We start from the raw sequence: 72,089 nt of genomic DNA, 5'->3' as shown, positions 1-72,089 counted from the left end.
CTTTCTTATCCGTAATAAGGGCATGTACACTCTTCACGGAATGCCACCGATAGCTCGGTAATCAGCATACCATAGATTCACTGTTATTGCTAACGCCATGGGCCCTCCAAGGCGTTGTCGTCTTCAAGAGCCACAAATTTGAACACTGGCTGCTTTCTATAGAGGCATGTGAAGAGTAATCCATCGCAAAATGTTGTACTCATACCTTCGAAAAGCCTTTTTTGCAGGTATTTGATCACGGCATGTTCTTCAAGCTTGTTCTTTCCCCCACAGCAAACAAATGCAACCCTTTATGAAAGCCATTACGGAAAAATATAACATTATTGATTCAAAAACACATTTTTACAACGTAAAGTAACAATCACAAAAGCTAAACTTACAGGGTCTTCCTGAAACAGAAAAAATATGCTAACAACAGCTTTGTAGTTGTGATGAAAATTAGAATGAAGATTAGAATGAAGATTAGAATGAAGATTAGAATGATGTAGCAGTAATCTTGAAAATACTATTTGGAAACAGCAGCATCTCAGTTAGGACACTGCGTGTTAGCTGGTTGTAGAAGAAAACCCCATGCAGACTTCAGATATATACCAGTTTGGTGAAACCCATCTAAACTTCTAATGAAAGCAAACCTTGAAAAATATTAAGTCTGAATCTGGGCGCAGATCCCACGATCGTAAGACAGGTTGGCGCTTCTAAGAGACGCAATTCCACATTAACACTTTGTGTGCTCTAGATAACTGTGTCATCCTTGTTTGGGCATACCTATATTTATGACGCTATTAACCGTCTTATATTAAGCTGTGTAACTGTGATCACATTGCCGACATATGTCCAGCTTAGCCCAGTCTGAGGTAAGAGCCTTGGGAGAAAGTATGAGGCATCAAAATACGATCCATATGTCTGAAGGCTTAACATGCTGACAACCTGTCACCTCGTGTTCCCAATAATGAGATGTGATGACCGGTAGGTCTTGTGCAGTTCCTGTTCTGTAAATCTGTGGACAGTCTTAATAAGGACATAGGGAAATGGTGGACAGATTACATGTAAAATGATATCAGGAAAGGTTCATCTGCATAAAGCATGCATTGTCATTACATGTATTGTCCCTTCTTGTATTTTGTCGCATTATCTGTTCTGGTATACACTAAGCCTCTTGCATCCACTCTCGGTCAATAAATGTGATAAGACGAATACATTTTAGAGGGCATATCTAAAAGAAACGTGTCGTGTCGATGCACACATTACCAGTATTGTAGATGTCAATGCATGTCAAATTATATCTAAGGCTTCAGTAATATTGGTTGCCTGAACCTCGATGTAACCTTGTATGTGCGCAGTTTATTTACTCTGATAGACTCTCAAAGATGCAGGAGTACTAAATCTAAGAGCACTGGAGGAATTGGTTTGTCAACCACGTGCCAGTAACAACCGGGTTAATAGTGAGTATGTCGTGTTTAACGTCACTGTAAACCATGTTCCAGTTACTTCATAGCATGTCAGCTTAATGTAGAAAGAAAGCCCAAAGTGATACAGTTCTTGCACTTTTATAAACCATTTTGGTGAAATAGAAGCACGTGTACTGTGCCAGCACACCTAGACATAATCAGGAAGAACCTGGATTTGAACCGACTATCAAAGGTTTCTCTAGCGGTGCTTAATGCGGTTTATGCAGTCCGTGGTCATAGCCCAAACCATAGAGAAAATATGTACAAAATGCTGAACTCATGTAATTAGACCCATGTAACTTGTCATTGAAATGATCAGAAAACATTTCTTAAAATACTGTAATGTAACAACAGGAAAACATGAGACTATCTTCATTCTCAGCAACCTCAAACTGCAATAATCTCGAACAGCCAAAATAAATATGATAGCTTTGAGTGAGATCGACTGAATTACTTCATGGTCTGCTTCGCAGACTACTATAGGTGATGTGTTCAGCATCTAAGGTAGAAATGCACTATGTGTTCGGTATTTGCTATTGAGCGTTTAATAGCCATTTCTATTCAGTCACTTTAGCTTATTGGGGCCTTCGTTTTCATCATGAAGTATAAGTCTGGCTAAAAACAACTCCAGCTATTTCCCAATCCCGATCTACGTCACCATAAATATACATTGCCTAAGAAAGTATCGGATAATAGGAATCATCATGGGAGGCTTCTGTTCTATATGGTACTGGCAAGTGGGATGAATAAATTATCTGCCGGCGAGGAGACAACTAGATCGAAGGGGTCTTAATGGTTTACATGATGGGATGGTGACGCACCAGGCTGTTAAAGCAGTCAACGATCCATATCAGAACTTTCAGATTCCAGCTAACGTCACTGATTCCGGGTACAATCACCTCTGTCGGACAGACACGATGGAATTTGTCGAGACATACATCTTGACTTATGTTGTTCCACTCATCTGTGACAACAGCACTGAGTTCAATGAGGTGGTGGTGGGTTTTGACGTTTACGTACCAGGCGTGTTAATAGGGGAAAGGACAGAACAATGAGCTGGCCATGGCATATCATGAGCTACAAATCCGGCACGATAGCAACGTACATTATGATCTTAAAAGATATAACTTTGCCCAGCACGCTAGACAAATTGTATTTACCTAAACTGTATTTACTCTGCCGTGGACAATAATAATAATATAATAATGGCCAATTATATAGCGCCTGTTTCCACACACTTATTATTACCTTGGATGACCCAAACGGACTGTGAAGCGCTGGAAGGTTATAGTCGCATGACTTATTCCACCAGGTACCAATTTTCAGATGGGTGAGCAGAGGCAAGTTGAACAAACACACTTGCCTTAGGTGAGACCACATGTATGACACGTGCTTCGTTGTGGGACAGGACTGAAGTCCTAGAAACTCTCAGGAGGCAAGCTGCCAAACACGGTCACCCGTCCAAGGACTCACCGAGCCACTTCAACTTCAACTGATTTTTTACCTGAGCTCTGTGCACACGACCACACACCACCGATTCGGCACAGTTCGGCTAGTCATTGTCACACCACACCACACAGGACCACACACCACCAATATGGCGCACAGTTCGGCTAGTCATTGTCACACCACGCCACACCACACAGGACGACACACACCACCAATATGGCACACAGTTCGGCTAGTCATTGTCACACCACACCACACACCACCAATATAGCGCACAGTTCGGCTAGTCATTGTCACATCACACCACACAGGACCACACACCACCCAGTCGGCACAGTTCGGCTAGTCATTGTCACACCACACCACACAGGATCACACACCACCAATATAGCGCACAGTTCGGCTAGTCATTGTCACATCACACCACACAGGACCACACACCACCCAGTCGGCACAGTTCGGCTAGTCATTGTCACACCACACAGGACCACACACCACCAATATGGCGCACAGTTCGGCTAGTCATTGTCACACCACGCCACACCACACAGGACGACACACCACCAATATGGCACACAGTTCGGCTAGTCATTGTCACACCACACCACACACCACCAATATAGCGCACAGTTCGGCTAGTCATTGTCACACCACACCACACAGGACCACACACCACCGATATGGCGCACAGTTCGGCTAGTAATTGTCACACGTCATTCCAATATCGAGCAACAACCAACACGATCGTGTTGCACAACGTTTCTATCAATGAAACGCTTATTACGACGTCTTCAAACTCGATTCCTTCTGCCACGGAAGTCGGGAGCGGGAGTGAACCTCGATTTGTCCATAAACATTACGTCGATTATCTCAGTGCTGACGTTGCCTACACAACGTACGATTCTGATTCAAATGGCCATCAATTCGGCATGACGCGTGGACGTCATGCACGCAAGTGCCATATCTACAGATGAATTATCACCGTCTTGTCACGCATCCTTACTCCAGTAATATATTGGAGCCTGAGGGGCAGTTCGCAACTGCTTTCCTAATGTCATTGTTTGACCACTCTGTTCCGGGCTGGAGTTGTTGCCCCTGGGCGTGAAAATCGGCATCAAAGAACGACGTAATGTGTTTACTGATATTAGGACCAGGATCTGATGGCAGATTGAGAAACATGCAGAATTTGTGCAACAATATTCTGACCAGTTGCCACATGCCAAATGCATATGACAAGTAAACGTTCACCACTTTCCAAACGTCGCATGATCCATTCTCCGTTGATGATTAAATATGTTCAATAAAGTGTATAATTATGACAATATAAGTTGTTCACTGGTCACGAGGGGGACATGGGGTGATGTACCCTCAATGTTTGTTTATGTTTCCGAAGGGCTCGAAAGGCTCAGGGAACATAAACAAACATCGAGGGTACATCAACCCATGGACCCCGAGGGACGTATTTATCTTACCGAACACCTGAATGTTATTTTTTAACTGTTTGAAGCACGGGTACCGTATCATAGTATGGAGTACCAGACGACAGGAAAAACAAATTTAGAGTTATCTCCCTTCCTTCGATTTGCATTCGCAAAACATCGGTAATTTCCGCACATCATACGTGATTCAATGTTATTCGAGATAAAGAATAACTACTACGAAATACCAAATGAGTTCGGCATTCCCAGCGGGGTATATAGACAATATTATTCGCTTGTAAGCTGGGTACATTGAAAATAAAATAGAAGAGCGCTCAGCCAATCAGAAAAGATATACTTCTGCTCACAATGAACTAGGAGTGAAAATGGTTAATCATTCGTATCTACATGTGCACGTGCTGTCCGACTTCTCGAACTTCATGACTGTCAGAATGTTCGGGGCTTAAATTTCTTTAGAAGTGTTCTTGCCATATACATCACTTACTTTCATTGCCAGGCCTGTGTGCATGTACCTTTAGTTCATCTCAATATATCCCCCACTTTTCTCATCGTATACACTGGTCGTTAGAACATATCCCCGTGTTTTATCAGAGCAAATAGCACCAGGAATACCATTTTACCCAAATGTCTACAATTACTGTTTATGGGAGGAAAGAACTTTCCAGTTGACGTGTTGCTCAAATGTCCACTATTAAATAACCACGCTATTACCCGATGGATGTTCCAGTAACAAGGTTTATGCTTACTTCACGTCCCCACTTAGCTACTCCCGCAAATACTTAGTAACAAATTTATGTTTTGATGCAACGACCTACTCCCGTTAACGCCTGTAAGTACTCTTTTCAGCTATGTAGCTAAATGGCCTATACAGCTTGTAGTATTTAGGCCATCAAAAGCGTACAGTTTCGTCCAAACTCCTTAACTCTTTCGTTTAACATTGCCAATCATATGCCGATAAAAGAAAAATGGTTACATGGGCGGAGTGAGTGAGGTTTTACACCGCTTGTAGCAATATTTCAGCAATATTACGACGGGGTACACGAGGAATGGGATTCACACATTGTAACCATGTGAAAACTCGAACCCGGGGTTCGTCGTGACGAGCGACGCTTAAACCACAAGTCTATCTCACCGACCCGCGTGAGTGAGTATTTGAGTAAGTTTAACGCAACTTTGAACTGTATTGCAGTTATTACACGTGACAGTCCAGCATGGAGGAATCCCCAGCGTGGTGCAGGTCATGGACGTCAATAGACGTTCAAGAAGAGTAGGTGAAACTGCTAGAACCAACACAGAATAGAAGGGCAATACACAGTATCGACAACAACCTATATTTTACTGTAAGAAACCTCCTGGGTCTTAATAGAATCCGTCTGAAACGCAAGCTGACACGGATCGAATTTCTCTGTGGCATATCAGTAAATGGATGCATCTACCACAGCAGGTTCTTTGGTAAATGAATTGGTGTCCTTAAATTGGTATCATTGGGGACTGGGGAAGATAAAGTGGTCTGTAGATGCTCTGTGTTGTGTCATTGTAAGCGGGAAAAAACTAGCAGTGATTATATCTAGTATGTCCTTAAACCCAAGTGACATGCGAAAACGTGACTTTGAATGCATTTGATTGTGTAAGCATTATTCGCGTGGGTCATTCTTTACATGGTTTAGCCAAATTTGAAAGTTTCTTTTCTCCAATGCCATTGATTATCTACTCTGTCACTATCAAAACAGGACATTGAATAATCAATTCCATTTCCTGAACAAATGGAGGAATGTGGTCTCTGCTGTAAAGTTGCACTGATGTACAGATACCAGTCTCCCACGACTAGATGATAAATGCATGGCACAACTGATGACATGCAGGACCGTCTGGTCATGATCCAACGCGGGGCGGTGGGGTAGCCTAGTGGTTAAAGCGTTGGCTCGTCACGCCGAAGACCCGGGTTCGAATCCCCACATGGGTACATTGTGTGAAGCCAATTTGTGGTGTCCCCCGCCGTGATGTTGCTGGAATATTGCTAAAAGCGGCGTAAAACCAAACTCAGTCGGTCAATCAGTCATGATCCAACGCAAGCTTTGGCTCTAGGTACAATATTAATGCGATTGTACTGATTGTGAAGTAATGTATATGAAGTTGTTTTGTCACTGATTGGAGAATTTATTGCTATTTTGACGTAATTGAATTTTGGGTTTACCATACAATATCTGAATCTATAGCTCAAACCTTGTTGATACAATTATATTTTAAGATACTGAAGGCAAAAATGAAACACTTCAAATACATAAGATCGTCAGTGAAGGTATTTAGCCTCCATCGTTGTTGTCTTATTTTCTTTTTTTGTTCTTACATGTACACGATATATATATATATGCTCTCTGCCTCATACCATTTATTCACCTGATGAAGGAGTAAGGATCCGAAACGTTCTTTTCCTCATAATAAAGAAGCTGACATCCACAAAACTCTCTTCTCTATGTGTATCATTTCTGAATGCCATTCAAAGAACTAGTGAAGATATGGTTCTGATGATACGTTTTCAAGACGTAGTGTTGTGTGTTTTTAGGATAACAACGCACGAGCACACATGGCTCGTACTGTTACTGTGTAGCTCCAACAGCAGAACATAACCACCTTACCATGGCCAACACACAGTCCACATTTGTTACCCATCACCCCCGTCTGTCATATCCTTGGACTGCTTTGGAGGCCATTAACAACAGGCGACTACTCTCAACTTATTTGGCGATGCCCTGCAGGAAGAGTGGGTTGGAATGAGCCAAGTTGACATTGGACGTTTGATTTTAGGTATGCCGGGATTGCCTTGAGAATAGAGAAGGGTCCATGCTATATTAATGGGTTTGGTTTTTACATGGTAAATGATAGGGCTGTAACGATACATCGAACTATCGATGGATTGCAATTGTTTAGTCTCCGATAGCAATTAATCAATGGTAGAAACTAATTGACTTCCTATGATAAATGCCCAGCACAAAATGCAGGAAGTATCATATTCGTTCACTTTGATTTAGAGTTATCCGCCCCTGTTACCTCTTCAACAAACTTGATCTGGGTTTCAAGTTTCTTGTCAGTTATTAAAAGAGACTGAAACTACTTCAACTTTTGTTTTGTTTCATATAAACCGTACATTCATTTGGGAAATGACTTCAAATAAGACAGCCATTTCAAGGAGAAAAAGACTATTTGCAATAGCGTTTTTTAATAGCTGGTCGCAATAGCAATAGTTGTTTTCCCTTCAATAGTCATCCCTAATAACTGAAGTAATGGTGTATTGGCCAATTATCTAACAAAATCTGTGACAAAATAATATTCTACGACTTCAATTTAGGTGGACAATTTGTAGAGATGGTTTTGTTGTAAATGGTGTTATTTTTATGTTTTGGTTCATTTTGAGGCAACAAAGCCATAGTTAAATAACAATAGATACCTTTTTAATTTTAGGAATGTATTTCAGTTTCCCTTGTTAATCCAGATGAATTAAATGCATTTTGACTGACTGAATGTGTCTACGTGGATCATTCGTCATTGCTTCAATCTAACTGTCACATGACCCAGATTGAGTTCTCATGAAAAGACACTATATACACTTCTCCAAGTGAAATGTCTTCTAATGAAACTCAAACTACATTTATAACTCCTTTCATTACTGAAATACATGTTTAACTCATTACAATGTACGTTCCACAGTACATAGAGATCCCTCGTTAATGGGTAAAAGTAAGGTGATGGTATGTAACAAGTGTTATTAACTATTTGTAGGTTAAAGGTCACATGTAACGTAAAACACAACTTTGCAGATTCTGATACCTTTCGGTATGGACTTACCGAAACAAATCGTCAAAAAATGCAAATTCAACTTATAAAGTTGAAAAATAACGCGATGGAAAAAACGCGCGAAATCGGAGTTTAAACGTTTCACTAATTTTCCCCCGACTTTTCTGGGGAAAACGGGTTTCAACAGCTGGGCTGCGCTTATAGCACGTGCGCAGTGAAGTAGGTTCGCGCAACTTGGAAGCGGTTGTCCGGTGAATACCCGGTGAAGGCTTTGGTGTGAGCTATTTTTCTAATGTTTTGTTGATATCTCACAGGCGCGAGCTTTTTATGTTATGACAGTAAATTAACTGTTTATATAATTTCATTTGTCTATTTCACCGAGTCACTTTCTCAGTTCGATACTTAAAAGCAATGTCATTATTTAGCGTTGACAGAATTTCCAACTGTGATATAGATATGTCGTTGTCACAGACTAAACTCAATGTCTTGTTTTATTGACACCTGTGTGTCTGCCTGCCTGTCTGCTAATGACAATATTCAATACACAGCTGCTATCACTGACCACATGCAATTTGAACCAATCAGGCTATACACCATAGGCAGGTGTGATACTTGAACACATGACATGTTATGATGTCTGTTGATTGCAAAATGTTATACACAAAAAATGAGCATGTATTTACAAAACCCAACATCTCTATATATACACACAATGACCCGTGAGGGCATCTGCAAATGAACCAGCCGTTACACTTGAGTGCACACCCACCCGCTCTGACTGGGTTCGGTATCCCGGCTGCTTCGTTTCTTGGGAAGTAAACCAAAGTACACAATATTGCACTTTTGATTTGTGATTGTACGCTTATAATTTTGTTTATATGTTTTTTCATAACCAGCAATGTATATTATATGCCATGAATAAGTGATAATTGTGTTTTAATTATCTTTGATTTTTTGGTTGCATGTGACCTTTAAAGTAGATAATAATACTCAACCATGAGTGAGTGAGTATGGTTTTACGCCGCTTTTAGCAATATTCCAGCAATGTCACGGTGGGGGACACCAGAAATGGGTTCAACCATGAAGTAATTCAGTGTTGGTTGATGTTTTTATCCAACGTAGATATAGAACGGGGACAATACAACATTTTACAATGTACTTGATAAAGCAATGTCATACATAAATAGGAAATACATACGTATGACATAATCTCTGTGTTGAACATACCAGACAAATCACACACACCACCCTTCTCATCTGACATGGAAAATGTTTCCTCCTTATCTCGAATATCTCGACTTACGCTCGATGTATGAAGTTGGTTCCAACTGTCCCTCTCTGTGATAATGCTAGGTCTGTCAAACAAGGCGTAAAAGTCGATTCATTAAATGTACACCATTGAAGCCCGCTGTAATAAGAGCAGAATATGTATACCAAATGGACATATTGCCCTGCCGCTTCAATGACTCTTGGCCATTTGTGACTGATCTCGGAGTTAAAGATTTCAGTTACATGATTGGATCACACTTCTTGTTTGTTTATGTGTTATTCAAGCTATATGGCGGCGGTAGGTAATTAATCGAGTCTGGGCCAAACAATCCAGTGATCATGAGCATCAGAGCATCATCAGCGTCAGAGATGTGAGGAACACACGAAATAAAATGGACAAATGAGTGTTCACAAGTTTAACAACAATATAGTGTAAGAGATATTACGAGTCTCCATTCAGAGTAGTAGGACCTGGTTCAGATTAAGCTACCACAGGTTAGATTTGAAGATTAAATGGCCTGATGAGGAGCATACCAGACCAGCTGGTAATCAGCTTTACATTGTGACCGATTCCATGGCCAAGTGAATGAAGCGTCTGCCGTGAGAATTGAAGATGGGTCGTTCAGTTCCCCCAATACCAAGAGATGTTAATAATGGTGCTTGTTACTAAACCTCCCTTTCGCTATTAATGAGATTAATAACGAATAGTCGACTCAGGGTGGATGTATTGAGTTAGGTATTCATACTAACCGGAGCATGGTATTTCAGTTGGTGAGTATTACGGTGTCATGATTAGTCAGTTTAAATACACGCTGAGGCTTTCGCACCATACACACACGTGCGTACGCTATATATGTGCAAACATTTTCAGTGTGACGTTAACCCCCAAAACATCTCACCATGACTTATTTTCATCCAATGACTCTTGGTAATGCGAGTAAAGGATTTTATGACTGCTTCCATTAATCTGTTTGATTGGCATTTAGAAGTTGGTGACTAATAAGAAAGTAAGATTGTTTATGGATAACAACTTCTTTTATTATATATGATGCAACGTTTCGGTATGGATTCTTATACCGCTGTCAAGCAAGAGTGAAGTACTACGGCACAGAACAGACGTATATACATGAACAGGGATAAAGTAATAACAACATGTAGGTATGAATCAAGGGGATTAAAAACAACAAGGCACGGTGGAAATAATATAGTGACAATAGGAGGAAGCCAATGGTCCTAGAGGCAGAAACAAAAATATACATGGCTGATGAGATTAATTAGCAATGATAACTGGAGTGCTCTAATCTGTTGTTTTTATCAGTTCATTGTATGCAGAAGGGATGAGATATCCCTGGTCTCTGTTGATTGAGGGCTTGTGTTTCCGGATTTGAACTGCTTCTGCAAGTTTTCTTTTGGTGAAGTCCTGGTGGTTTTTCGATAATATCTCTACATTGTCCCAAATTATGTTGTGATTGGGACAGTTGATGATGTGGTCTGATAGTGCTGATTTTCTGTCAGATTTAGTGGTAGATGATAAGTGTTCTTTGATTCTGATATTTATGGGCAGGGAGGTTTCGCCTACATAGGCCTCGCCACAGTCACAATTCATTTGTAGACAACACCTTCAGGTGTTCCTGCCTTTAGCTTTCAGTAAGGTTTTCAGTGGTGTAGAGCTGGTAAAGTAGGTTTCGATGCCTGCTTGTCGCTTCAGGAGACGGCTGATGTGGTGGGAGGTCTTCCCTATGAAGGGGAGGGAGATACGAATAGGTGCTGGTTCAGGTTTGTTGGAGGCCGGTTTTCTTGTTGGGTGGAGTGAGGAGCTGATAATTTCATCGACTAGCTTTGACGGGTAGTGGTTGAACTTGGTGAAAACATGGCGGAGGTGCTGTATTCCTGTAATGGGACTGGTGGAGGAGAGGTTGATGGCTCGTCTGGTGAGAGTGGAGATAATGCCAGTTTTGGTTCTCAAGGGGTGGTTGGAGTCAAAATGAATGTATTGGTCGGAGTGGGTTGGCTTTCTATAGACACTGGTTTGGATCTTGTTAGCTGGGGTTCTGGTTACGAGGACATCTAGAAAGGGAAGTTGACCATTGGACTCTGTTTCTACGGTGAACTGGACTCGGGGGTGCTGTTGGTTGAGGTGTTGCAGGAGGGCTGCTGGGTCTTGGTCTTGACGAAGAATGACAAACGTGTCATTGACCTTCCTGTACCAGCAAGTTGTTTGATGGTTGAGGTGCTAAGTGCTTACTGCTCGAAGGGGGTTATGTAGATTTCTGTGAGTATTGGGGACAGAGGGGAGCCTATGGGCAGGCCGTGGATTTGTTCATAGTAGTCGTCTCCCCAGGTAATGTAAGTGGAGGTGATGCAAGCAGAGGTCAGGGCAATGATGGAGTCAGTGGTGAGGTTGGTGTCAAGGGGGGTTTCTAATTCAGAGAGGCGTCGGCGGAGGATTTGGAGAGTTTCATCTATGGGGACACTTGTGAAGAGGTCCAAAACATCGTAACTCAGGATCTGGTCTGCTTCGGTTATTTTCAGGAGTTTGGTACAGAAATCCGTGGAGTCAGAGATGAAGGAGTCCGCTGTTTGGGCAAGGATTTCCGTTAGGTGTTGGGCGGTGCTGTAGGACATAGCTAATTAATCTCATCAGCCATGTATATTTTGTTTCTGCCTCTAGGACCATTGGCTTCCTCCTATTGTCACTACATTATTTCCACCGTGCCTTGTTGTTGTTTTTAATCCCCTTGATTCATACCTACATGTTGTTATTACTTAATCCCTGTTCATGTATATAAGTCTGTTCTGTGCCGTAGTACTTCACTCTTGCTTGACAGCGGTATAAGAATCCATACCGAAACGTCGCATCATATATAATAAAAGAAGTTGTTATTCATAAACAATCTTACTTTCTCATGCTTCTATTAATATTGACACTACTCCGTCGACGTTTATCTTTAATCATTAACAAACATCAGTTGAAATCTTTACAAATTATCTGGATGTTCCATGTATGTGTTCTATTTATACTTTACAGACATTCCCAACGAAGAGGGCAGTGTCTTTCCGATTATCTTAGCAATACATTTTCTGTATGTCATTGAATGTCGAGTACCTGTTTTCATGACCCGAGATGATCCGGATTTAGAATTCGTCTTCAGCAGCGAATGCTTGTCGTAAGAGGTGACTGACGAGATCGGGTGGTCAGGCACGGCAACTTGGTTGACATTTGTTATTGTATCCCAGGCTGCGTAAATCGTTGCTTATGCTGTGGATCACTGGATTGTCTGGTCCAGACAAATAGCTGGAATATTGCTGAGTTCTGGTACAGGTCTGGTCGTCGTAAGACGGTTGTAATATTGTTGACTGCGCCGTTCAATAAAATCACTCATCATCGTGGTAAATAGTATTCATATTGCAGAATACGGCAGATTGATTAAAGTTTGAAGACAACAAAATATTTCTGACATTAAAAAACAAACAAACAAAACCTGCCTCCACAATCAAATTTCATTGTCTCCGAAATTCGAACCAAATATAAAGGCTTCCTGGACGGAACTCTGTACTCGACCCAAAGTGCAGTGATCATGTACATGATGTCAGGGAAATGTCATCCCTTTCATCACCAACACATGTCAAGTAACGACATCTGCTGCGTATTACATCGTCGTCATTTCTGTAACTGAAACAGGTGCTGGCCAGTAGGACCCTGACTCATCCATATGCATGCTGAGCTGTAGAGACACACACCTGATCATGTAGTACACCATGTTATCGTACACACTGCTTATGTGACGTGCTACTGTGACCAACGATGTGAAACTCACAGGACCGTACCCTCACTGTCGAGTTTCACTGAATGGTGAACCGTCCTCTACGATCTGTAACCAACGATAAGGTAAAGCGTTCTGAACCTGACATACATTGTATCGTTATTCAATAAGAAATGGTCTGTTGTGACACATTTTTAGATAATAGTGTCCTCGCTATATGGGTCACGCCAATAATAAATATTGTACTGTTTGCTGTTGTTTAACGCTGCACTCAGCAATATTCTCTATGTCGGCGGTCTGTAAATAATAGAGTCCGGACCAGACAATGCAGTGATCAACAACATGAGCCTCGATCTACGCCATTGGGATACGATTACCGTTTTGGGTGAGTTTTGTTTTACGCCGCACTCAATATTCCAGCTATATGTCGGTGGATACGATTACATGTGTCAACCAAGTCAGAGAGACTGATCACCGATCCCTTCAGTCGCCATATTGGAACATAGCATCATACTCTGTTTATACAATGTCAGAACAGTTATTTCCCGAACCCTATTCTTATCTGATCAGAATATATCTGAACCAAGTATTTTTCAATGTATTCATTGGTACCGATACATTATTATATTGGCAGCAGGTGTTCGTGGCGTCAATTCTACATTGCATACACGACATTCATATAAATATGCCTTGTGCAGTTTATTATAATCAATATTGCTCATTAATATTGATAGTCCTGTGTCTCATGTTACCACTCGCAGTCACACAAAGCATCAGCGTCAGTATAAGTCAGTATTGCTGATAGACCAGTCACAGCTACATGGAATGGGGTTGTCATGTTCGGTGTTTCTGAATGGTACCATGAAGGGGCTTGATCCATCCTTTTGAAAATAACTTCTAACACCATGTAATCAATATTGATAAATTCCTACTTAGAGAAAATATATTTGTATTACTGAAATACATGTACATATCTATGTTCAAAATTTGATCACCTTGACTGCTATGTGAGACTTAACATTTGGCGTACCTCCCTGCTTGTCTTATCTCCCTGTTCTAATTGGAATACTCTTCAAAATGACCAAACATGTAGATAAGGTTTACTGCCCTACCTGTCAATATTGCTGCATTAAATTTCGTCCCATTCATATTTTATTGACCCTGGATGTGGCACTGAGACAACAGATAAAACTACGACATTTCATGCTATATTAATATTGTTAATCCAGATGAATTAAATGCATTTTGACTGACTGAATGTGTCTACGTGGATCATTCGTCATTGCTTCAATCTAACTGTCACATGACCCAGATTGAGTTCTCATGAAAAGACACTATATACACTTCTCCAAGTGAAATGTCTTCTAATGAAACTCAAACTACATTTATAACTCCTTTCATTACTGAAATACATGTTTAACTCATTACAATGTACGTTCCACAGTACATAGAGATCCCTCGTTAATGGGTAAAAGTAAGGTGATGGTATGTAACAAGTGTTATTAACTATTTGTAGGTTAAAGGTCACATGTAACGTAAAACACAACTTTGCAGATTCTGATACCTTTCGGTATGGACTTACCGAAACAAATCGTCAAAAATGCAAATTCAACTTATAAAGTTGAAAAATAACGCGATGGAAAAAACGCGCGAAATCGGAGTTTAAACGTTTCACTAATTTTCCCCGACTTTTCTGGGAAAACGGGTTTCAACAGCTGGGCTGCGCTTATAGCACGTGCGCAGTGAAGTAGGTTCGCGCAACTTGGAAGCGGTTGTCCGGTGAATACCCGGTGAAGGCTTTGGTGTGAGCTATTTTTCTAATGTTTTGTTGATATCTCACAGGCGCGAGCTTTTTATATGTTATGACAGTAAATTAACTGTTTATATAATTTCATTTGTCTATTTCACCGAGTCACTTTCTCAGTTCGATACTTAAAAGCAATGTCATTATTTAGCGTTGACAGAATTTCCAACTGTGATATAGATATGTCGTTGTCACAGACTAAACTCAATGTCTTGTTTTATTGACACCTGTGTGTCTGCCTGCCTGTCTGCTAATGACAATATTCAATACACAGCTGCTATCACTGACCACATGCAATTTGAACCAATCAGGCTATACACCATAGGCAGGTGTGATACTTGAACACATGACATGTTATGATGTCTGTTGATTGCAAAATGTTATACACAAAAAATGAGCATGTATTTACAAAACCCAACATCTCTATATATACACACAATGACCCGTGAGGGCATCTGCAAATGAACCAGCCGTTACACTTGAGTGCACACCCACCCGCTCTGACTGGGTTCGGTATCCCGGCTGCTTCGTTTCTTGGGAAGTAAACCAAAGTACACAATATTGCACTTTTGATTTGTGATTGTACGCTTATAATTTTGTTTATATGTTTTTTCATAACCAGCAATGTATATTATATGCCATGAATAAGTGATAATTGTGTTTTAATTATCTTTGATTTTTGGTTGCATGTGACCTTTAAAGTAGATAATAATACTCAACCATGAGTGAGTGAGTATGGTTTTACGCCGCTTTTAGCAATATTCCAGCAATGTCACGGTGGGGACACCAGAAATGGGTTCAACCATGAAGTAATTCAGTGTTGGTTGATGTTTTATCCAACGTAGATATAGAACGGGGACAATACAACATTTTACAATGTACTTGATAAAGCAATGTCATACATAAATAGGAAATACATACGTATGACATAATCTCTGTGTTGAACATACCAGACAAATCCACACACACCACCTTCTCATCTGACATGGAAAATGTTTCCTCCTTATCTCGAATATCTCGACTTACGCTCGATGTATGAAGTTGGTTCCAACTGTCCCTCTCTGTGATAATGCTAGGTCTGTCAAACAAGGCGTAAAAGTCGATTCATTAAATGTACACCATTGAAGCCCGCTGTAATAAGAGCAGAATATGTATACCAAATGGACATATTGCCCTGCCGCTTCAATGACTCTTGGCCATTTGTGACTGATCTCGGAGTTAAAGATTTCAGTTACATGATTGGATCACACTTCTTGTTTGTTTATGTGTTATTCAAGCTATATGGCGGCGGTAGGTAATTAATCGAGTCTGGGCCAAACAATCCAGTGATCATGAGCATCAGAGCATCATCAGCGTCAGAGATGTGAGGAACACACGAAATAAAATGGACAAATGAGTGTTCACAAGTTTAACAACAATATAGTGTAAGAGATATTACGAGTCTCCATTCAGAGTAGTAGGACCTGGTTCAGATTAAGCTACCACAGGTTAGATTTGAAGATTAAATGGCCTGATGAGGAGCATACCAGACCAGCTGGTAATCAGCTTTACATTGTGACCGATTCCATGGCCAAGTGAATGAAGCGTCTGCCGTGAGAATTGAAGATGGGTCGTTCAGTTCCCCCAATACCAAGAGATGTTAATAATGGTGCTTGTTACTAACCTCCCTTTCGCTATTAATGAGATTAATAACGAATAGTCGACTCAGGGTGGATGTATTGAGTTAGGTATTCATACTAACCGGAGCATGGTATTTCAGTTGGTGAGTATTACGGTGTCATGATTAGTCAGTTTAAATACACGCTGAGGCTTTCGCACCATACACACACGTGCGTACGCTATATATGTGCAAACATTTTCAGTGTGACGTTAACCCCCAAAACATCTCACCATGACTTATTTTCATCCAATGACTCTTGGTAATGCGAGTAAAGGATTTTATGACTGCTTCCATTAATCTGTTTGATTGGCATTTAGAAGTTGGTGACTAATAAGAAAGTAAGATTGTTTATGGATAACAACTTCTTTTATTATATATGATGCAACGTTTCGGTATGGATTCTTATACCGCTGTCAAGCAAGAGTGAAGTACTACGGCACAGAACAGACGTATATACATGAACAGGGATAAAGTAATAACAACATGTAGGTATGAATCAAGGGGATTAAAAACAACAAGGCACGGTGGAAATAATATAGTGACAATAGGAGGAAGCCAATGGTCCTAGAGGCAGAAACAAAAATATACATGGCTGATGAGATTAATTAGCAATGATAACTGGAGTGCTCTAATCTGTTGTTTTTATCAGTTCATTGTATGCAGAAGGGATGAGATATCCCTGGTCTCTGTTGATTGAGGGCTTGTGTTTCCGGATTTGAACTGCTTCTGCAAGTTTTCTTTTAATTGAAGTCCTGGTGGTTTTCGATAATATCTCTACATTGTTCAGTTGATGATAATGGTCTGATAGTGCTGATTTTCTGTCAGAATGATAAGTGTTCTTTGATTCTGATATTTATGGGCTTTCGCCTACATAGGCCTCGCCACAGTCACAATTCATTTGTAGACAACACCTTCAGTGTTCCTGCCTTTAACTTTCAAAGTGGTGTAGAGCTGGTAAAGTAGGATGCCTGCTTGTCGCTTCAGGAGACGGCTGATGTGGTGGGGAGGTCTTCCCTATGAAGGGGAGGAGATACGAATAGGTGCTGGTTCAAGGCCGGTTTCTTGTTGGGTGGAGTGAGGAGCTGATAATTTCATCGACTAGCTTTGACGGGTAGTGGTTGAACTTGGTGAAAACATGGCGGAGGTGCTGTATTCCTGTAATGGGACTGGTGGAGGAGAGGTTGATGGCTCGTCTGGTCAAAAATGAATGTATTGGTCATAGACACTGGTTTGGATCTTGTTAGCTAGGACATCTAGAAAGGAAGTTGATTGGACTCTGTTTCTACGGTGAACTGGACTCGAGGGGTGCTGTTGGTTGATGTTGCAGGAGGGCTGCTGGGTCTTGGTCTTGACGAAGAATGACAAACGTGTCATTGACCTTCCTGTACCAACAAGTTGCTAAGTGCTTACTGCTCGAAGGGGGTTATGTAGATTTCTGAACAGGCCGTGGATTTGTTCATAGTAGTCGTCTCCCCAGATAAGTGGAGGTGATGCAAGCAGAGGTCAGGGCAATGATGGAGTCAGTGGTGAGGTTGGTGTCAAGGGGGGTTTCTAATTCAGAGAGGCGTCGGCGGAGGATTTGGAGAGTTTCATCTATGGGGACACTTGTGAAGAGGTCCAAAACATCGTAACTCAGGATCTGGTCTGCTTCGGTTATTTTCAGGAGTTTGGTACAGAAATCCGTGGAGTCAGAGATGAAGGAGTCCGCTGTTTGGGCAAGGATTTCCGTTAGGTGTTGGGCGGTGCTGTAGGACATAGCTAATTAATCTCATCAGCCATGTATATTTTGTTTCTGCCTCTAGGACCATTGGCTTCCTCCTATTGTCACTACATTATTTCCACCGTGCCTTGTTGTTGTTTTTAATCCCCTTGATTCATACCTACATGTTGTTATTACTTAATCCCTGTTCATGTATATAAGTCTGTTCTGTGCCGTAGTACTTCACTCTTGCTTGACAGCGGTATAAGAATCCATACCGAAACGTCGCATCATATATAATAAAAGAAGTTGTTATTCATAAACAATCTTACTTTCTCATGCTTCTATTAATATTGACACTACTCCGTCGACGTTTATCTTTAATCATTAACAAACATCAGTTGAAATCTTTACAAATTATCTGGATGTTCCATGTATGTGTTCTATTTATACTTTACAGACATTCCCAACGAAGAGGGCAGTGTCTTTCCGATTATCTTAGCAATACATTTTCTGTATGTCATTGAATGTCGAGTACCTGTTTTCATGACCCGAGATGATCCGGATTTAGAATTCGTCTTCAGCAGCGAATGCTTGTCGTAAGAGGTGACTGACGAGATCGGGTGGTCAGGCACGGCAACTTGGTTGACATTTGTTATTGTATCCCAGGCTGCGTAAATCGTTGCTTATGCTGTGGATCACTGGATTGTCTGGTCCAGACAAATAGCTGGAATATTGCTGAGTTCTGGTACAGGTCTGGTCGTCGTAAGACGGTTGTAATATTGTTGACTGCGCCGTTCAATAAAATCACTCATCATCGTGGTAAATAGTATTCATATTGCAGAATACGGCAGATTGATTAAAGTTTGAAGACAACAAAATATTTCTGACATTAAAAAACAAACAAACAAAACCTGCCTCCACAATCAAATTTCATTGTCTCCGAAATTCGAACCAAATATAAAGGCTTCCTGGACGGAACTCTGTACTCGACCCAAAGTGCAGTGATCATGTACATGATGTCAGGGAAATGTCATCCCTTTCATCACCAACACATGTCAAGTAACGACATCTGCTGCGTATTACATCGTCGTCATTTCTGTAACTGAAACAGGTGCTGGCCAGTAGGACCCTGACTCATCCATATGCATGCTGAGCTGTAGAGACACACACCTGATCATGTAGTACACCATGTTATCGTACACACTGCTTATGTGACGTGCTACTGTGACCAACGATGTGAAACTCACAGGACCGTACCCTCACTGTCGAGTTTCACTGAATGGTGAACCGTCCTCTACGATCTGTAACCAACGATAAGGTAAAGCGTTCTGAACCTGACATACATTGTATCGTTATTCAATAAGAAATGGTCTGTTGTGACACATTTTTAGATAATAGTGTCCTCGCTATATGGGTCACGCCAATAATAAATATTGTACTGTTTGCTGTTGTTTAACGCTGCACTCAGCAATATTCTAGCTATATGTCGGCGGTCTGTAAATAATAGAGTCCGGACCAGACAATGCAGTGATCAACAACATGAGCCTCGATCTACGCCATTGGGATACGATTACCGTTTTGGGTGAGTTTTGTTTTACGCCGCACTCAATATTCCAGCTATATGTCGGTGGATACGATTACATGTGTCAACCAAGTCAGAGAGACTGATCACCGATCCCTTCAGTCGCCATATTGGAACATAGCATCATACTCTGTTTATACAATGTCAGAACAGTTATTTCCCGAACCCTATTCTTATCTGATCAGAATATATCTGAACCAAGTATTTTTCAATGTATTCATTGGTACCGATACATTATTATATTGGCAGCAGGTGTTCGTGGCGTCAATTCTACATTGCATACACGACATTCATATAAATATGCCTTGTGCAGTTTATTATAATCAATATTGCTCATTAATATTGATAGTCCTGTGTCTCATGTTACCACTCGCAGTCACACAAAGCATCAGCGTCAGTATAAGTCAGTATTGCTGATAGACCAGTCACAGCTACATGGAATGGGGTTGTCATGTTCGGTGTTTCTGAATGGTACCATGAAGGGGCTTGATCCATCCTTTTGAAAATAACTTCTAACACCATGTAATCAATATTGATAAATTCCTACTTAGAGAAAATATATTTGTATTACTGAAATACATGTACATATCTATGTTCAAAATTTGATCACCTTGACTGCTATGTGAGACTTAACATTTGGCGTACCTCCCTGCTTGTCTTATCTCCCTGTTCTAATTGGAATACTCTTCAAAATGACCAAACATGTAGATAAGGTTTACTGCCCTACCTGTCAATATTGCTGCATTAAATTTCGTCCCATTCATATTTTATTGACCCTGGATGTGGCACTGAGACAACAGATAAAACTACGACATTTCATGCTATATTACAAAATCAAGTGTTCAAATGTCCAAACATGTTCTTGTTATCAGACGACTCGGTGACATGGTTATCAAAGCTCCCCGACAGTATATGAAGATGTTCGCAATATCAATCACTGGTCCAATCCAGTTCAGACATTTCATTACTGGGCGGGGCGGTGGGGTAGCCTATTTCTTAAAGCGTCCCCTCGTCACGCTGAAGACCCGGACCCGTGAAGGTCCTGGATAGAATACTGGCCTTCAGTAACCCATGCTTGTCGTAAGAGGCGCCTAACGGGTTCGGATGGTCAGACTCGCTGACTTGGTTGACACATGTCATCGGTTCCCATTTGCGCAGATCGATGCTCATGCTGTTGATCATTGGATTGTCTGGTCCAGCCTTGATTATTTACAGACCGTCGACATATAGCTGGAGCTTAAAACTATATATAGCTGCAGCGTAAAACTAAACTCACTCACTCACTAAAGACCCGGGTTCGATTCTCCTCATGGGTACAATGTGTGAAGTCCATTCTGGTGTCCCTCGCCGCGATATTGCTGGAATGTTGCTAAAAGCGGCGTAAATCTAAACTCACTCACTCATTACCGGGCATTGTCATAAGGCGAGACGGCGTTAAACCGAATACAAACAAAACACATTTACACACACACAGATGGTTAGGAATCAATTCGGTAACCCAGTAAATAATCGATATGCATATGCATAGTTCACTGTGCTTTGCGACAGCCGGGGCTCGCAGCATTAACGTTGATATCAGCTTACTATTGCCATATCTAGGTCGTGAAACACCTTACTGATACATGGATACACAATTTCAGGTAAGAGTTGTCGTATCTTACTGGTCATATATTGTTTATATTTTTGGCTAACTTGCTCAAATCAAACTACGTGCATTATTGCGTTCATTATGTACCTTCGTATGTAAACAGGGTCAGGAAGATTCTCAGGCATGCCGTGTTATCTGTTACTTTCTGATCTAAGCTGGTTGGTTTGTTGTTTAACGCTGCACTCAGCAATATTCCAGCTGTATGGAGGCGGTCCGTAAATAATCGGGTCTGAAACAGAACATCCAATGATCAACAGCATGAGCATCGATCTACGCAATTGGGATACGATGAAATGTGTCAACCTAGTCAGCAAGCCTGACCACCAGATCCCGTTAGTCGCCTTTTACGACAAGCATGGGTTACTAGAGACCAATTCTAACCCGAATCTTCATGTGTTTTTCACATTGGTGAGTGGGTGAACTAAACACTACACTGCCTACTCAAATGAGTGGGGGATACGCCGCAATCATACGCGTGGTTTGCATGACTGCATGTCATCGTGTCCCAGCTGCGTGAAGCGATGCTCATGATGTCAATCACTGATTTGTCATGACTCGATAATCTACAGGGTGCCGTCATATTGCTGGAACCTGGCGTTTAACAACATCTTATTTTAATCAGATATTCACGAATATAACACTAAAATACGATGTAGGTCAAAGCCTTCTCGAATCATGCAGATTTCATTAATTAGTGGGCTAGCACATGACTGCCTCATGATAATAGTATTTCGTTTAATTATGTCCCAATGCTTCAAAACTCTATGCGAATCCTCTCGCAAAATCACAGTACTCCGATAAATATGTTTCTATAGGGGGGTCTTTAACTCCATACTAATCCTCTAGCATATGAATTCGCCACAATAATTGCTTTAATAATTTAGTCAGAGAAAACTGAAGACACAATGGCGGATGGCTAACACAAATATTTGTCAGGGTTCTTTTTAACAAAACTATATAGAGTTGTCTCCCTTTATTGTTATTTGTTAAGTACTGTGCGTCCCGTTTTGTACTATGTACACACCTGCCTGTGAAGTATTCAAATTTGCCAAGTATGCCTGCAACTAGACTCTAATAAATTATTCAAATTGTTGACATTTCAAATCTGGGTACGCTTGCTAAATATTGAACTCTTGCTGAAGGTGTTCCCGGGAATTGTGTTACCAATAGCCTAACACACTTGCCATACATGAAATGTCTAATTATGTCAACATGACATGTGCGTTCGGTTTCAACACGCCACCTGAATCACCTGCATGAATGGATAATAAAGAACAGCTTTGCTGAATAGCTGAATCCCTGTTTACCGCCCTACTTTGTGGCATTCCCCATAGCCGCGGGCACGTTCACTGAAGCGGGAAGCGTGTCAATGATAGTGCACCGGATATATGAAAAGAAATACCCAAATTCGACTCTGTTAGCACACAGAAACTGCACGCGGGTAGCCAGCGTACCGGTAGATGGGGACAGATGTTGGGATAGTTTATCGTAACTGAAGGTAATGCATTGAAACTAGTTAGTCTTTTTCTTCATGTGTCGGATAACATTGAAAGCGGACATATATCCAGAAACCTTTAACATGAAGTATTGTGCTACGTGACAAAGATCAATGGCGATGGTATCCGACCGCCCATTTCGTCTGTTCTTGCAACACCTGTGCCTTGATTGGGACAGCGGTGTTTTCCTGTATAGAGAGATTGGGTTATGGTTGGGGCAGCTGTCTGATGCATTCCCGTACAATGTTTCTGATATGGCTCGGACAGTTACATGGTGCATGTTTCTTCTCACTTGTATTGAGGTTAGGGCACGCTTTACAATGCATTCCTGATAGAGTGTTTGTGTTTATGGTTTGGACTGTTACCTGATGCAGTTTACTTCTCACTTGTATTGTGGTTAGGACACGCTTTACAATGCATTCCTGATAGAGTGTTTGTGTTTATGGTTTGGACAGTTATCTGATGCATTTTACTTCTTACCTGTATTGAGGTTATGGCACACTTTACAATGCATTCCACCATACAGTGCTTTTGTTGTTTTGGACAGTTATCTGATGCATTTTACTTCTCACCTGTATCGGGGTTCGGTCACACTTTATAATACAGTGTTTTTGCTATGTTTTGCATGGTTACCTGATGCATTTTCTTCGAACCTGTATTGAGGTTAGAACACGCTTAACAGTGCATTCCTGCATACAGTGTTTGTGTAATGGTTTGGACAGTTACCTGATGTGTTTGTATTTGATGTTAGGGCACGCCATCATACAGGGGTTATATTATGGTTTGGTCAGTAATGGTGAGCATTGTCTCTCCCACTTGTAATGAGGTTAGGACAAACATAAAGTGCATTCCTCCATACCTTGCTTGTGTTATGGTTGAGCGCCTATTTTTATGCATTTCCTTATACAGTGATGTTGTTATGGTTTGGGCAGCCGTCTGAAACATTCATCCATATTCTACCGGACATTTTTGTTGGGCAGCTGTCTACAACATTCGTTCGTGTGTCTACTGGAAATCCGCGTAACTTCCTCCTTTGTGTATAAATTATATCTGTAAGATGTACACAAATACTTAAATGTTTGTAGGAAGTAATTTTCCTCAATATTGAGGATGGAGGTTGGAAATTGGTAGTGGTTGGATATGAACAATAACATCATGTAATAATTTATAAACAGTATTCATAAATATTGTCATGATTCTAATTCATAAACTCAAAGTCATGATTATGATAAGGTGTGAATCGTACAATTGACTGATTTCTTATAAATATACATGTGAAGTGGAAGGTTCAGCAGTCAGATCTGAACAGTCTGCTGTCTCTAGGGGCATACATTCAAACACGTATATTGTCACGACACGACATTGGGTAATTTCTCTATGTAAGTCTGTTGAGAATGAAGATTATGGACATAAATTTGTTTTTACATGTTTCCCTTGGAATGCCTTGTTTCGGGTTATTACGAAATTGAAACTTAAATTATCAATAAGGACGACACAATAAAGGTGTATTATAATTGCAAATGTGTTGCCGAGAAGGGCCGCAAGATTGTTCGTTTAGTGGAAGAAAATATGCACTCACTACACACTCACACCCACCCAACCAACCAACCACTCGCTCACTCACTCACTCACTCACTCACTCACTCACTCACTCACTCACTCACTCACTCACTCACTCACTCACTCACTCACTCACTCACTCACTCACTCACTCACTCACTCACTCACTCACTCACTCACTCACTCACTCACTCACTCACTCGAACACTTTATCAAATCACATAATTTTAACCGCACTACTTATGCCATGTCATGCAGGCTTATCACATGTGAACGATGGGTTGCTGTTCGTCGAAAGAAGTTAAGGATTTCGACAACATCAGCGAGAGCGATGACAACAGGGAACCTTACACCGACGTTTACCACAACAACCCACAGGGCCTTGGCCTAAAACAGAGCACTGTTGACTTCAGAAGCACGCCGGTACCAGATGAAGGGATGCCGCGACCCTCGGTCCCTGTTGGTGAGGTGTGGACCGACCCAGAGTTTCCACTGGACGTTGCAATAACTGACGATTCCAGGATGGACGTGGAATGGAAGAGACCGCAGGTGAGACGTAACTAGGAGTGAGTGAGTGTAGTATTACGCCTCTTTTAGCAATATTCCAGCAATATCAGTGCGGGGGACACCAGAAATGGACCTCACACATTGTGCCTATGAGGGGAATCGAACCCGGTTCTTCGGCGTGACGAGCGAACGCTTTAACCACTAGGTTACCCCACCTCCCCTCGTAACTAGGATGCAATTATAAAAGTTCCCAAATCCATGCCATGCATATAGAACGTCAGTGCCAAAACAATACCCACTCTTGACTATCCTCCGAAACACATTCCGCTTGATGTAAAGGAAACAATAGCTGTGAAAATGATATAAATGGATCACTGAAAATCAGTGATGACACCGGGTGTTCGCGACTAGGATAAGCATGTCCTGCCATTCACAAATTGGCCTAAAAAGGGAAATATATACTACCCATTTAGTTAAGACTCACAAGTGTAAATGTAGCCACTTACTTCAGGCAACTGTTCTAAACTAGATTTGCAAAATATTCCATACTGTTTAAAGGTACTGCTTACACATGAACTGATGTATTGTAAAAAAAATTCGAAAGGTTGGAAAAAATTATTGTCATGAGTTCAATATATGATGAAACTCTGAGAAAATTGGCGAATTCTTAAAGGTCACATGCAACCAAAAAATCAAACATAATTAAAACACAATTATCACTTCTTCATGACATATAATATGCATTGCTGATTATGAAAAAACAAATAAACAAAATTATAAGCGTATAATCCCAAATCAAAAGTGCAATATTTTGTACTTGGGTTTACCTCCCTCGAAACGAAGCAGCCGGGATACCGAACCCCGTCAGAGCGGGTGGGTGTGCACTCAAGTGTAACGGCAGGTTCATTTGCAGATGCCGCTCTCATGCACGGCTCATTGTGTGTGTATATAAAGAGATGTTGAGTTTTGTAAATACATGCTCATTTTTTTGTGTATAACATTTTGCAATCAACAGACATCATAACATGTCATGTGTTCAAGTATCACACCTGCCTGTCTGTGTAATTACATAATGTGACAGAGACCGAACTCGGGCCATAAATCAATGCATTTTGTTTATGGTGTATAGCATGATTGGTGTTAAGTTCAAATTGCATGTGGTCAGTGATGGCAGTTGTGTATTGAATATTGTCATTAGCAGACAGGCAGGCAGACACACAGGTGTCAATAAAACAAGACATTGAGTTTTGTCTGTGACAACGATATATCTATATCACAGTTAGAAATTGTGTCAACGCTAAATAATGACATTGCTTTTAAGTATCGAACTGAGAAAGTGACTCGGTAAGAAGAACGTGTGGTGAAATAGACAAATGAAATTATATAAACAGTTTATTTACTGTCATAACATATAAAAAGCTCGCGCCTGTGAGATATCAACAAAACATTAGAAAAATAGCCAAGCCTTCACCGAGTATTCACCCGACAACCCGCTTCCAAGCTGCGCGAACCTATTTACTTGCGCACGTGCTATGAGCGCAGCCCAGCTGTTGAAACCCGTATTCCCCAGAAAAGTCTGGGGAAAATTAGTGAAACGTTTGAACTCCGATTTCGCGCGGTTTTTTTCATCGCGTTATTTTTCAACTTTATAAGTTGAATTTGCATTTTTGACGATTTGTTTCGCTATGTCCATACCGAAAGGTATCAGAATCTGCAAAGTTGTGTTTTACGTTGCATGTGACCTTTAACAAAACTTTACATCAAATCGCAGCTTTTCACATGCACGCTATTTTCACATGCTTTTCGGCAATTAGATGCATGGTCCTCATGCAATTCATCTGCATAAGGTTTGCAGTAGGTTCCCCTAAGTTAGTGAAGAAATTCATCTTCGATGTAACCATATATATATATATATATATACATAATATAGAGTGAGTCCTTTCAGTGAGTCTAAACTGTTGATGGGTAGTATATTTAGCCTGACGCTGCACAGCAGTATTTCTGCTATACGACAGCGGCCTTTACACAAATCAGACAACCTTATGTTCGACGAACCGGAAAATATATGCCCATTTTTCGATTTCGACTCTAACAGTATAAACAGTATAATGTATCTGTCCTGTCCTACAGGCGTTCACCAGCACACCCATGGTAACATATGGTACAGGTCATAGTAGGCAAGGGCGTCGGAAATCATTTTCATCACTGATGCGTAAATTCATTGAATGTCACCATGTCCTCCATGTATCCCCTTAAGAGGTTTACTGTGCTATAAATGTTGTAATCCTGATCAAAGTACGTTGTATTATTCATAAAGAGAGATTTTTCGATTGTACTCATAAGTTGTGAAACGCTGCTGGATCATTATTTGGAGAAGCAAGTAGCATGAATGCATGTATGAGTGCATTTGGTTAAACGTCGACTACACAGAATGACATTTGAATGCATGGGGTGCCTGTTTGATATGTCCGGAAAGTTCAGTGAGTGAGTGGGTGAGTTTTACGCCGCGTTTAGCTATACTCCAGCAATATGACGGCGGGGGACACCAGAAATGGGAGTCACACATTGTACCTATGTGGGGAATCGAACCCGGGTTTTCTGCGTGACGAGCGAACGCTTTAACCACTAGGCTATCCTAGCGCCTCCCGGAAAGTCCACACACCGGACCATGTGCTACCTTTCATTATTGTAACTGTTTGAAATAGGATTGTTTGTAAATATGTCAGTTCAAAGCCTAGACGATTGTTGTGTGTAAACATGTTACTGACAAGACTAATCATGCATTTGTCACTTACTTACTTACAGGCCTGATCATACAGCTACATACTTGTCTGTACATGGCACATGTTTTCATAAACGTAGGCCTAAATGCATTATGAAGGTCATACCGTTTGATGCTCATTGAACAAGTTTGGTCTAACCTGGGATGAAGTTTCAGAGAAGAACATACGAATTGCAATAATGAAACGTTATTGCATGTCTTTTCCACTTTGTGACTTGAAGAGAGATAAATTAAGTTGATCATAGATTTAGGGAACAGTTTATCGGAAAAATGATAATTATAATGACGTATCTGCTATATGGTTACGCTTGCTGTATCTTTGTACGTAACTGTGTGTAATCCCTAGTCCCCACCTCCACCCTGCAGTCAAACACCCCTCCGATATTACTGCATGTGCACGTTGTAGCTATACATTGCTGTTACTCGTTACGATATGACTGAAATAATGTTGATATGACATTGAATTTCACTCACTCACTCACTCACTCACTCACTCACTCACTCACTCACTCACTCACTCACTCACTCACTCACTCACTCACTCACTCACTCACTCACTCACTCACTCACTCACTCACTCACTCACTCACTCACTCACTCACTCACTCACTCACTCACTCACTCACTCACTCACTCACTCACTCACTCACTCACTCACTCACTCACTCACTCACTCACTCACTCACTCACTCACTCACTCACTCACTCACTCACTCACTCACTCACTCACTCACTCACTCACTCACTCACTCACTCACTCACTCATATTTTTCAGGAAATCGTCCGAGATCCCGTACTGTTTGCTGACGGCCCTTTCAGACTGGACATTGAGCAAAGGTCTTTTGGAACTTGTTGGTTCTTGTCCATGTTATCAAGTCTTGCCGACAACCAAGATCTCTGCAGAAGGGTATGGAACAAATCTGTTTTGTAACCTAACGTAAATTCTAGTGTCATCCTAATAACTTGCATTGATTCATTTGAAACCATCATTGAAGGCTGAGGTGAAAATCAAAATACATAGGTAGACACGGACACGCTTGTATCTATCAATCAATGGAGATTGTACAGTGAAGACCGGTGAAAGACACTGTGTTCAGTAGCTCATCTCATTACTTTGTTTCTAATGACATAAAACCGATGCTATCAAAATATTACTGCAATATAAATGCAATAAAATCTAAACAGGAGCTAAACGCATGACACATGTGTGTTATACCACTTTCCTAACCGATCTAACCACATGATATATGAATGTTATACCACCTTGTTAACTGAAATAGCACGCCAGTGCAAGATACCGGTCTTGATTACAATTTCCGTTTGGTGTAAAGGGAAAAGAGCTGTCACAAATATACGTACATTATATGAATGAATCGCTTAAAAATTATTTATGACACCAGGCCCAATTTCTCGAAACAAACTTAAGTTTTTACTCAAATTTGAGTTTGACAATTTGAAAAAGCCGAATTTTTAACTCAACTGCATTTTTAAAATAAAAAAGCCCAAACGACTTGAGTAATCTATCCACAAAACTCAAATTATCTACTATGTTTGAGTTTAATGTCAATTTCAGTTCATTCTGGGAAATGCATGTTCTCAAATTTGAGTAAAAACTCTAACTTAAGGCAAAACTCAGACTTCAGTTTGTTTCGAGAAATCGGGGCCAGGTGTTTGCAAAAAGTATAAACAGGTTCTGGAATTCCTAAACTGTCATGACGGCCGTTCCAAGATATTGTGTTTTGAAGATTGGTAATATGATTAAAATACGCATAAAGTAAATTAAAATTCATGTATGAAGATAACGGACACGAGCATGTCCATTTGAAAGGTCATCAACGATACCTCCTACATACCAGAGACAGACGGAATCTGTCACTGCAGGTTCTGGCATTTCGGGAAGTGGAGGGACGTCTACATCGACGACTATCTTCCTGTATTTGCCGGTTCAAAACATTTGTATGGCGCGGCATCGGGAACGAACAGAAACGAAATGTGGGTTCCTCTGATGGAAAAGGCTCTCGCAAGGTACATTAATTATTGGTGACATGAGTTGGTGTCATGCTCTGAACTCTGTAATGGGTATACCGAGGCATAAGTGATCCATACAACGTAATGCTCTTATATGTTACAGGAATGTGGCAAATCAGGGAATATTCCTGGTATTTTCAGGGAAAATATGTAAAACCTGCTTCATTCAGGGAATATGCATGATTTCTAAATATTTTTTTGAATTATACCTATCCACTGATTGTAAAACACGTTTCTTAGACATTGTGCATGGCATTGCTTCATCTGTTGTTATTAGACGAACTGTTCACCCCAGTATCGACATAATAATGTTAATTGTTAATTAAAATAAAAAGGTTAAAAAATTAGCTTAGTAGCCTGGTTAATTGCCGCAGGAGCAATTAGTCAAGGCTGTACTCGAAACAATGTTAACACAGATTTGACCTTCTACTTAAATGAGATACCAGTTATTCCCTGTGACAGGTATACATTAATAGTGTTATAAATCAGTTTGGAATTAATTTCGTAAAGAGAAATGGGACGTATTTCAAAGTAAGAATAGTATTCATATTCAATGAAATGTCCAATCCCAAAACCAACAGGTTGAATTGCAGCACTGGCTTTCATTCATTTGACAATATATATTGGTTTTTTTAGATTTCACGGGTCCTACACGTTGATCAGAGGCGGCCTCTCCAGTGATGCTTACCTGTTGTTGACGGGAGGAATATCGGAGAGGATTGACTTTCTGAGAAACAACTCTAGACTTGCTCCTGCCGAACTGTACAGCCGAATCAAGATAGCACTCAGCAACGGGGCTCTGTTGACTTGTGGAGTCTCGGTACGTAATCTGTCGGGATGATATTCTGGGGAAGAGCTTGTCTTCAGTACTCTATGGACCCGTGAAGATCCGGGTTAGAATTGGTAAGAGGCGACAAACGGGATCGGGTGGTCCGGCTCGCTGACTTGGTTGCCTCATGTCATCTTATCCCACTTGCATAGATACTCATGCTGTTGATCAGTGCATGTTCTGGTTCAGACGCGTTTATTTACAGACTGCCGCCATATAGCTGGATTATTGCTGACAAACAACAAACAAACAAAATATACCAACACTTTATGTCTAAGTGGTTCGTCTGTTTAGGCGCTGTGCCTGGGGGGCAGGTTGTATGTCATACTGACAGTTCGGCGTGGGTTATGACATCGTTCTATTGGTCTCACGCTATGCCTTGCAAAAACAATTTGGTAGTTATAGATTTTTTTTTCGAAAAAAAACCCGTTTTCCTGTTTCATCCTTATCATATATGCATCAAAACTGCAATTGTTCAATTTTATCAAGTCCTTTGTCAGAAACTGGCCACAGTGTGGAGTTTCTGGACGTTTGGGTTTCCAGAATTTAATTCAAGTCAAATTTGCAAACGCTGCAAAGCTGCATTTTATATTGTAACACTTCATTTGGGTCTGATATGAACATTGGAAACAGGTTCTGTCAAACAATCCTCTTTTAATATGTCCCAACTATGATGCTATAAGAAACGATTTATTTTATTTTAAACATGGATATAACGTAAATCACGCTCTGCATGTATGGTAACCTAGAATTAGCCAGATCTATAAATCATGATATTATCAAATTAGTACATAACTTTATTACCACTTCAAAAAGATGTAATCAATCTTAAAATTTCATCTGGCCCTTTGCAGAACTAAAAGTATTGTTGCTGTATGGATGTTTATATTCATGTACATTGTATGCTTAATGTTATTTATGACACCATGTACTTTTGTAATAATGTTGCTGATCCAGTTTCTGAACAATATATCAGAAATAAATAATATGTCTATACCGCATTTTCATATTACAAAGAAACACACACCCACAGACACACACACACACTTGCATACATCTTAAATCGTGTCGATACAGACTATAGCCCCTGAACAAAGGCTCACGCTTCAGTGGCTAATGCTCATTACCTGGCACGCATCTCTCACCTAGCCATAGTGCAATGTTGTCTTAACAAGACCTTTTTGGTAAGACTCTGGCTAAGTGAGAGTGAACTAACTTGACACCATTGCAAAGTTAAAATACTTCTGTGTTTATTTCAGAAAGACAATCATGGGCAGCTTGGATTGATGGGACCCCACTCCTACTCCCTAAATGCCGCTTCCGTGGTACGTAGCCTGGACAAAATTATTACTGTTAGCATAATTACGCTGGAGGCTCGAAGTTCAGATTAGCCTACAAATATAACATCCCAAATAACAGACATAGTGATAAAGATGGTGATCAGCTGGCCATAAAATAAGAGCTGAGTGACCCAACCACAACTTGTTCTGTTGGTCACTGATTTATTTGATCCTATTGCTCATGTCTTCAGGTCGTCGTAAGAGGTCGTCAGAATATTGTGACTGTACCGTTCTTTAACAGTCAGCATTCGTTATGGCTCATCGGTGTAACGACCATTACAATTGATTGCCATTACAAATTGATTACAGTTTAAACTAACCAAGTGTTGTTTACTGCGCAGATATAGAGTCACTGATGCACATCAGCATCGGTGTGATTCATATCAGCATGTCCATGTAGATTACTGAGATATTACTGGGCTGAGTGAAAAGCTCAATGTGCTTTAGTTTCATAAATGCGAACAAACTGAATTCTGCCCAAACATGAAGGCGCCAGTTGAATATATGAGTTTGGGAATGAGCTGGAAGTTAATGAGTACATACATTCATTAAAAAGACGTGTTCAACACATGGCTATTCCAATGTTTAAGGTGACGAGGCAAAACGGGGAAAAAGCATATTTGCTGAGAATTCGAAATCCACATGGGACGCACGAATGGGCAGGAAAATGGAACGATCAGTAAGTATAATAATTTTGCTTATGCCATTCTTAAATAACCACAGATATAAAAAGTGAAAGTTACAAACATACAGTTGGGTTTTGAATAAGCTTTAAAAAGGGAGAGACACAGAATTCGCTGAGAGGGAAAAATTAAATACGCTGAATTTTGGTAAACGATCAATGTCAGCACCCTACTTGCTCTTATTGGTTCCACCAGTTTGTTTGTTTGTTTGTTGTTGTTTTGTTTTTAAAAAAAAACATCTACAGGCTGCATCACAATTGTACATGAAACTGCTCTATCGTCAAATTGTTGGAAAACTAATCAACTGACGATTAACAGATCTCCACATTACTTGTTGACAAAAGTAATAAATAATGCAAAGAGTATACTTTTGGATATCTAGGCAACATAGCTCTTACACATATCGCTGACTTCATAAGTTGACTGTGGCATACATGCTGTTCCTGTTTGGTGTTTACAATTCATTGAGATTATGGTGGTGCATTTGGGACAAAATTGAGGGCTGTTAGAACCTCTTCTCTGTCTATTGTGAATGTGTTTAGGCACCAGGTAGCATCTTCCTTACCCAAAGTTTGGCATTTTCCTCTTTATGGTGAATGTTTAGTTGGCATAGGCCCATAATAGTGTCGGTATTACATCGTCCATTTCACAAGGATTTAAGGAGAAGAAAACTTGGCTCTTATTGCATGAGCCAGCCTAAGACCTTCCGTATTTAAGAAGGCGCAGGCCGCAAGCTATTCCTACAAACAGCAAACAACATTGCTTACGATAGCCTGTTAAGTATATAAATTGCCTTAATGATGAGAGAATAATGTTATTAAAACGCAGAACCTACCGAATATAACAGGAGGCATCTATAGTTTGAGAGGGGAAGGGGAATTACCTGAATCAAACAAGTGATAATTTGCCAATCAGTGCTCACTCACTGAACTGGTTGGTGTTCTGGGAGATACCTTTTTGTGGGACTCACAGTAATTGTGTGACTACACTCTTCAAGAAACTATGTTTGACACTCTTTATTGATTAACTCGGTTTTGTTTCCTTAAGACTATTTATATTATGGCACTGTGAGCTAAATTGGTGTTGTTTTCCCAAGAAGCTATTTCTTTGCTTGACACGCAGTTTGATTAACTAGGTTCTATTTCCGAGAACATAATTACATTATGCTGATTACCTTTGATTTGTTTTCGAGAAACTATTTGTACATTTTGAGAAACGTGGTTTTGTTTCAGAGATCCAGAATGGGAAACCCTTAGAGAAGGTGGTGACATAAAGACAAATAGGAACGAGGGAGAATTTTGGATAAACTTAGAAGATTTCCTTGAATATTTCTACCGGGTGACTATTTGTTCGCAACTTCCAGACTTCGACAGGGACGGGCAGCCTGATTCATTAAGTAAGTACAAGATGAGTTGAACATTTAACGAATCATGTGTCAGAGACTTTACTAGTAAAACAAATGTTAAAACATCAAAAGGTATGCGTCAGTCATAATACGTAGCTATCTTTTAGTTAAACGTACAAGTCGTGTTGAGTGTTACTTTTACTTTATAACAATAGCATTAGGAAAATAGTATATAACTTTTGCATTCGTAATTTTAAGCACAGTTGTCTCCCCTAATCGTGCCAGAATCCAATAATCGTAGGTTCGAGTCGTTCTGATTCGTCATGTGTCTAAGCCCTGCGCCACTTTCAAGATGTCTACCACACTCAGTCTGTTCCCAGGGGCAATACAACTACTCTCTCATTTGTTCACAGAATATGTGTTGAATATATTCGGTGAATGGCGTGGAAAGACTGCCGCGGGTCCAGGACGAACTTTGAGGGAACGCCTTCGTAATCCAAGACTATCATTTACAGTTCCTCGGAAAGGTAGGAGAATGCTTGAGCAAAAGGTTTTAAAAAAGTAGCATTATTCTTTTATTCTTTCAATATAATTTTCATTGTCTTCAGTTATCTACCTGTAGGTATATTTTCGACACTACCCTATTTAGATGGAGTTGTCAATATTTCAAGTGACTAATATTATGAGCAAATGACAACGCCGCAGGCGCGCCAAGACACTGAATCACCCGATAAATTTGCAGTCTCGTATGACGAGCATGGACTATAGTATTACCAATCGCAAGCTTGTCGGTTCCAAATATACTTGAAATTGATCTTGAAATATATCCTATGTTTGGCGTCCCCAAAAATAACATAATATACATAATCGCTTTTGTTTCCAGGTTCCAGAGACAAAGAGCATGTGCCTGTGCTGGTACAGCTCATACAGAAGACGGACTTGAGGGAGTATGCTGCCATATCCTGTGATCTGTTCAAGGTAACCGTGAAACCTGTTACTACACGTTACTTCTTTGGCGTTCCAGGATCCGCTCATTGTTGAATACCGCCCTGCTTATGATCAATGGGATTTCCCAGCTCAATACGCGTGCGTGTGGGTTCATTAGGACCAGGTTTACTTTGGGCTTGATTCCACACTAAACAGGCTAAGATGTAACTAAAACACTACCCAAAGATGTCTGCAACACAACTCCGGCGCTAAAAGGGCATAGGTTTATTCGCGTACAAATTCCGTTTGTTGTTTAAATGCGCCTTTGCCTGGGCTATTGATGTGTTCAGTGCCCGCTACAAGTTTCTCTTCTTACAGATGACATATGCTAAAGTATGGTATAAAACCATCTACATGCATTTTGTTGCTACAGACTGCTGATTTTAATCAAATGTCCAGCAATATGTATATGTATTATATTAGATGGGCTATGCTAATGAAGGGTGAGGCACTTGGTACAAACTTTCTCCTCTTACAGATGACCTACGCTAATGAAGGGTCCAGCACTTGCTACATGCTTTCTCCTCTTACGGATGACCTATGCTAATGAAGTTTCCAACACGTAATACAAACTTTCTCCTCTTACAGATGACCTACGCTAATGAAGGGTCCAGCACGTACTAAAAGCTTTCTGCTCTTACAGATGGCCTACGCTAATGAAGGGTCAAGCACTTGCTACATGTTTTCTCCTCTTACGGATGACCTATGCTAATGAAGTTTCCAGCACGTAATACAAACTTTCTCCTCTTACAGATGACCTACGCTAATGAAGGGTCCAGCACTTGCTACATGTTTTTTCCTCTTACAAATGACCTACGCTAATGAAGGGTCCAGCACGTAATAAATGTTTTCTAATCTTACAGATGACCTACGCTAATGAAGGGTCCAGCACTTGCTACATGTTTTCTCCTCTTACGGATGACCTATGCTAATGAAGTTTCCAGCACGTAATACAAACTTTCTCCTCTTACAGATGACCTACGCTAATGAAGGGTCCAGCACTTGCTACCTGTTTTCTCCTCTTACAAATGACCTACGCTAATGAAGGGTCCAGCACGTACTAAATGTTTTCTAATCTTACAGATGACCTACGCTAATGAAGGGTCCAGCACGTACTAAATGTTTTCTTATCTTACAGATGACCTACGCTAATGAAGGGTCCAGCACGTACTACGTGTACCAGATGGAAGACACTGAGTACAGGAACAGCTACTTCCCCAACCTGCAGGCTACATTCCGCTACATGCTCCCACCGGGCCGCTACATAGTGGTCCCTTCCACCTACCAGCGTGGAGTTCACAAGGAGTTCCTCATACGAGTGTTTTCACCTGGCCCATTGCATAAGTGCAGGTAATGCTCTGTCAACAACAGATGCTGGTTCTATTGATTAACACAATACGTTTGCCTCAATGTTTACTCACCCGAGAAATTGTCCACATAATGTTAAGAATATCTTAACTTTCCGATGCAAAATATAATTGCTATTATTTAAAATAATATAATAGTATACATTATATAAGACATGTTATGTGTTTGAGGCAATGACAGAGAAAGTATGGTTTCTACCAGAAATCAAATCCTTAAAAACAGTCAAGGATATTTCTATGTTTGTTTACAGGAGCATACCAAGTGAAGTAACTCTGATACCAAGCCATCAATGGGAATAAATCTACTCATCGACATCACCATCACCATCACCATCACCAACATCAACAACATCACCAACATCAACAACATCATCATCATCAACATCATCATCATCATCAACATCATCGTGTCTAGGATTTTGCATCGCTTGGACAGTATTCACCAAGAAGCATATGACTGTGACTGTTGTCAGCAACTATAAAACTTGGAATACACGGGATAGAACGATACAGTTACTGATTCCGTTGTGTGTGGAAACTGGGTATTTCATATGCCCACGTCCGATCATCGGGTATCAGCTGTTCCACAAGCCACCTTGCAGGGTCTATGGATCATTCCCTCAGAAATGTGTAACAAAGTGTGCTGTAGGACTTGTTGGCATCTTGGACTGACAACTCCTTAAATCTGATATAGCTATCTTCCTTTATTCCTTTTTTTTCCAAATACGTATGAAGAAATCCAGTCTCGAAGGGGCCGACATATTGTTGTGCAAAACCTTTACTTTTTAATAATCTTAAATATGTTTTTGAAATTAGGTTATTAACCATTTAGGAAATATTTATTCGTATATATCTGACATATTAGAATATACAGATTTCGTTATGTTGCCCGCAACTGAATTATTATGTAGTGGTGCCTGCTCAAATATGATGATTCATCACGTCATGTAAGCTATTGACTCAGGTTTCAATATCCTCATCCAAAATAATGAAATAAAGCTTTGCTTTCATATATATTAATTGCTTGATATATATGACTTGTAATAATAGTTGCTTGGTTAAAGCTTCACCATCAGTTGACATGAGGAGATCGGATTTGTTTCCTGTCACTGTCAGTAATACGTTAATGTATTAATAAATTATATAGATATCACAAATAAAATGTTATACAAATTCTTCTTTCAAACATTCACTCTGTCATTTTTATCTTTTCCGAATATGTGCTAGTCTGTATTGTGATTTTTTTAGCCCATCTTTATTTATTTAATTGTTGTTACATCTTGTTTCTTAATTAGGACTCAACCATTAACTTTGTTTCAATATTGTGAAGCCCGCTGTTCTAGCCTTTTGGGTGTTAAGAAGGATGGCAATACTATTCATATGAAAATTTCAGTTTACAGTTTCTTTCAAAAACTTATTAAGACGTTCGCTGTATCACATCATAGTCCTATGTTCATGTTTAGACAACATTCCAACTATAATATTTATGTTGTACCGACTGGCAGTTGACGAATATATTTTGATGTTATATGATGTCAAGCAGCGTTGTAGATCATATATCGTGACAATCACTTGCAGGAGAAAAGTTGGATTCCTGGGCCTAGATTTTCGAAGCTCTCTTAGCGCTAAGATAGTCGTAAGTTAGTGTTAATGTATGGCACTTACGACTATCTTAGCGCTAAGAGAGCTTCGAAAATCTAGGCCCTGGTACCCAGACATCCATGTCATAACTAAGCAAGAATACTGAATACAAAATGATACTGGTCTTAAAACATATCCTTGTCACAAACCGAATGGACACTCGAACGGAGCTGATTATGTGGCACCATGATTTCGCAAGATAATAAAAAATTAATGCACTTTTGATTTTGACAACCAATCTGCTAGTTCTACAACATTCCTGGAATGTTCCTTAGTTGTGTTCTCTGATCAAAATCAAAAGCATCAAGACACTATAAAACATGCATACAATTTCATTCTCTTCTTTGAAAGCGTGGCGTAATGGATTGCAGAATAAGAACATTGTCAATAGTGCTCTGCCCTTTACGGATTCCCCCTTAAGAGCTTTTTTATGTTTACACAAAGTCACAAACACAATGAAAAGTCAATAACTTGTTCAACATTTGTATTTTTAATATACCGAAAATAATAGTTGTAGGAGTGGTTAGACATATTAGTGGTTAAAGTGTTCTCTCTTCGAATTCCCAGGTGGGTACAGGGTGTGAGCTCATTTCTGGTGATATTGGAGTGATATTGCATGAATGGGTCTAAAAGCGGCATTAGGCCATACTCACACTCTGACTCGTTATAGATATTTCTCAGAAAATAATAACTAAGTCAAAATCACCTGTTTTGTGTGTCGCTACAGTCAAATCAATGTATTCATGTTTATGAAACATAAGAACTACCAAACATAAAATGAAACAAAATCTCAATATATAGAACCCAAACGTCTTGCGCATTTTAACATAAACACCATCCGTGATTGTTCTATATGAAACCATGTTATTTACATATTACATGATTTTACATAATGATCCGTGGTTTCGTAGTTTTACGTGCTGAAAGTCACCTTCAAAATGTTCAGATCAAAAACTGTCGCAAAACAACACCGGTTAGTTTTGTTATACCACCTAAACTGAGTAGGTCTTTATGACACGCACTATCCCCCACAGTCGGTAAACACACCATCATTCAAAACAAACTGTGGTGTTTCTTGTGTAAACGCATACAGTCGTATTGTCATACACAAGCGGCCTCAGTCTAGAACATCGGAAAAACTGTTTCATGTTTGTGCCATTGAATTGTGCCTACTGTCGAGTCTCTAAAAGCCTGTTTAAGGCATGGAAGAAGAGTTCAAATACAAATGACCCACATTATTGGGCAGTCAGTTACGCCCACTCTACCTTCACAACACTCATTAAACAGTATGACGGTGTACAGATAGACTGAGACTCTGTGTAAATACTGTCTACAGTGCGACATTGCAGTCGCATAGTCACACAAGGAGACTTCAATATACACAACTTTATTCATATATTGTACACTTCCTGCAGCAACATTAACTGCCTACAGTATTTCAATCGATGAACCTGCATACATGTTATATCGATATTTATATTGTAGCAATGCTGCAGTCTGATTGTCACCAGTTACAAAGCTATCACAATATTAATTACTTCCGACTCTTATATGTTTGGAAGATGTATGTGTTTTCCTATTCGATACGTTTCAAACTCAGGTCTCCGTTATCAGAGATTGTAAGTATGCTATATAAATAACTCCGGCAACACAGCGCTCGGCATTCAATGGTCGGCCATTGAAGACTTAGGTATTCATACAAGGCTATCCTACCGTTGGCTGTAAGGGTCGCGGTTGAGCAATGATCCTGAGAATGTGAAAGGCGTTGGATTGCTCGACCGTAGCAGTGCTGAAGGTAGATGTAATTTTCTTCATAATTATACAGATAGACTGTAACTGAGCTGTAAACATTAAGAAAGTAAGAAAGTTTATGGATAACAACTTCTTTGATTATATAAGTTTGATGTAACGACGTTTCGGTATGGATTCTATGGATACCGTTGTCAAGCAAGAGTGAAGTACTACAGCACAGAACAGACTTATATACATGAACAGGGATTAAGTAATAACAACATGTAGGACTGAATGAGGGGATTAACAATAACAACAAGGCACGGTGGCAATAATGTAGTGACAATAGGAAGCCAATGGTGGTGGAGGTAAAAACAAAATATACATGCTGATGAGATTAATTAACAATGATGGCTGAGGTGCTCTAATCTGTTGTTTTTATGAGATCATTGTATGCAGAAGGGATGAGATATCCCTGGTCTCTGTTGATTGAGGGCTTGTGTCTCCGGATTTGAACTGCTTCTGCAAGTTTCCTTTTGGTGAAGTCCTGGTGGTTTTTGGATAATATCTCCACATTGTCCCAAATTATGTTGTGATTGGGGCAGTTGATGATGTGGTCTGATATTGCTGATTTTCTATCAGATTTAGTGGTAGATGATAAGTGTTCTTTGATTCTAATATTTATGGGCCGGGAGGTTTCGCCTACATAGGCCTCGCCACAGTCACAGTTGATTTTATAGACAACACCTTTGGGTTGATGTTGTCGTTTAGAGGTGTTCCTGCCATTCGCTTTCAGTAGGGTTTTTAGTGGTGTAGAGCTGGTAAAGTAGGTTTCGATGCCTGCTTCTCGCTTGAGGAGACGGATGATGTGGTGAGAGGTTTTCCCTATGAAGCAGTTCAAATCCGGAGACACAAGCCCTCAATCAACAGAGACCAGGGATATCTCATCCCTTCTGCATACAATGATCTCATAAAAACAACAGATTAGAGCACCTCAGCCATCATTGTTAATTAATCTCATCAGCATGTATATTTTGTTTTTTACCTCCACCACCATTGGCTTCCTATTGTCACTACATTATTGCCACCGTGCCTTGTTGTTATTGTTAATCCCCCTCATTCAGTCCTACATGTTGTTATTACTTAATCCCTGTTCATGTATATAAGTCTGTTCTGTGCTGTAGTACTTCACTCTTGCTTGACAACGGTATAAGAATCCATACCGAAACGTCGCATCATATATAATAAAGAAGTTGTTATCCATAAACTTTCTTACTTTCTTATTAGTCACCAACTTCTAAATGCCAATCAAACAGATAAGCCCAATCAAACAAAAGGAGATTGTGCATGTGCGTGTCCATAGGGGATGTGAGTGTGTATGTGTGTGTGTTCATAGCGAAAGCGTGTGTGTGTTCATAAGAGATGTGACTGTGTATGTGTGTGTCCGTAAGAGATGTGAGTCTGTGTTTATGTGTCAATACGAGAAGAGAGTATATGTATATGTGTGTTTCATGTGAGATATGTGAATGTGTATGTCCTGGGGGGAAGGCCATAAGAGATGTGAGTGTGTATGTCCATAAGAATTACGAGTGTGGATGTCCATAAGAGATGCGAGTGTGTATGTCCATAAGAGATGCGAGTGCGTATCTCCATAAGACTTGTGCATGTGTATGTCCATAAGAAATGCGAGCGTGTATGTAATAAGAGATGCGAGTGTATATGTCCATAAGAGATACGAATGTGGATGTCCATAAGAGATACGAATGTGTGTGTCCATAAGAGATGCGAGTGCGTATGTCCACAAGAGATGCGAGTGCGTATGTCCATAACACTTGTGCGTGTGTATGTCAATAAGAAATGCAAGTGCGTATGTCCATAAGAGATACGAGAGTGGATGTCCATAAGAAATGCGAGTGTGGATGTCCATAAGAGATGCGAGTGCGTATGTCCATAAGACTTGTGCGTGTGTATGTCATAAGAAATGCGAGCGCGTATGTCATAAGAGATGTGAGTGTGTATGTCATAAGAGATGCGAGTGTGGATGTCCATAAGAGATGTGAGTGCGTATGTCCACAAGAGATGCGAGTGCGTATGTTCATAAGAGATGCGAGTGCGTATGTCCATAAGACTTGTGCGTGTGTATCTCCATAAGAAATGCGAGCGTGTATGTCATAAGAGATGTGAGTGTGTATGTCATAAGAGATGTGAGTGTGGATGTCCATAAGAGATGCGAGTGCGTATGTCCACAACAGCTGCGAGTGCGTATGTCCATAAGAGATGCGAGTCCGTATGTCCATAACACTTGTGCGTGTGTATGTCCATAAGAAATGCAAGTGCGTATGTCCATAAGAGATACTAGTGTGGATGTCAATAAGAAATGCGAGCGTGGATGTCCATAAGAGATGCGAGTGCGTATGTCCATGAGACTTGTGCGTGTGTATGTCCATAAGAAATGCGAGCGTATATGTCCATAAGAGATACGAATGTGGATGTCAATGAGAAATGCGAGTGTGGATGTCCATAAGAGATGCGAGTGCGTATGTCCACAACAGCTGCGAGTGCGTATGTCCATAAGAGATGCGAGTGCGTATGTCCATAAGACTTGTGCGTGTGTATGTCCATAAGAAATGCGAGCGTGTATGTCATAAGAGATGTGAGTGTGTATGTCATAAGAGATGTGAGTGTGGATGTCCATAAGAGATGCGAGTGCGTATGTCCATAAGACTTGTGCGTGTGTATGTCAATAAGAAATGCAAGTGCGTATGTCCATAAGAGATACGAGTGTGGATGTCCATAAGAAATGCGAGTGTGTATGTCGATAAGACTTGTGCGTGTGTATGTCATAAGAAATGCGAGCGTGTATGTCATAAGAGATGTGAGTGTGTATGTCATAAGAGATGCGAGTGTGTATGTCATAAGAAATGTGAGTCCGTATGTCCACAAGAGATGCGAGTGCGTATGTCCATAAGACTTGTGCGTGTGTATCTCCATAAGAAATGCGAGCGTGTATGTCATAAGAGATGTGTGTGTATGTCATAAGAGATGTGAGTGTGGATGTCCATAAGAGATGCGAGTGCGTATGTCCACAACATTTGTGCGTGTGTATGTTCATAAGAGATACGAGTGTGTATGTCAATAAGAAATGCGAGTGTGGATGTCTATAAGAGATGCGAGTCCGTATGTCCATAAGACTTGTGCGTGCGTATGTCCATAAGAGATACGAGTGTGGATGTCAATAAGAAATGCGAGTGTGGATGTCCATAAGAGATGCGAGTGCGTATGTCCATAAGACTTGTGCGTGTGTATGTCATAAGAAATGCGAGTGTGGATGTCATAAGAGATGTGAGTGTGTTCGTCATAAGAGATGCGAGTGTGGATGTCATAAGAGATGTGAGTGTGCATGTCATAAGAAATGCGAGCGTGTATGTCATAAGAGATGCGAGTGTGGATGTCATAAGAGATGTGAGTGTGTATGTCATAAGAAATGCGAGCGTGTATGTCATAAGAGATGTGAGTGTGGATGTCCATAACAGATGCGAGTGCGTATGTCCACAACAGATGCGAGTGCGTATGTCCATAAGAGATGCGAGTTCGTATGTCCCTAAGACTTGTGCGTGTGTATGTCATAAGAAATGCGAGCGTGTATGTCATAAGAGATGTGCGTGTGTATGTCATAAGAAATGCGAGCGTGTATGTCATAAGAGATGTGAGTGTGTATGTCATAAGAGATGCGAGTGTGGATGTCATAAGAGATGTGAGTGTGTATGTCAATAAGAGATGCGAGCGTGTATGTCATAAGAGATGCGAGCGCGGATGTCATAAAAGATGCGAGTTCGTATGACCATAAGACTTGTGCGTGTGTATGTCCATACGAAATGCGAGTGCGTGTGTCCATAAGAGATGCGAGTGTGGATGTCCATAAGACTTGTGCATGTGTATGTCATAAGAAATGCGAGCGTGTATGTCATAAGAAATGCGAGCGTGTATGTCATAAGAGATGCGAGTGTGGATGTCCATAAGACATGCGAGTGTGTATGCCATAAGAGATACGAGTGTGTATGTCCATAAGAGATGCGAGTGGGTATGTCCATAAGAGATACGAGTGTGTATGTCCATAAGAGATACGAGTGTGTGTGTGTCCATAAGAGATGCAAGTGTGTATGTCCATAAGAGATGCAAGTGTGTATGTCCATAAGAGATGCGAGTATGTATGTCCATAAGAGATGCGAGTGTGTATGTCCATAAGACTTCTGCGTGTGTATGTCATAAGAGATGTGCGTGTGTATGTCATAAGAAATGCGAGCGTGTATGTCATAAGAGATGTGAGTGTTTATGTCATAAGAGATACGAATGTGTATGCCATAAGAGATGTGAGTGTGTATGTCCATAAGAGATGCGAGTGTGGATGTCCATAAGAGATGCGAGTGTGTATGTCCATAAGAGATACGAATGTGGATGTCAATAAGAGATGCGAGTGTGTATGCCATAAGAGATACGAGTGTGTATGTCCATAAGAGATGCGAGTGGGTATGTCCATAAGAGATGCGAGTGTGTGTGTCCATAAGAGATGCGAGTGTGCATGTCCATAAGAGATACGAGTGTGTATGTCATAAGAGATGCGAGTGTGTATGTCCATAAGAGATACGAGTGTGGATGTCCACAAGAGATGCGAGTGTGGATGTCCATAAGAGATGTGAGTGTGTAGGTGGGTGTCCATAGGATATGTGAGTCTGTGTTTATGTGTCCATACGTAAAGAGGGTGTATGTATATTAATAAGTATATGAGATATGTGAGAATGTGTGTGTCCGCAAAAAGCGAGTGAGTGTGTATGTGTGCTGGGGAGCGTGCGTTGTTGCCTCTTTGTGTCCCTAAGACTACAAGAGACGAGTTTGGTTTAGGGGGTATTGGTGTCGTTGAATGGGTAAGGAGAGGTTGAGCAGCTGATCTGATTTATCCTTTGCGTGTCTAAAACACAAAGTCGTGGATTAGTGATCTGTCTTGTCATATGACAAAATCAGATATATAATGAGGGAAACAAATAAGGGAACACCACTTCATCGCAGTGCCCCTCTATTTATTCTCATATTCTCACCCACAGTGCGATACAAAGCTTGTGAAGAAACCTGGAAAAGAATAAAGGAACACTTGTGCTTTCATGTGTTCCCTTATTTGTTCCCCTCAGTATAATTACGTGTGATTTACAGCGATGTAATTACATGTGCATGCGTGCAATAGAATATTACAAAAATGCGCATATTTTAGCCCATGTTTTACATTTAACTAGACACTATATTATTTATGGATTTCAGTATCGCTCTTCAACTATTCACAGTTATTGGAAACACCCTTTTGGATATATATGATATGATGAATGTTTGCACAAGAAAACATAGACGATCTCCTGTCTGTATGGTGGTTTTTTCTTCTGCTTTTATACTAACATGTTCTATTGATAGGTGTACAAGTAGGCTAGCCAAGAACTATTTGTACATGCCACGACTTTCCCGAGCATGGCCTGCAACAAGCATATACTGAATCGGTCGCGCATGGCAGAATTAACATTCTAACTCGTTGTAATGTGTTTTGTTGGTGGTTGTTTATATCGTTTTTACGGCTGTGAAAAGCATTTTATATGAGCAACAGTAGACACAATGGCCGTCCAAACGCTGACTCAAAACCACAGACCGTCTCAGTCACACTGTACAAAGACATTCTCAGTCTGAGCGTTACCCAGGAGACAGCAAGTTCACTCCACCGTCGGGATCTCGTAACCAGGTAGGCGTAGCGAATAACTGTAGACGTGACGGAAACGTTTAGGAAGTGTCCATGTCGTTGACCCCATGAAAGGCCAAGACAGTAAAGATGTCGGCATGTAGAAACAGTTTCGCGTCTTCTTGGTCCTCCAACTTCGAGGTGTCAAGATTTCAAATGGACAAGAATGCCTGTACAGGTCCCGTGGTATCAATATCATTGCTGTGTATGTTTGTGATATGAGAGTTAGTGAGGTGGGTTTCCTGCCATTTTTGACATTTTTCAGTTATGTTATGACATGTGTCTATGACTGTCAGTAATTTTCTGTGATGTCCTCATGACATTTTCAATACTGTGTTTGCTTGTTTAACGCCGCACTAAATCTATATGAGGCGGTCAAGAATTAAGCGTATGTCGACCAGACAATCCAGTGATTGACATCATGAGCACTAATCTACGCAATCAGGATACTATGGCATGTTCAAAACAAGTCAGTAAGTTTGACCACCCGATCCCGTTACTCGTCTCTTACGCCAAGCATGGGTTACTGAAAACCAATTCTAACCCGGATGTTTGCGGACCTTTGTATTATTACTTTGCCTTACACATATCTCTATTGGCAGATATTCAAGAGTTATCTCTATGACTTACGCTTAATGTTTAATTATGGAAGTGAAGCCTGAAGCAATGACATTGAACACTTTGTTGATACCTACAAGTACGGGTAAGCTGTCAACACGGGGTGTCCATCTAATTAGAACTTATTACGATCCTAGCAAACCTAAGGAACGTAACTCCACACATCAAACACGCACTTATTTTATGAGTGTTACCAGTAGACTGACTGACTGAGTTTGGTTTTACGCCGCTTTTAGCAATATTCCAGCAATATCACGGCGGGGGACACCCGAAATGGGCTTCACACATTGTACCCATGTTGGGATTCGAACCCGGGTTTTCGGCGTGACGAGCCAACGCTTAAACCACAAGGCTACCCCACCGCCTCGTTACCAGTAGAGCAGGACATGATTACACTGTTCGCAAACAGCTGGCGCCATGACACATTTACAATGAGCCATCTATATAATTTTCATCACCGTTTTGTAATATACGGTCAATGAAAACTATCCATAATGTAATTTAAGACTTATCATTCTCTAGCGCAGACGTTATATAGTCAGACAACCGGACCAGCGTGTCCCTGCTAGTAAGAGTGTTGTATTAGTCACTTCAATCCTGGGGATTCATCGGGACATTAGTACCCGTGTGTATGGCTCTGTATGACACACAGACAACGATGACTCCGATAGTTATGGCCGTGACGAATGGACAGAGGCTAGCACATGCTGTGCGCGTCTTCTGTAAAATGGAACAAATTATAAAGTATGAGTCATGTTAAAAGCTGTTGCCTGTGACTCATGAACGCCATTATGTAGGATGTCTGCACTGATAATATGATATATAATATAATATGTATCTCGAAGCACGTTGGTGTCATTTTCAAGGACATTGCTGATGTTGCTGATAATACTTCGTTGAGATGCTTATTAAACTTGTCACGTATCTTCTTCTTTGATGATATCACCATGCGCTCACAGTTGTTCCAGGAATATGAAAGGGATATCTGACAAGATGGATGTACTTGTAATACTGGGTCTTTTCATGCATGTATACGTTGAAATATACTGAAACGTAGGTTTTCATCAGGTGCAACGTTCGTGAACCATGGGGTGCTGTTTGTCAAAACGGAACGCTTACCCAGTTGGCGACTACGACCCTTCCAGCGCAGACTACACTGACGCTCCTGATGGCTCTGGTTTGAAACTCTGCACAGTGGACTCTACAATACGTGATGCTCGCAGAACAGAGCGGCCCCGTGTTCAGGAGGGTCAGATGTGGACGGATCCTGACTTTCCTCTTCATGTTGCGATTACAGATAATGCCAGTAAACATCTCCTCTGGATGAGGCCACAGGTGAGTAGCATATACGGTCTAACAAGCTCTTTCATTCGTAACTACTCGTGTCTTCCGTGACCAACAAGAAGACTCGTACCCGTATAGTACGCCATTATTGCCAAGAATCGTTTAAAATGAGGTCAAATAGTTTCTTTGCGTTTAACGATTTTCATTATTATTTCCGGGATTATACAATTATCTTGTTACTGCTAATTGTTAACTTTCGTGTTGCATTGTTAATTAATTGGCGTTTTCTAGGTGTAACCACGTTTGGAAATTCAGAGCTGTCTTTCCTTGGAAATAGTCCCAGACAATTTTTCATCCCCGTGTCCGTTTGCGCTTAGACAAGGCCCAGTCGTGAACATGGCCACGAAAGGGGTCCGAGTCGCCATGCCGCCATCCGCCTTGCCGGAATGACACGAGTAGTTACGAATGCAGCACTTTGTGACGTACTCGATTCTGATTGGAAGACCTGAGGTTTAAATATCATGAACCACCTTTCACCGAAACCGTCTTTTGACGGTTGCTACGAAACCTCAGGAAAGATCTTCCTCAGTCACTTGAAGTTGGCATTTTTACATATAGATAAACATGACGAGAAGAGGGATCGCCACGGTTGCCGTTTGAATTGTTAGTTGAATTTGTTGTTAATCAAACAGTGCAATGGGTACAATATAGTTTTTAAGGGTTATTGCACATTGCAGGTGTTTTTGTAAACACGCTCTTGAACTTGAAAGGATCCTATTTGTGCAGGATAATTGCACGTCTCGCAGCATGAATTCAAAGTTGTTGTGCAAAACAGTCGATGTTGAGATAGTTTCATGGCGGATTGGTGGATTTCAATTTCACGCTTATAAATTCATATATTTTAACAAAAATGCCCTTTATTGTATCTCGATCGTAAAGAGAATTTGAGTTTAAAAGTGTCACCATCGGCATGTGTGTGATTCATCTTCATTCTACTTGTGACACTTCTTGCTCATAGGGGCGGTGGGGTAGCCTTGTGAATAAAGCGTTCGCTCACCACGCCGAAGACCCGGGTTCGATTCCCCACATGGGTACAATGTGTGAAGCCCACTTCTGGTGTCCCTCGCCGTGATATTGCTGTAATATTACTAAAAGCAGCGTAAAACTAAACACACTCACTCTTGCTCACAGTGTCATTGTTCGTTCTTGTCGCTTTACAGGATTATTTCAAATACTTCTTTAATGGTTTAAATATGTTAACAAATTGTCTTCCAATTACAGGAATTTGTCTCTGATCCAGTCTTGTTCTCAAATGGAACCTTCAGACTAGACATTCAGCAGAGGAACTTTGGAACCTGCTGGTTCCTCGCAATGCTGTCAACTCTTGCAGACAAACCGGATCTGTGTAAACAGGTCTGTACAGGATGGATAGATGGTTGGGTGGATGGATGATGATGGTGGGTTTGTCTGATGGGACTGATGGATGGGTGATAGATACGTCAAAGGAACTTTGTATGCATACTGTCAATATCTGCCTTATTTTAGAAAGAGGCGACTAACAGGATCGGGTGGTCAGGCTCGCTGACTTGCTTGACGCATGTCATCGTGTCCCAGTTGCGTAGATCGATGCTCATGCTGTTGATCACTGGGTTGTTTGGCCCAGACTCGATTCTTTACAGACTGCCGTCATATAGCTGTAAGATTGCTGAATGCGGCGTAAAATTATACTCAATCAATCAATCAATCCTGGGTCCCAAGTTACCTCTGCATATCGTTGGTGATGGATCATGTAATAACGCTCGGTGACTTTCCTGGATACTTGTAAAGGTTGTCGTTGGTCGTTACGCTTGGTTTCAGTCACCTGGTATGTGTGTCTCACGGGTTATTCATAGGCTGCCGTGAATCAGAGGCAATAGTCCCGCGGCTTTCAAAACAGTCCCTTACAATTAAAACCATCTCTATAATATTTGTATTTGGTTGAAGCACCACCTCAGTTTCACTGTGCCTATGTAAAAGGAATATAGGTATGATAGAGTTGTTAACATCCGAATACCTCATCCTAAGGGGCAGTAGGGTAGCGCTGTGGTTAAAGCGTTCGCTCTTCACGTCAAAGACTCGGATTCGATTCCCCACATGGGTACAATATGTGAAGTCCATTTCTGGTGTCCCCTGCCTGATATTGCTGGAATATTGCTAAAAACCAAAGCGACGTAAAACCATACTCGCTCACTCACTTCACCCTAAACTTTTTCATCTTCCGGTGTGAGCAAATTCAAAATGGCCGCTACATGTAGATTCTAACACGATGATTTTGTTGGTTGGTTTGTTGTTTAGCGCCGCACCCAGAAGTATATATAGATAATAATTCCATGATCAACAACATGAGCATTGATCTACATAATTGGGATACACGATGTATTACGTTGGTTTACTCAATATTTCCAGGTGATCAACGAGAGATCCTACACCCCAAGGACGGACGGCATCTGTCACTGTCGACTATGGAGGTTCGGGGAGTGGGAAGATGTGTATATTGACGATCATCTCCCCGTATTTCCTGACGGCAGAACCATGTACGGAGCAGCATCCGCGACGGCAAGGAACGAGATGTGGGTCCCTTTCATGGAAAAGGCTCTGGCAAGGTACTTAAGTTCGTTTGTTTGCTTTTTAAGGCCACATCCAGCAATCAGCAATATCCCAGATTGAATCTGGGCCAAACAATCAAGTGATCAACAGCATGACCATCGATCTACGCAAATAGGATACGATGCCATTAGTCAACCAAGTCAGCGAGTCTGACCACCCGATCCCATTAGTCGCCTCTCACGACAAGCATGAATTTCTGAAGACCAATTCTAATCCGGATCTTTACGGGTCCTGTTACTGTTAATTTATTTCTTATATTGAAGCTTAATGGATATCCTGTGATTAGATTGGTATTTTTGCTGATGGCTCGATCCGTTCTTTTTCCAACCAACTTCGAACAGTGGTGTTTACAGAATTTAAGATTCACCTTTTGACGTTTACACGATTTTTGACCTGATGGACTAAGCGGGAATCACCCAGTGGACCGATCGTGAGAAATAATCAACAACATAGTTACCTCAACACAGGAACACACAATATTGTAGGAAAGCACGCGGAGTCTCAGACAGTAGGCTTATAGTAGGCATGACCTATTTGTTTCTTGGAATTGGTAACATAAATGCTTAAAGGATTTCTTGGTTAACCCAAAAATGCTTTTGAGTGAGTGAGTGAGTGAGTTTAGTTTTACGCCGCACTCAGCAATATTCCAGCTATATGGCGGCGCTTTTGAACTTAAACAGTTCAATTAATTAGATAATTGAAATAATCCATTTTCAATTTTTCAACTCATTGTGTTAATAAAACATTGTTATCAACTTGATTTAATCTGCGTTTGTTTTAGGTTACACGGTTCGTACACCGTGGTGGAAGGCGGGTACACGAGTGATGCCTATCTGATGCTGACAGGGGGTGTTGCTGAGAAGATCGACTTCTACAATACGCGATCCCGGGCTGCAGCTTACAACATATTCAGCCGAATCAGCAACGCCCTCAACACGGAGGCCCTGGTTACGTGTAGTGTATCGGTAAGTATTGAGTCAGTGAGTGTGGTTACGGTTTTACGCCCTTTTGGAAAATATCACCAGAAATCGGCTTCACTTATATTACTCATTATGGGCTGGGGTGCAATCGAACACGGACGTTCGACGCGACGAGCGACTGCTGTACCACAGTGCTACCACAAAAGGTCAGGGAGTTTGGAGCCGATTTCAGGAGTGCTTCGGACGCCAAATATCACGACGTGCTTTGTACTGGAAAGCGACAAGCCAGCAATGACAAGGGTCCTGAAATCCAGGAGCAATAATCAGAATCATGCGAGTGCTTCGAAACCAAGAACATCGGATCCTGACGCTACCAACTGACGTGGCGGTGGGGTAGCCTAGTGGTTAAAGCTTTCGCTTGTCACGCCGAAGATCTGGGTTCGATTCCCCACCTGGGTACAAAATGTGAAGCCCATTTCTGGTGTTCCCCGCCGTAATATTGTTGGAATATTGCTAAAAGCACCGTAAAACTAAACGCACTCACTCTCCAATTGACACGACATGAACGACTGGGCTCCACGGCTCCATATCCCAGTTTTAATCTCACTCTCAAATATGTAATAACTAACTGTAGAAAGTGTCGCGTAAATTTCCAAAGACTTATGTATGCGCAAATCATTTTCGTGATTGTAACAGATGGCATTGACAATTTCAGATAACGTTGCTCATTAAAGATAAAGCCTCAATATTGACACCAGGTGTCTAGGTAAGCCAAGGGAAGCAATACGTCAGTTTGTAACCATTAAACCCTGTTGTTTTCAGTCACGATACCACGGTAAAATGGGTCTGATGGGACCACACGCCTACTCGATCAGTGGAACGTTCGTGGTAAGATTTCTTGAGACTCATCAAACTTCATCAGTGTTGTTAGTGAATGAATATTATGTTACGCCGCTGCCAGCAATATTGCAGAGCTATCATTTAAAGAAACCAAAGAAGGATTTAAAGCAAACATCAAGAACAATAATTCAATGATCCAGAGCCAGCATTTATAAAATTTACTCGTAACTACCAGAGAGAAGTTGACGTGTATCGTAAATTGTAACTATGTAATGTGAATAACGAATCGCTTGCTGTTGGATTTGGTGCTATATGACATCTTCTGCTTTTGAATAAGAATGTGATGAATATATATATATATATATATATAGGTGTATATATATATATATGTGTGTGTGTGTGTGTGTGTGTGTGTGTGTGTGTGTGTGTGTGTGTGTGTGTTTAAACTGGAGCTTATCTACACTTTGTACTTGAAATGTTCATGAACGCAGACTTGTTCTTGCCACTATATGGCTGAAATAATGCCGATGTGACGTAAAGCCCAACTCAACTCAACTCGTATCTAAAAAGAATCGTTTTCTTTGGTTTGGTTGGATTGGTTGTTGTGCAACGCCACACTCAGCAAAAATCAAGTTATATGGTGGCGGTCAGAAACTAATCGATGACGACCAGACGATCCAGTGATCAACAGCATGTGCATCGATTATGCAATGGCGATGCGATGACATGTGTCAACCAAGTCTGCGAACCTGACGACCCGATCATCTTGTACGACACAGATTCAGGTGAAAATGAGGAAAGTCTCAGGGCTCCTTTCCCTTATATTCTATTTTTGTTATTATGAACAGTTTTTTTTTCTGTAAAATACAGTGAAACCTGTCTAAACCGGCACCCCACGGGACCGAATTAAAATGCCGGTTTAGACATGGTGCCGGATTAGATTATATGTTCATTTCAGAGACTAGTTGTTAGTCTAGGGTTGCCGAAGACTATTCTTACCTGGATCTTCACGGGCAGAATTGTCGTAGTGTTTTCACTGCAATCACAGAATCTGACGACACCGTCTTTTCTGGTATGCTCTTTAGGGAATGATGTCAGTCGTCTAATGTATAGTTTCTTTGAAATGTTCAGGATCATGTTGTTGTGTGACCATGATGTATGTTTGTGTGATGAAGGTGACAAGGCGTGACGGCGTCAAGGTGCCCCTTCTGAGGATACGTAACCCCCACGGTAGACACGAGTGGACAGGGAGATGGTGTGACGGGTGAGTGATGTGTTTAACCTGCTGTTTTTATAGCATTAACGAACATATATGAATGTGAAACGAGAATGCTGCTCTGATATTTGATGCGTTGCGTCCATTACAAGGCAATGTATGTCGACCTCCGTTAGAGTGAAGATATGCCAGGGAAACAGTGTTGGGAGAATCCGTTTGGTGTAATGCCCCTTTGATCAGTATTTCAGCCATAACTCACGGGTATTAATTCTTGGGAGTGAATTTAGGTTTATGCCGCTTTTAGTAATATTCCAGCAATATCACGGTGGGGGACACCAAAAATGGGCTTCACACATTGTAACCATGTGCGGAATCGAACTCTACAGCGAGACGAGCAAACGCTTTAACCACTAGGCTACCCCACCGCTAGTCTTAATGGTTGGTGAGCTTGCGAAAACGGGTATGGTCCTGGGAAGCTAAGTAAATAAAAAATACTAAAAATAGCCAAAATACCTACAAATTTAACCAATGTCATACGTCTCTGACTAACAAGCATCACAGATGTCTGTCTAGTTTAAGGGACGCAACTCGTGTCGCCTCAAGCACACGACAGTGAAGTGAGGAGTTATCACAGACTAATACCGATCAAGTGACTTTATGTTAAAGAATGCATGGTATTTAAAAGTAGGATACATATCTCATTACAAGTATAGACGATCACCAAATATTTAGATATTACAGTGTGTGGAATTTCGGTGTAGAAAAAGTGCGCGAATCTGAGTCGTGTTTCTTCCATTCAAGAACTGTAGGCATTAAGCCCCTGGTACGTATTCACTTTTGGAGTTCAAGAATTCAAGCAGTAGTATTATATTTTCCATTTTCAGCAGAGGGTACGATTTAGTTGGTGGTGATAACGGCCCTGTTAATTTATGCATGGATGAACATCTAAATCATGTACGATTTAAATGGCAAAGACATATTTATAAAAAAATAATAGGATGACTACGCCTAAGGAAAAAGACAGTATTACACATTTTCAGTTTTTTTTATATTGCATGAATTACAGACAACACCCTTCTTGTGGAACTCACCTTTGTGAATCAGGAGTAAATTTAACTAGTAACGTCTCGTATATCCACAAGCGTCAGTAAAATCGTTAGAGTCAGAACGAACAGAATTTGATTTCAGCCGACTTTCCATTTAGATTCTGATGCCGTTTTGAGAAAGAATGGTCACGGTTTGACTGAGGCGTATGCATTTGCGGAAATCAACTAAATATGTGATAAGTTCCCCAACTTTCCGTGTTATCGTCACTTCTTGTCAGTTAAAAGCTATATATGGTAACTGTGAATGCATTGAACTAGTTCCACCTTATTGAAGATGTATTTCCATGGTTACACGGTGTTGTAGGAGTGGCGAGTGGGACACTCTGGCGGAGGGGTCTCACATCCACAGGAACAGGAACGAGGGAGAGTTCTGGATTGATGTCGGCGACTTCCTCAGATATTTCAAAAATGTCACAATCTGCTCTCTCACCCCCGACTTTGACAAAGATGGGCGATCGGACTCACTGAGTAGGTACCTCTGTCACTTTTCATATTGCCAGTACAATCTGACAAACCGGTGACTGATATCATGAGCATTGCCCCACGCATTCGGGACACAACACGGAATCCACTAAGTATCTGCTTACAATCAGAGTAGTTGAGGCCAGTCCCGAATTCTCCATTACAAATATAACTTAAATAAACTTTCTTTCTGAAAATGGCCACAATCTCAACACGGAATCATTTAAGTCGATGAGTAGAACCACGGTCATCCAGTTGGTCCAGTTGCCCATTTTCGACCAGAGTTGTTAACTCGGCACCAATTCTCTCTCGGAATTCCCACCGAACATTTACCTGAAAATATTATGCAAATCATATAGAAATGTCTACAGTATCGGAAGGGAGATTTGAATATAGGAAACAGAATTATTGGACAGTCCGTTTTTCATGCGATAATTTAAAGTGTGTTTATTATTTGACCGAATGCTGAAATTTCGTATGACCTTTACTCACTTATTTTGTTTCAAAACGAAATGAAGTTGTTAGTGTTAATTTGTATCTTGCTCTGTAGTTCTCAGTTAGATTAAGCACACAATCCTCAAATGAGAAAGAGAAAATCAAGGACGAATATAAATATTTCTCTTGTATCGTTCCATGATTGTGCTACGTTTCTACACAGTTTAAGTATGTATGATATTTCATGTCAAAGATTGTCCGAAAAGAAAATAGTTTTAAAAAACAATAAAACTAAATTGTTGACTTTTGGAAGTGATTGTAATACATTTGACACTGAAACGTATTCGGAAAACATCTTGAAATTGATTATGTGTATAGCATTGTCTGAAGCAGAGGGGCAATTTGTCTCTTAACATGACGGAGCTCTTACTATACAAACTATTATTAAGACTGCATATTGACTGAAGGTATGTCCCTTGCAGTCACCATGTCAATTCTTCGACAGGTGGTTTGAGTTAACAGTATAGGTCCGTCTCCTATTCTCGCGGGTTTCCTATTCTCGCGGTAAATACGTTTTCTGCCGAAATCGCCGATGCGTGACACTCTTAGCGGTTGTTTACATCACCGACTGGTAACTAGGAAGTGGACCAAGTCGGTGAATAATCAAAATCTTGCAGTGTCACGAATATTTGGGAGTTTATACCAACTTGGACATATCATTACTTTTTCCCGCCCTTTCCGGAAGGATGACTCTTACATACACTCAATAACGTTAATTCCTCGTAATACCGCGAGAATAGGAGAAGCCTCATTTCGTCAATGGCGGATGGCATTGTTTATCACCGGGCTCACGAGTGGTAATTCACCTGATGGATCTAGCAGCTGATAGATGTAGATGATAGAGGAGAAGGCCCTTCATTTAAAAAACAACAAGCATTCATACGATAAGAATTGTTTATGTTATTTTTTCAGCCGATATCCGTAAGTACCGCGAGAATAGGAAACGCCTTCCTACTACATGTTATATTTTGAATGTCTGTATTTTGAAGATTACGTACTGAGGGTATTCAGCGAGTGGCGGGGGAAATCCGCTGTTGGTCCTGGCACCTGGCTGAGGCAGAAACTCCGGAACCCCAGGGTTGCCTTCACAGTCCCCAAGACAGGTGTGTGATTTAAACGCAGTGTCCAATACGATTGCTTTTGTCTAGTGCAACACTATCAATATTACAGCAACATAAAGCATGTCTGTATCTAATCGAATCTGGACCAGAAAAATCAGGGGTTGATATTATGAACAATAGATCATCCGACCGAGCGAGTTGCCTCCCACAACAAGCCTTGGTTGTTAAATTGGAATCTTTAGTACCTTTGCTTCCTGCATGGGCGGATTTACATCATCACTTCAGCCGTTGGCGATTGTGCTATTTATCTATTTCAGAAAGTATTTTTTCAAAACTTTTCAAACAATTCAATTTCATAGTCAGTAATTAAATGACAACTAATATCCCACCTTATGGAGGTACACAGTAGGCCCAGTGTTTGCCTTTGTAGCGTTTGATGGTTACCATGTTCTTGGGTTCGAATCCAGTTGGTTGTTGTTTCTGCTCCAGGTGTTCCGTAGGTATTTCTTCCAAACATGGCTGCCATGGCATGACGTATCTCACTACATGGTAAATGGTAGGGCTATGGTATCGAACTATCGATGGATTGCAATTGTTGAGTCTCCGATAGCACTTAATCGATGGTAAAAACGAAACTTATCGATGCATCGATAGTATGTGTGACTATCGATGGTTTAATAATTGACTTCCGTTGATGAATGTGCACCGCAATACAGGAATACCAAATTCGTTCACTTAGAGACTTGCACTTCATTGAGTTTATGTTTTAACTGTTTACTTGATCTGGGTTTCAAGTTTCTTGTCGGTTATTAAAAGAGACTGAAACTATTTCAACTTGTTTGTATTTCATGTAAATTATGCATTCATTCATGAAATGACTTCAAATGATACAATTCAAGGAGTATGTTGCAATAGATTATCGCCATCGCAATAGTTGTTTCCCCCTCAATAGTCACCTCTAGTCCGTTAATCCTTTTTCATTAGTTTGTGAAGAGTTATCCCCCTTTGTTTACTTGCTAGCAGACGACATTTTCAGTGATCCTCAGTATGGATGATTTAGAGAAGAGGAAGTTGATTTTAGAGTATTATAACAAGGACATCAGATCAGCTAAAGTGATTTCAAGTAGAACAGGCATCCCTTTGTCCACTGTTTATCGTGTTTTGAAAAATATTGCAAATGGATATGGCATTCAGCACCGGGGAGGCGCAGGTAGGCCCAGAAAATTGATTGTCGGTGACAGGAGGCGGCTTGGTATTCTTGTTTCTAAAAACAAACCAAGGAGTTTAGAAAACTTAAGGCTGGATATGATTGATAGAGGAACTGTGGCTGTCTGTAAGGAGACAATTAGAACTGAGCTGCATGCAATGGGTTTTTAGAAAAGTCGAGGAATTCCATCACCGATCATGAAACTTGAACGAAAGGAGCGAAGGTTGAACTGGTGCTTACAGCATAGAAATATTAACTGGGACAATGTGATTTTCTCAGATGAAAGTTCTGTGTAGCTGTTTACTAATACATTGAAATTCTGGACCAAACAAACTGAAAAACCTTTGTATCAGCGCCCAAAGGACAGTCCGAAATTTAACGTGTGGGGTGGCATATCTGTGTTAGGAGCAACGCCCCTCTGTGTATTTGAAGGGAATATGAACAGTGAGCGGTACACAGATATTCTCGAGGGACATTTTCTTTCATCTGCTCACGTGTTCTATAGAAATTTTTGGATTTTCCAGCAGGACAACGACCCAAAACATCGTTCAAAGCATTCACAGGCCTGGTTTCGGATCCAAAATATGACACTATTAGATTGGCCAAGCTATAGCCCTGACCTAAATCCAATAGAAAATGTTTGGGGACTTATGAAGGAAAGTGACAATAACAAAAATCTGACAAATATTGCTGAAATGAAAGAAGAAGTGGTCCGATATTGGGACAGCATGGACCACGACTTTCTAACTTCTTTGATCAGTAGTATGCCCCACCGCATTGAAGCCTGCATTGCTGCCCATGGTGACTTGACAAAATACTAACTGTTCACCTGTCTTTGAATCTGGAGTTATGTTCTGCTAATATTCACATTTAATACGTGAGTAATGAGTGAAAAAATAACAAAAATTACAATCTTTAAATTCTCAATAATTTCTGGTTGTACTGTATCTATATCTCCTGTTGTTGTTTATCAGGTGAAGACTTCACACCAGTCGTGGTACAGCTGATTCAGAAGGCGGAGTTTCTCGACTATGCTGCCATACGGTGTGACATGTTCAGAGTAAGTAAGGAAAGTAAACTGTGCCTTAAAACAAGTGCGTAAATCTGGTAGGAACGTCCACGTGATCGTCTGCAGTCAAATATTTTACCATTAAGTCTGGGGGTGTTAAACATCAACATACGTTTGCTTTGCATTGTTGCTATACCATGAAGATTACTGGAAATAGGGAGGGTATTGCTTGAAATTAAAATTAAGAGTTCTGTGATGTACTCCAATCTGCAGATACTCCGTTAGAGGGATGATCTGCCACGGAAACAGTGTTGGGAAAATCGGTTTGGTATAACGCCCCTTTTATGTTGGGTTAACTTTGGAGGAACCGTGCTGGTTTTAATGTTTGGGAGTGAGTGAGTTTAGGTTTTCGCCGCTTTTAGCAATATTCCAGCAATACATGGTGGGGGACACCAGAAATGGGTTTCACACATTGTACCCATGTAGGGAATCGAACCCGGGCCTTCGGCGTGACGACCGAACGCTTAACCACCAGGCTACTCCTCCGCCCCCTGAAGATACTGAAACCTTGTCTTAATTTGCAAAAGGACAGTGTTTTTACACCTTGACAACTGTAATTATGATTGTAATTTTTACTATAAATATAAATAGACTCAGATGCATACATACACATGCATATATATATGCAGTGCAAAGTGCTTATATACGTCGTGCAGCTTGAATATTGTTACTGCGGCGTAAACTGCTATTCACTGACTTACTGGTGCTGTAGGTAGCCAGTGGCGACGAACAGTCCGGAACAATATACGTCGATGACATCCCAGATGCGAATCCCACCAGACTCTACGAGAGCAGTCTGCAGTGGTCATCACGCTACAAGCTAAGTCCTGGACGCTACATCGTCATCCCGTCCACCTACTACAGCGGCGTCGAGAGAGAGTTCCTTATTCGGGTGTACACCCCGTGTCCTTTGTACAACTGCGGGTAATGACATTCATTAACGCTGATATTCACATCTAAGATTATTGAGTGTGTTATTTCATTATATATTGCGATGACCGTTACTTATCTTCCTTCCGGGATAGAATTGGTCTTCAGTAACCCATGCTTGTCGAAAGTGGTGACAAACGGGATCGGGCTCCTTGACTTGGTTAACATATGTCATCGTATCCCAGTCGTATCAATGCTCATGATGTTAATCACTGGGTTGTCTGGCCCGGGCTGGATTATCTGAATACCGCTGCAATGTAGCCGGAATATTGCTGAGTGCAGTGTTAAAAGTGAAACAAACAAACTTATCTTGATAAAGAGTGTAGCATCCCCATCTCCAATTAAATATCTTATGCGGAATTTATCAGTTGAGTTCAAATCAATCAAACTGACATTTGAGTGGAAAACCTATTTTTATTCTCCCTCAAAATAAGTCAATGGCAGACAGAGATATGAAACTGAATGATGTGATGTTTAGTGAGCAACTCCAAACGTTGATGTCAGATACAGTTCGGGAAGGTTCTCACGAGAACAGTCTGTGATGTTTAGTGAGCAACTCTAAACGTTGATGTCGGATACAGTTCGGGAAGGTTCTCACGAGAACAGTCTTCCAGTGATTTTATAATAAATAACTTCATGGTCGTTGTAATTTCAAATTATGTGTTTATATTAGATTTCGGTAAAATGTGGCATTAATGTATAATTAGTACTGTTTGCAGTACTTGAAGATGTATATAGTATTCGCGTGAACTATTCGGGGAACACATGAAACAAATATAAATTACTTGTAAGATGTCAGGGTCCGATATGTTTCCTGGTTGCGTTTGGATGTCTAACTTAGCATTGACTAAACACTAACTTTTTCAAATACCATTGAAATTCTAGGTCGGCGTTACCGTTTATAATAATTTTATAATACCTGCCTGATAATCAAGAAATTATTGTTAGTTCCACTTGTATGAAATGTTTGTCTCAAGTTAATTCTTCAAACCCAAATTTCGCTGAACTTTTACAAAAATCTAATTGACTCGCTACCATCAGTCTTATATCTGCCATGTACCATAGTGTAAAATTCCATTATTTTCTTATTTTATTTACAGGACGATACCTGGGGAGGTGGCGGTCAAACCAGAAGACATTTGTATGTGTTGAGTAAGAACAGCAGGGGAGGTAACTGTTGAAGAAAAAGACATGTGTTTATGTGGATTCAGTATACCAAGGGAGATAACTGTCAAATTGGAAGACTTCGGTAGGTTGAGTATGACAGGGGAGGTAACTGATGAAGAAGAAAACATATGTTTTCGTGGATTCAGCATACCAAGGGAGATAACTGTCAAATTAGACGACTTCTGTTTGTAGAGTACAGCAGGAGTGGTAAATGGTGAAGAAGAAGACATGTGTTTATGTGGATTCAGCGTACAAATGCAGATAACTGTCAAATTAGAAGACTTTTGTTGGTTGAGTATAAGAGGGGAGGTAACTGATGAAGAAGAAGACATGTGTTTATGTGGATGCAGCATACCAAGCGTGATAACTGTCAAATTAGAAGACTTCTGTTGGTTGAGTATAAGAGGGAAGGTAACTGATGAAGAAGAAGACATGTGTTTATGTGGATGCAGCATACCAAGCGTGATAACTGTCGAATTAGAAGACTTCTGTTAGTTGAGTATAAGAGGGGAGGTAATTGGTGAAGAAGAAGACATGTGTTTATCCATTGTCAACAATGGTCACCTGAAACACACGAAACAGTCTTGAACTTGGGGTCAGATCATGGAAGACTGAAGTCAATACCATATGCAGATTGTGGACAGCAAAAGCATTGCAACAAAGTACAATGTTTGATTTTCCATTTGATCTACCACACATAGCACAGACTGAACAGCCCATTTAAACAGGACACCATATTCTCCTATTTTCCTTCCGGGTCATGGAATGCGGTGGGGTAGCCTAGCAGTTAAAGCGTCCGCTCGTCATGCCAAAGACACGGGTTCGATTCCCCACACGGTGTCCCCTGCCGTGATAGTGCTGGAATGTTGCTAAAAGTGGCATTAAAGCTCACTCACTCACTCACACCGGGTGGTCCGTGGTCTGAGGACAAACCATGACGCTTTCTCCGCCAAATCTGTCCACAAGTAAACTAAGGCAGGGGTCCAGCGGAGGTCAAGGATGTTGAGAGGCAAAGCTGCAGAAAAGAGCCAAAGAAAAACGGAATCACGATGAAAAACCATGAATACAAATTCGTGTACAAGAATGATATTATATTGGCAAAGAGAAAACGGACTCGGTGGAAGAAAAGCAAGGATACAAAATTATTGTTCGAAAATGATATTTTATTTGCACCAGAGAATGTCATTCCCGAGTAGATTTGTTCAGCCGCAAAATGAGCTACTCTGCTTGTGCCCACTGAGTTAACTTCATCATGGCCGCACACGAGATCTCACGCAATGACTAGCGTACACTTTAAAAATATATATGCAATGTACATATTAAAATTACATGTCACGATTATGTGGTTACAATGTGTGGCCTGTTCCTCGAGATATGGAGATTTACCCATTATGCATTAAACTTCTGGTTCACCTAGTACAGACTTCATTATTTACAGAATCATGTAAACCTGTTTGCTTTTTAACGCAGCATACAGGAATATTCAAGTTGTGTGAGGAAGGTCTGTAAATATTCACGACAAAGTTTGACAAACGTATGAGTAATATTATGAGCTCAAGCACTCAAACGGGGACTCAAACGACTAGCAAACGTCTCTAGGGATTTAGCTAAGCCTTTAATGGGGGAGGCGGGAGCTGGCAAAGGAGAGGCATAAAATGTCAGTCGCATATCTAACACATGTTCCTTTGATGGCTTTATGTAACAATATCGTCATACAAACCAGCTGCTGAAATAAAACATAAAACAAGATTCAATGTCAGTTTTTGCTTGTAGTAAGTTCTACAAAGGAAATGTACCTTCCTTGATTTTAACCTTGGTGTCTCAGGTCAAGTATTTTTCGGTTTGTTTCACTAAGGACCCGTGAAGGTCCGGGTTAGAATGAACCTTCAGTAACCCATGCTTGTCGTAAGAGGCGACTAATGGCATCGGGTGGTCAGGCTCGCTGGCTTGGTTGACGAATACCATCAGTTCCCAATTGCGCAGATCTATGATCATGCTGTTGATCACTGGATTGTCTGGTCCAGATTCGATTATTTACAGAACGCCGCCATATAGCTGGCATATTGCTGAGTGCGGCGTAAAACTGAACTCACTCACTCACTGTTTCACTAAGGGTGCAACATTCACACAGATGCAGTTGCTGGATTGGTCATACATGGCAGTCACTTGCTCTCTCATCTCCATGGTTGAACCTTAGAAAGGGGACGAGTGAGTGAGTATGGTTTTACGCTGCTTTAGCAATATTCCAGCAATATTACGACAGGGGACGCCAGAAATGGGCTTCACACATTGTACCCATGTGGGGACTCGAACCCGGGTCTTCGGCCTGACGATCGAACGCTTTAACCACTAGACTACCCCACCGCCCCAGAAACAGGACGAACCATGCCGTAAACACGATTCTTGTACGAGGGCGACTGAACGGATCATATGTTCAGACTCGCTGACTCATTTGGTAACGTGGATCGGTGGTCATAATATCAACCTCAGGATAGCCTTGTCAGCATTCCATTATTTACTCGACACCATCCCCCACCGCTCCCATTAGGTATTGCTTAGTGACAACAAACAGTCTTTAAAAACTGTGACCGTCCGTTCCTTGTAAGACAATATGCTCCCATTAGGTATTGCTGAGTGACAACAAACAGACTTTAAAAACTGTGACCGTCCGTTCCTTGTAAGACAATATGCTCCCATTAGGTATTGCTGAGTGACAACAAACAGTCTTTAAAAACTGTGACCGTCCGTTCCTTGTAAGACAATATGCTCCCATTAGGTATTGCTGTTCCTTGTAAGAGTGACAACAAAAACAGTCTTTAAAAACTGTGACCGTCCGTTCCTTGTAAGACAATATGCTCCCATTAGGTATTGCTGAGTGACGACAAACAGTCTTTAAAAACTGTGACCGTCCGTTCCTTGTAAGACAATATGCTCCCATTAGGTATTGCTGAGTGACGACAAACAGTCTTTAAAAACTGTGACCGTCCGTTCCTTGTAAGATATATTTATATATATATGGGTTTGGGGATCACAGATCGACCTTTATATGGCTGCTTGATTGGTAAGTTAAACCTTTATCTGAATTAGGTAGTAACCAATGGCAATGATAAAAGTCGTTATGAAACTGAAGTGTCCCAGGTGCCTTGCCAATGAAAGGGAGCGCGTGAAGCGCCCATAAAATAGCGCTCATCTCGCATACTGCAGCTTCGAAAGTATTGGGTGTCAAGTAAACGATTCATCATTTAACAGGTATTTTCACTCAGTGAGTTGTGTATTATTCCCTCTGTATCACATTCAAGACACGCCACAACGTTAGTTCAGCGCAGGGGTGCACATCCCCCCTCCCCCTTTTTGTCCTCAAAGTTTGAAACTCTCGTGAAAACGGGTGAAAATGAAGTATATAACCCTTTTCTCAAAAAGCTGTATCCGCCCCTGCACCAACTTTCAAATCATCCCAAAGCCCATTCGGGATTGGCAAAGGCCCCTCCCTCCATTTGGCCCAGTACACTCACTCAGTGGTTGACATCACTTCCGTTTGAGCTCTTGTCAGCTTACTACATTTTGTACAGAATCCATCATCTGTTGTTCAGCGTTGAAGCCTTCATAATTACACGAGAATAGTTGGAATACATGGCCCACGACGTGTCTGATTCAGTAGAAGTTGATATGTATATACATCGCTCTGAAGTGAACATAGCTTACTACAACAAGTACATCAGGCACTGAAACTGAAGTTCCGTAACATGTAATCCACTTCCGCATTATTCCTCACGCTTTCTAGTTGCAGCAAATATAGTGAGTGAGTGAGTTTAGTTTTACGCCGCTTTTAGCAATATTCCAGCAATATCACGGCGGGGGGCACCAGAAATGGACTTCACACATCGTGCCCATGTGGGGAATCGAACCCGGGTCTTCGGCGTGACGAGCGAACGCTGGGGTCGAGTCATCTATAGTTGTGTCCCTGTTTCTTACATAAGTGATCTAACTATAGTCATGGGCAAAAGAAACGATACCAAAATTTACTTTGGTAATTGGACTTCATTCCTTCATTTATACAATGACTCAATGAACTTTATTGCTGCTACTCCAATGAAATGACTGAGCGCATGTTGCCCATACACCTGTTATTAAAATTTACTGTCCTTTTTCACAATGGTAGTTTGTTGTTTTGTAATATCAGTGATTTCGACTTGGTATCGTTTCTTTTGCCCGTTAGTTTACTATTGATCGTATGGACTATCCTCCCTCAGGGTTTAACATTAACTGCGTCATTTCTTAATCTTCTTAATGTATTTTCTGAGAGGATCAGGGATCGCTGATTTGGTTGAAACATGTCATTATTTCCAAATCGTGTAGATTGCTCATGATGTTGATCACTGCATAGTCTGGTCCAAGCTCGATTATTTGCAGACCGCCACCATATCGCTGGAATGTTGTCGAATGCGTCGCTAAACAACAAACAAATCTTAATGTAATTATTTTCAAGTTCATCCCGTCAGTGATAACACAAACACAAAGGTGTCAAAAAAGATCAAAAACTTCATGGTCTTCGATGTTTTAGGTGATAATTTCGAATTTATCTAAGTTGAGATAACAAACTCACCTTACATTTGTTGACAATTTTATGCCATTTTGGTTCACGAATAAGGCATGTGTTCTGTCAACAAATTGCTTAATTAATATGTAATCCAGCAGAAAGATTGGTTACTTGATACCCGATGACGTACACACACCCTCTGTTAAGAGTATGTTCGTACATTAACCCCAGACACCCTTGTGAATCACTACCCAGCATCTTACATCTTATCTCGGGAGAGTGCACTACACCGTCAGATTGATACCTTTCCCACCTGTTAGGAATGTTTTTAGTCCGTGTTGGTGATAGCTCCCCACGTACATCGCGTCATGATTGGGTTCGCTTGCGATAAGGTACTGGAAACTGTGTATATTGGCAAAGAATATGTTTATTGGCGACAAAAATGAAACCTTCCCACGGGCTAAACTTAGCACATTCCGTCAGAGGCATGTCTAACGCATGTTCCACTCGTGGCTTTATATAACAATATCGTCATACATACCAGCTGCTGTAAACAGCATCTTCACACTTTCGTTCAAGAAGAATTGACCTACCCACCTCCTTGTCATCCTGTTGTCATAAAATAGATATAAAATAACAACGACCTAAATGAAATATATACGTATTAAACGAAACTTTTCTAGATATATGACTTCATTTCATCACGTCATGCAACAAACGTGTCGATTTTATTCATGTCCCAACTGCGTAGATCGATGCTCATGATGTTGATCATTGGATCAACCGGTCCAGATTCGATTATTTGCAAACTGCCGTCATATAGCTGGAATATTGCTGAGTGTGGTGTAAAAAAACAAACAAAACAAATTCCCATTGTTTAATTCTTGGGTGGTATCAGTTGGGCAGGACAAGCTTACCCTCTTCGCCAACATCTGGTGCCATTATGGATTTTCAGTGATCCATTGATATGAGAGACTGGTTTATATCTGTCATTGGCGTTATGTATTCGCTCTATGTCGCTATGATCGTGACATTCAGTGATTGACATAAAGTCTAGATAATCCATTTTAAAGTATCAGCGTTTAGCAGAAAGGCAGTGGGGTAGACTAATATTTGCTCTCAGTTAGCTTGTCGTAACATGCAACTTAAATCGATCAGTGGTTATACTTTGTGACCGTGATGACTCGCATGACTCGCCTGTCTTCATTCCCAGATGGCGTGGATAGGTGCTCATGTTTTCAATCACTAGATTGCTGGTTTAGACACGAATATTTAAACCTCCCCTTGATATAGCCAGTATATACCCAGATGTGGCGTGAAACAACATTCATCGATGTCCCAATATGATGTACAAGTAATGGTAATATTTCACGATGAATGAGTTGGCTGTACAATGGTTCATGTATCAGGCGAGTAAAATAGGATGGGGTTTTAAAGTGACGCTGAACGTAATGCACATTAGCCATTGGTTGACCACCTAAAGCAATCATGGATAAAGACGGCACTAAACCTATGGCCAGACACAGAAAAGTGGCAATTCTGCCCATTACGTTGTTCATACATTACCAAGGAGAACTCGTTGAACCTTTCCACAACTCTAAAAATCCAAAATCTAACAACAGCATCTCCTTTTTCCTGACAGCGATTTACAACTAAGTTGCAATCGTACTCCAAAACGCCAGATCTGTTTTAAAATACAAATACATTCACTACCCCCGACACTAGCGGAATGGCACTAACACTGACACTAACTCTGAGTTATAGAGTACCTGACACATAAATCTATGTACGTCTAACTTTCTTCTTTTGTGCACATTTGCACATCGTTTGCAAAGAATTTGGAATTCGCTGCCAGAACAGCATCAATCTCTTGACACCATGATTTGAAAACAGTATTTTTATTGGAACTTTTTGTATCTACAAACGGTCTACCACAAACATCGAGGTAGGGTAGGTAACTGATACAGGGTGGTGTTGTCAGCCCTCGTCATTCTCTCACAACCCTTTAACCTTCACATGTCTGGGGAATTCACACGGTGTATTACGCACGTCCCTTCTATCATAATTAGGTGTGTGTTTTTGCTCCTAACAAGAAAACTGAGTTGATAATTTATCTTTGTATCTGTTAAGAGTTCGTTCGATCTTTCGTATTCAAAACAAAACGGCGCCATTTTGATAAAGTAAGATACAACACAAACATTTGCATTAAAAACTGTGTGAATGGTGTGATAAGGTAGGAACATTCCTTCCACTGATGGATCAAACACCTGTGTGAATTTAAACAAGTTTCTTTTTAAATTTTCATTTACCTGACGAGTTGTAAAAAGTCCGTGCTATCGCGATCCGTATCCTGAAGCAAGGGTTCTAATGGAATATATTTGTTTTTGTATTTCACATTAAACTGAATCTGATTTCAGTTTTGAAGACAGGGTTTGTGTGCGTGAAAGTGAACATACGGAACCGTTCACAAGAGGATTTTACATGAAGTTTTACAAAAACTTTGATCACAGAATGCTACTTTAACTTGGTAACCTTCACCACGGTGATCAGTGTTAATTGTGTAGGCTCCATCACGGTGTTCTATGTTAATAGTGTAGGCTCCATCAGGGTGTTCTATGTTAATTGTGTAGGCTCCATCATGGTGTTCTATGTTAATTGTGTAGGCTCCATCACGGTGTTCTATGTTAATAGTGTAGGCTCCATCACGGTGTTCTATGTTAATTGTGTAGGCTCCATCACGGTTTTCTATGTTAATTGTGTAGGCTCCATCACGGTGTTCTATGTTAATAGTGTAGGCTCCATCACGGTGTTCTATGTTAATTGTGTAGGCTCCATCACGGTTTTCTATGTTAATTGTGTAGGCTCCATCACGGTGTTCTATGTTAATTGTGTAGGCTCCATCACGGTGTTCAGTGTTAATTGTGTAGGCTCCATCACGGTGTTCTATGTAAACTGTGTAGGCTCCATCACGGTTTTCTATGTTAATAGTGTAGGCTCCATCACGGTGTTCTATGTTAATTGTGTAGGCTCCACCACGGTGTTCTATGTTATTTGTGTAGGCTCCATCACGGTGTTCTATGTTAATAGTGTAGGCTCCATCACGGTGTTCTATGTTAATTGTGTAGGCTCCATCACGGTGTTCTATGTTAATAGTGTAGGCTCCATCAGGGTGTTCTATGTTAATTGTGTAGGCTCCATCACGGTTTTCTATGTTAATTGTGTAGGCTCCATCACGGTGCTCTATGTTAATAGTGTAGGCTCCATCAGGGTGTTCTATGTTAATTGTGTAGGCTCCATCACGGTGTTCAGTGTTAATTGTGTAGGCTCCATCACGGTGTTCTATGTTAATTGTGTAGGCTCCATCACGGTTTTCTATGTTAATTGTGTAGGCTCCATCATGGTTTTCTATGTTAATTGTGTAGGCTCCATCACGGTGTTCTATGTTAATACTGTAGGCTCCATCAGGGTGTTCTATGTTAATTGTGTAGGCTCCATCACGGTTTTCTATGTTAATTGTGTAGGCTCCATCACGGTGCTCTATGTTAATTGTGTAGGCTCCATCATGGTTTTCTATGTTAATTGTGTAGGCTCCATCACGGTGCTCTATGTTAATTGTGTTGGCTCCATCATGGTTTTCTATGTTAATTGTGTAGGCTCCATCACGGTGTTCTATGTTAATACTGTAGGCTCCATCAGGGTGTTCTATGTTAATTGTGTAGGCTCCATCACGGTTTTCTTCGTTAATTGTGTAGGCTCCATCACGGTGTTCTATGTTAATTGTGTAGGCTCCATCACGGTGTTCAGTGTTAATTGTGTAGGCTCCATCACGGTGTTCTATGTTAATTGTGTAGGCTCCATCACGGTGTTCTATGTTAATAGTGTAGGCTCCATCACGGTGTTCTATGTTAATTGTGTAGGCTCCATCACGGTGTTCTATGTTAATTGTGTAGGCTCCATCACGGTGTCCTATGTTAATTGTGTAGGCTCCATCACGGTGTTCTATGTTAATTGTGTAGGCTCCATCACGGTGTTCAGTGTTAATTGTGTTGGCTCCATCACGGTGTTCAGTGTTAATTGTGTAGGCTCCATCACGGTGTTCAGTGTTAATTGTGTAGGCTCCATCACGGTGTTCTATGTTAAGTCTAGTTCTGTAACATATGGCATGGTGTTCTATGTTAAGTCTAGTTCTGTAACATATGGCATGGTGTTCTATGTTAAGTCTAGTTCTGTAACATATGGCATGGTGTTCTATGTTAAGTCTAGTTCTGTAACATATGGCATGGTGTTCTATGTTAAGTCTAGTTCTGTAACATATGGCATGGTGTTTATGTTAAGTCTAGTTCTGTAACATATGGCATGGTGTTCTATGTTAACTATGAAACCTTTAGTACCATGAGAATCTCCATAAATCGAGGTTTTCCAGTTAATTCTGTATTTTATCTTCTCTACGGAACACTATGTCAGTTTTGTATTCTACACTATGTTGTTCTATGTTAAATCTGAAATGTAGGTTCTACGTTGATTCTGTGAATAACAAAATGAATTGTGTCATGTTCCATCTGTGATCTATTTCATAGTTTTCTATGTTAATTCTGGGATCTATTTCATGGATCTTTATGTTAATTCTATGATCTTCAGCATTGTTTTCTATGCTGATTCTCTGATCTTTTTCGTGGTGTTCTATGTTAATTCTCTGATCTATTTCGAGAAGTTCCGTGTTAATTCTGTTTCCTATGTCATAGTGCTCTGTGGTAAATCTATGATTTACATCATTCTTTTCCTTTTAAATTCTAAGATCTACACCATGGTGTTCCATTCTAAATCTATGCTCTACATTGTGGTGTTTTATGTTAATTCTATTATCTGCGTCATGGTATTTTATTTAAATTCTGTGATCTTCATCATGTTGTTGCATGTTACCCCTGTGATCTACGCTGTGATATAAATAAATTCTGTAACGTGTCGAATATTACCATCAGAAAACATCCCTCGATACATCACGGAACGAGTATAAGAACCAACTGACTGAAGCGTCTGTGATATCTATCAAAACATCATGACATACCTGCAGTTTTTTAGGTCGTAACATGTCACTCTTTAACGAATAATAACAATCAGTCTATTGAGGGAGAAGATACACAGCGGGAAAGCATATGCTGGAATGCTGTAAATAAAAGGTAAGCTGATATTTCTACGTGGCGAACACTGCCAGACCCAAGTGTATAGTAATACCTTCAGCTGTTGCTTGCAAAAACCACCGTGTCAAGCCTCGACTGAATACTGTTACTTTCACCTCATATCAAGCAGGAAACTTGAACAAATTACTGAGGCGATATTTATTTTTTCAGTCATAATTTTCAGATTGAACAACTTTATGGATAACAACTTCTTTTATGTCGTGAGTGCGACGTTTCGATGCAGATACTTGTACCGTTGTCAAGCAGGATAACGGTACAAGAATCTGTATCGAAACATTGCAATCACGAATTAAAAGAAGTTGTTATCCATAAAGTGTGTTCAGTATTGTTCTTCCTACTTCCAAAATGCCGATCAAAGAAGTTATAATTTGCAGATGATAATAATAATAATAAGTCTGTTTTTCTAGACTTTCTATTATAAGGCCACAATTACCATATACACGTGGATGTATTATATAATACAGCTTTGGAGCAAGGCTTATCAAACCTGAAATAGAGTGTGTTATTTTAGCGGTGTTGGTACAAACACTCACTCACTCACTTTCTGGTGTCCCCTGCCTTGATATTGCTGGAATGTTGCTAAAGGCGGTGTAAAACCATACTCATTCACACTCTATGTACTGCATTATGTTCACTCCTGCCTATCCCTCTCTGTAATACTACAGCCCTAAAAGCAGCAAGTCTAGATTTCCTTCCATCTCGCTTGTGCATAACAATGCCAACACGGGATTCAATTCTTGTACTCAGAAATACGCATGAGCCTCTCTGCCTAAGAATTAGTTACCAGAAACTTAGACGCCGAAAGGACACAACCCTGCACATGAGCCACACGGCCAATGAGTCAGTTACCTGTAACTTGGGCCCCTGAAAGGACGCAATTCACACATTAGTCACTCGGTCTAAGGGTCAGTTACCTGTATCGTGGACGCCGAAAGGACACAGCCCTGCACATGAGCCACACGGCCAATGAGTCAGTTACCTGTAACTTTGACCCCTGAAAGGACGCAACTTACACATTAGTCACTCAGCCTAAGAATCAGTTACCTGTAACTTGTACTGCGAAAGGACGCAACTTACACATTAGTCACTCAGCATAAGAATCAGTTACTAGTATCTTGGACGCCGAAAGGACTCAACACTACACGTGAGCCACTCTGCCTAAGAGTCAGTTACCTGTATCTTGGACGCAGAAAGGACGCAACCCTGCAAATGAGCCTCTCGGCAAAAGAGTCAGTTACCTGTACCTTGGACGCAGAAAGGACGCAACCCTGCACATGAGCCGTTCGGCCAAAGAGTCAGTTATCTGTAACTTGGACGCAGAAAGGTCGCAACCATGCACATATGCCTCTCGGCAAAAGAGTCAGTTACCTGTAACCTGGACGCCGAAAGGACGCAGCCCTGCACATGAGCCTCTCGACCAAAGAGTCAGTTACCTGTAACTTGTACTTCGAAAGGACGCAACGCTGCACATGAGCCTCTCGGTCTAAGAGTCAGTTACCTGTAACTTTGAGGTTGAAAGGACGCAACCCTGCACATGAGCCACTCGGCAAAAGAGTCAGTTACCTGTAACTTTTACTCAGAAAGGACGCATCTCTACACATGAGCCACACGCCCTAAGTGTCAGTTACCTGTAACTTGGACGCCGAAAGGACGCAACTCCGTCAATTACTTATTTGAGGGAAGCAAACTGTGATTTCAAGCTGCTTG

General features: G+C 40.8%; 2 protein-coding genes and 1 long non-coding RNA gene across 11 annotated transcripts; 2 read left to right on the top strand and 1 right to left on the bottom strand.

The window, feature by feature from the left end:
* Positions 1–5,000: 5,000 nt before the first annotated feature.
* LOC124274473 lies at positions 5,001–11,620 on the bottom strand. The gene is made up of 3 exons (XR_006897955.1): positions 11,514–11,620; positions 10,297–10,301; positions 5,001–5,012 (listed from the first exon to the last, which is right to left on the bottom strand). It is a non-coding gene; the product is annotated as an uncharacterized LOC124274473 (long non-coding RNA).
* Positions 11,621–19,492: 7,872 nt separating this feature from the next.
* Positions 19,493–37,667, top strand: LOC124274220 (calpain-A-like). 6 transcript variants are annotated; one of them, XM_046709565.1, is made up of 12 exons: positions 19,493–19,645; positions 24,872–25,162; positions 28,678–28,809; positions 29,731–29,927; positions 30,567–30,750; positions 32,019–32,084; positions 32,690–32,778; positions 34,015–34,178; positions 34,541–34,654; positions 35,011–35,105; positions 36,253–36,464; positions 36,733–37,667. In XM_046709565.1, the coding sequence occupies exons 2-12, from the start codon at positions 24,890–24,892 to the stop codon at positions 36,779–36,781; spliced, it is 1,575 nt and encodes a 524-aa protein (XP_046565521.1). In that variant the 5' UTR covers positions 19,493–19,645; positions 24,872–24,889; the 3' UTR covers positions 36,782–37,667. The 6 variants fall into 6 exon arrangements, with proteins under 6 accessions (XP_046565521.1, XP_046565529.1, XP_046565549.1 ...); XM_046709573.1 differs by lacking the exon at positions 19,493–19,645 and adding an exon at positions 21,467–21,549; XM_046709558.1 differs by lacking the exon at positions 19,493–19,645 and adding an exon at positions 22,905–23,055.
* A 1,969-nt stretch (positions 37,668–39,636) lies between these two features.
* On the top strand, positions 39,637–61,327 carry LOC124274210 (calpain-A-like). Of its 4 annotated transcripts, XR_006897891.1 has the most exons (14): positions 39,770–39,917; positions 47,313–47,579; positions 48,810–48,941; positions 49,974–50,170; positions 50,956–51,139; positions 51,917–51,982; positions 53,110–53,198; positions 54,561–54,724; positions 56,203–56,316; positions 58,456–58,541; positions 59,263–59,474; positions 60,581–60,752; positions 60,957–61,058; positions 61,161–61,327. XR_006897891.1 is itself a non-coding variant. In XM_046709545.1 (12 exons), exons 2-12 carry the CDS (start codon positions 47,331–47,333, stop codon positions 60,630–60,632), a joined length of 1,545 nt encoding a protein of 514 aa, XP_046565501.1. In that variant the 5' UTR covers positions 39,637–39,741; positions 47,313–47,330; the 3' UTR covers positions 60,633–60,753. The 4 variants fall into 4 exon arrangements, 3 of the variants coding, with proteins under 3 accessions (XP_046565501.1, XP_046565478.1, XP_046565489.1); XM_046709545.1 differs by lacking the exons at positions 39,770–39,917; positions 60,957–61,058; positions 61,161–61,327 and adding an exon at positions 39,637–39,741 and having other exon boundaries at positions 60,581–60,753; XM_046709522.1 differs by lacking the exons at positions 60,957–61,058; positions 61,161–61,327 and having other exon boundaries at positions 60,581–60,753.
* Positions 61,328–72,089: the final 10,762 nt, after the last annotated feature.

The sequence above is a fragment of the Haliotis rubra genome, unplaced genomic scaffold (assembly GCF_003918875.1).
Source record: "Haliotis rubra isolate DU_JTF1 unplaced genomic scaffold, ASM391887v1 Scf104, whole genome shotgun sequence".
Lineage (NCBI taxonomy): Eukaryota > Metazoa > Mollusca > Gastropoda > Lepetellida > Haliotidae > Haliotis > Haliotis rubra.
The sequence above is the reverse complement of the archived record's forward strand: the minus strand, read 5'-3'. Positions and strand labels throughout refer to the sequence as shown.

Coding starts and splice junctions, on each gene's coding strand:
- LOC124274220 (XM_046709565.1), top strand. CDS start 24,890: ATGGGTTGCTGTTCGTCGAAAGAAGTTAAGGATTTCGACAACATCAGC. Junction 30,751..32,018: donor TGTTGACTTGTGGAGTCTCG/GTACGTAATCTG, acceptor TGTTTATTTCAG/AAAGACAATCATGGGCAGCT. Junction 32,085..32,689: donor CCCTAAATGCCGCTTCCGTG/GTACGTAGCCTG, acceptor CCAATGTTTAAG/GTGACGAGGCAAAACGGGGA.
- LOC124274210 (XM_046709545.1), top strand. CDS start 47,331: ATGGGGTGCTGTTTGTCAAAACGGAACGCTTACCCAGTTGGCGACTAC. Junction 51,140..51,916: donor TGGTTACGTGTAGTGTATCG/GTAAGTATTGAG, acceptor TGTTGTTTTCAG/TCACGATACCACGGTAAAAT. Junction 58,542..59,262: donor TACGGTGTGACATGTTCAGA/GTAAGTAAGGAA, acceptor CTGGTGCTGTAG/GTAGCCAGTGGCGACGAACA.